This window comes from Chenopodium album, chromosome 23 (genome assembly GCF_948465745.1).
Source record: "Chenopodium album chromosome 23, dcCheAlbu1.1, whole genome shotgun sequence".
NCBI lineage: Eukaryota > Viridiplantae > Streptophyta > Magnoliopsida > Caryophyllales > Amaranthaceae > Chenopodium > Chenopodium album.
Window position 1 is genome coordinate 6,549,584 of NC_137856.1, and position 72,089 is coordinate 6,621,672.

At 33.8% G+C, this 72,089-nt stretch overlaps 5 protein-coding genes and 1 pseudogene across 10 annotated transcripts; 4 read left to right on the forward strand and 2 right to left on the reverse strand.

The window, feature by feature from the left end:
• Nucleotides 1-6,568: 6,568 nt before the first annotated feature.
• Nucleotides 6,569-10,718, reverse strand: LOC145608171 (uncharacterized). Of its 3 annotated transcripts, none has more exons than XR_014105744.1 (7): nucleotides 10,590-10,718; nucleotides 9,845-10,108; nucleotides 8,652-8,970; nucleotides 8,462-8,559; nucleotides 8,308-8,370; nucleotides 7,687-7,777; nucleotides 6,569-6,856 (listed from the first exon to the last, which is right to left on the reverse strand). XR_014105744.1 is itself a non-coding variant. In XM_081663781.1 (6 exons), exons 1-5 carry the CDS (start codon nucleotides 10,631-10,633, stop codon nucleotides 8,319-8,321), a joined length of 777 nt encoding a protein of 258 aa, XP_081519907.1. In that variant the 5' UTR covers nucleotides 10,634-10,718; the 3' UTR covers nucleotides 6,569-6,862; nucleotides 8,308-8,318. The 3 variants fall into 3 exon arrangements, 1 of the variants encoding a protein (XP_081519907.1); XR_014105743.1 differs by having other exon boundaries at nucleotides 6,569-6,862; XM_081663781.1 differs by lacking the exon at nucleotides 7,687-7,777 and having other exon boundaries at nucleotides 6,569-6,862.
• Nucleotide 10,719: 1 nt separating this feature from the next.
• Nucleotides 10,720-14,836, reverse strand: LOC145608170 (uncharacterized). Its single transcript, XM_081663780.1, has 8 exons — nucleotides 14,626-14,836; nucleotides 14,289-14,450; nucleotides 13,318-13,511; nucleotides 13,140-13,224; nucleotides 12,928-13,082; nucleotides 12,684-12,840; nucleotides 12,540-12,603; nucleotides 10,720-10,869 (listed from the first exon to the last, which is right to left on the reverse strand). The coding sequence occupies exons 3-8, from the start codon at nucleotides 13,502-13,504 to the stop codon at nucleotides 10,720-10,722; spliced, it is 798 nt and encodes a 265-aa protein (XP_081519906.1). The 5' UTR covers nucleotides 13,505-13,511; nucleotides 14,289-14,450; nucleotides 14,626-14,836.
• Nucleotides 14,837-16,718: 1,882 nt separating this feature from the next.
• On the forward strand, nucleotides 16,719-18,313 carry LOC145606930 (uncharacterized). The gene is made up of 3 exons (XM_081662753.1): nucleotides 16,719-17,032; nucleotides 17,144-17,587; nucleotides 17,830-18,313. The coding sequence occupies exons 1-3, from the start codon at nucleotides 16,719-16,721 to the stop codon at nucleotides 18,311-18,313; spliced, it is 1,242 nt and encodes a 413-aa protein (XP_081518879.1).
• Nucleotides 18,314-18,599: 286 nt separating this feature from the next.
• LOC145608947 (uncharacterized) lies at nucleotides 18,600-22,156 on the forward strand. Of its 3 annotated transcripts, XM_081664527.1 has the most exons (4): nucleotides 18,609-18,707; nucleotides 19,139-19,174; nucleotides 19,726-20,899; nucleotides 21,837-22,156. In XM_081664527.1, coding segments are annotated over exons 3-4 (1,167 nt in total). In that variant the 5' UTR covers nucleotides 18,609-18,707; nucleotides 19,139-19,174; nucleotides 19,726-19,733; the 3' UTR covers nucleotides 21,838-22,156. The 3 variants fall into 3 exon arrangements, with proteins under 3 accessions (XP_081520652.1, XP_081520651.1, XP_081520653.1); XM_081664526.1 differs by lacking the exon at nucleotides 19,139-19,174 and having other exon boundaries at nucleotides 18,600-18,707; XM_081664525.1 differs by lacking the exon at nucleotides 19,139-19,174 and having other exon boundaries at nucleotides 18,607-18,707; nucleotides 19,745-20,899.
• Nucleotides 22,157-43,824: 21,668 nt separating this feature from the next.
• LOC145608863 (putative membrane protein At1g75140 pseudogene) lies at nucleotides 43,825-49,313 on the forward strand (annotated as a pseudogene). Its single transcript, XR_014105921.1, has 3 exons — nucleotides 43,825-47,705; nucleotides 48,313-48,360; nucleotides 48,531-49,313. The product of XR_014105921.1 is annotated as a putative membrane protein At1g75140 pseudogene (transcript).
• A 9,658-nt stretch (nucleotides 49,314-58,971) lies between these two features.
• On the forward strand, nucleotides 58,972-60,433 carry LOC145609317 (uncharacterized). The gene has a single exon (XM_081664828.1). The coding sequence runs from the start codon at nucleotides 59,000-59,002 to the stop codon at nucleotides 59,711-59,713; it is 714 nt and encodes a 237-aa protein (XP_081520954.1). The 5' UTR covers nucleotides 58,972-58,999; the 3' UTR covers nucleotides 59,714-60,433.
• Nucleotides 60,434-72,089: the final 11,656 nt, after the last annotated feature.

Genomic DNA, 72,089 nt, shown 5'->3' on the forward strand with positions numbered 1-72,089 from the left:
GCCCATTTCTGCTACAAGAAATATAGCTAAATACATTAAATAAAAGTAATACATTTATTATCCAACCAATCAAAAAAATAACGAGATCTAAAAACAAGCATTCCAAAAATTACGAGAAAGAAAAACAAGCATTCAATCTTGTAGAGCTCTACTAAGATCAAGAGTACCTCACAAATAAGTAGCACATCAGCACCAGGAATACTGATGATTTAAAAGGTTCCTCCCACGAAGCCAAAAACTGAACACGCCTAGCTAGTACAATCAGTGGAAGAAGCAACTCCTGCGAGAAGGATCAAATCTATCATTAGATTACTTGATTAGGAAAGAAGGATACAAAAGACAAACAAACAAATTACTATGCAAATTTAACCATGACAAATGAGTCCCCTATATCATAAATGCACAAAATATCAAGCTGAAAAAAAAAAGCCATACTTTCTAGATCAAGTCATATAAAATAATTCATCATTTCCAATGCAGCCAACTACCCAAGTGATTCTATTTTTTTAAAGTTTAGATTATGATAGACTGAATCAAAATGTCTTAGTAATTATTAGTGCTTCTGAATGTTTTGGCTTACACGAGTGCTATTGTATACTAAAGAAGCATACAGCCATTACATTTTAAATGAAAAGCCAATTTAAGTAAAAAAAAATAGCATATGGCTCTTTAGTCTTAAGAGACATTAGGGTAATATCAAAGTTTATGACGTATAATCAAAAGCAAAAGGAAAAAAAAAATAGAATTGGGTGACTTATCATGTATACTAGGAGATATATCATCACACTATAATAAAAGGCTACTGAAAAATAAATTCGCTCTCACTTCCCTAATCATTGTTATATATATCCTAATTAATTTCTCTCTTGTAACCAACTTTTTCCCACGTCACTCTGCTCTTGTAAACAACTCAAGGTGGTTTGTCCAAAGCACCCTTCTTGTTGCAACTCACATGTAATTGATTGATTGGGGCCTTTGGCAGGTTCATCAGCTTAGTCCACAAATTTCTCTTGACAATTTTGGAAGTTTTTTACTAAGAGGATGCCGGTGGTTCAATTGTAAAGATAGCATGAGAAATTAAATTCAAGTAAGTGATTTTTGAAGTGGTGGTAGTAAATTTAAGGACCCCTTAACTCTGACCAATTAAGACCAACAGAGAAACTATACGTATTTTTAAAAACACATTTATATCCTATACGTCAACAGAACTTTAACTAAAACTGCACCAGTAGTAAAATAGGAGTTACAAGCACGTAAATTTCACTTGGTCACAATGTCATAATTTCAAGTATTCCCAGGCATAAAGATAGGATTTAGAAACTATGTTGTCACTTAAATCTTGGCATCAAAAAAACTTTTTCAGCTCTTCCTGCAGAGAGATAATAAATGAAGAACCAAAAGATACTATATATTCAAACATTCAATTACCTTCATGATTGCTATATTTGCATCAATCCCGTCTACTTTAACTTGGTTGACAGTCTCCTGTGCTGCTACAGCCTTCCCTGTATCCACTTTTGATTGTTTTACTGCTGCTTCCAAAAGATCTACTTCACCCACAAGTATATATCCGCCACCATATGTGGCTTCCTCATCAAATTCTACATCTTCCTGAAGAATTAATCCAAATCTTCTTAGTGCTAGAAGCGAAACTGGGTATAATATATGCTGTTTCTCTGTACAAACACTCCCAGATGAATATAAATCTGTTTGAGTACTACTCGTTCTCAAAAGTGCTAAACAACTTGACAGAGTTTCTAAAATTGTATCTCCACCAGGAAGATTCTCAGCAAGGTTAAATAGAAGCAATGTTTTATAATGTGATGAGAAAAAATAGAAACCCTCTCTAACTGCACGACACCGAAATATGCCAAGAATAGCCCTAGCAACTGCTTCGGATTCCTGAATTCCCTTTAGATGATACTTCCTAACAAATCTGTGAGCAAGCAATATCTACAGAGTGACATCCAACCAGTAGTCCCGCCGTGAGCTTCCTTTGAATTCGGGGAACTCCAGGAATATGGGCTCTGCTCTGTAAATGAAAAAAGTTAGCAGCTGAATGTAGGGTTCACTCTATAACATTATGTACAATATAACTTTACATTACTACATAAAACACAGACTTGGCTATGTAAATTGTAAAAGTGTATAACACTATGCAGGTCCAATTCAAAATATTAACACCTAATACTGCAGACATGATCAAAATACATACAGTGTTACTGATCGATACATCACAGCTTTGTCAAACAGCCGAGCACCAAGTGGCCCAGTCAATTCAGGCTTAATGACCTGCTTCAAATCCATAGAAAGATCATATCGTGCAGCTTTATCATACTGGCCCACTCCCAATGACTCAAAATACAAAGCTTTACTGCTTAGGGTCAACCTACCTGTAAGAAAGACCAAAAAAATTTGAAGCCCAAAAGATGTGTAAAAAAATATTGACAATAATAAATATCATGAGAATAAGCTACGAGAGAATCTACAATGACACAGATAGGACTGTCATGTTGCCCTGACTCACAGGTGGAGTGAGCCAGGGTGATTTGTTATTATATTAACTTCCACAGCAATCCCATGGTGCCATTACCAGAGCAAATAAGCATAAATGAACGTAGTTAAATAAAATTGATGTCTTTGCTTTTCCTCTCACGGCCCCTCTTGTTCACGGAAACACACAATGTTACATGGACTTGGCTAGCGGCAACATACATCAAACACAAATACAAGTCCAAAATAGTACTCCACTTTTCAAGACAAATTTTTTTGCGGACCAATATGAATTATCATAAAAGCTAATTAGTCAAATACTGAACATGGGTACTTAGGCTGAAATGAAAACCATACATAGCATAGCAAACAGGCCAGGCACAGGACCAGATACACCTGACACAATGCACTCACTTTCACTAAACACATACACAAAACACATTCCCTAAGCATGCATACACCTCCAATGCACACAAAAAAAAGGACAAAAGTGAAGGCGTTCTGCAAAAATGTCAAGCAGTGGATCGAATTTAAAAAAGGAACACGGATAAGATAAAATCTTATTAAATACTACAAATCCCAATGTCATAACTCAATTATACGACCAATTATAAGGGGACGGGATTACATGATATTCAAGGAAAGTACCCAATAAGTGTTAATAATTAATAACACAAACTTGAAAGTTGAGAGTTAAAATAAAAAGGTCTCTTTATATGAATGTTACTAAAATATCGTTCATTAAAATCTGAATTGTCACTTACAACCTTCTGAATAGACTACAATGAAATTACAGCCTTTTCTTAAAAAAAAAAAAAAATGTATGTTACAGCCTAAATAGCAACTTTCATATAAATTTGATTGTTTGATACATCTAGGAAATTCATCAAGACTTTTAAAATTTTGACTTATGATTTAATTTGACCAATAATTCAATAAATGGAATAATGTAAAAATGTAGAATTAACATTTATGACGACTTTTCACGACATCAAAAAGTGCAAAAGGTATCAAATTTGATGAACGTGAATGTAGGGTTGTAAAATTCAATTTGATTTTATTTATTATTTGAAAAGGTAGTAATTGCTAAAATGGCCTATACAAAAGGTTACAAGTGACAAATATTCCTTCAATCACCCATATTACAGCTTTTTCTTCACATAATTCATTGTGGAATATACTATTTTAGCTTAGTAATGGATTGTCAATCTATTGCTTTGAAAAATACCAATTTTAACACTGCTCCCCAAAACGAAATGTTTGGGAGCCTTCGAAAGACAATTTTGGGGGTTTACAATATGTCAATGGTCTCTTCATTCGAGAAGGGATCAATGGCACCCACACTAAAGGGTATCGAATCACTTGATTGGGTGATTCAGTTTGTGTTGTTAACTTGTTAAGCCCTGACCGCTTTGTTTTCCTTACCCATTTACTTAATGTTATAAGCACTTGGTGTCATTTTCAACTCATTAATATGTATGCCAGAATTTGTTTGTTGCTAGTTCCTTTAAAACCTTTACAAAAAATTAATAAAAGATATTTCACTTTAAAACCTTCTAGGAGTTGGAGACTCAAAAGCTAAGAAAGGAGAAGTCAGCCGATGGGACTTTTGAACAAGTTTACTGCACAATTAACCATATTTACTTTGTTTCCACACTTCCTCCGCTTAGCATTTTACGGTGCTTGGTTTTAATAAATGCCTTCACTAAAGTGTTCTTGAATCTTAACGTTAACCATTTCAATAAGTGAAATAATAAAAATCACCAAATATAACATAATTTATCAATAAACATCAAAAAATGTCAAAAAGTATCAAATTTATTTGGAAAATTTGTATTTCACTGCCACTAAAACGCCTGTTTTTTTTTAACCACCTCTTTTTCTTTTGGGAAATTCTCTTTGGTAACACCATACTTTTAAGTTTTTTCCCTGGTAAATTGAAGAAAAACATATTATCTTTGGTAAACTCGAATTTTTGACTACCACAGAGAATAACTATTTTAATATAAACTCACTAACCATGGTTAATTTCTTTTATATTTTAATAATTAAATTATTTTTTTTTTAAAAAAAAACCAATTTCTTCCCACCCAGACAACCACCAACGCGGAACCCCAAACGTCCAAACCACCGCCCACTACCTTTCCTCTCTCTCCTCTAACCGAGCACTCTCCTCCCAACGGCCACTGCGCGCAACCACAAATCTCTCTTTTTCCTCCTTCCACGCAACCGCAACCTCTCTATCCTCCGCTAGATCGAACCCAGACCCACGACCCAAACAACCGGCGAAAATCAGCCACAAAAATCAGCAAAATCAATCGACTTCAGCCTCAGTGCTTCGGTTTTTTATGGGTTTCAGCGGCGAAAATCAGGCGATGGTTTGAGGTGGCTGGGCGCCGGCGAGGGTAGGGGAAGGGGAGTGGGCGCTGGTGCCGACGCCGGCGTGGTGGGATGCTGGTTGGGGAAGAAGATGATTTTTTTTTTAAAAAAAAAAAGAAATTAGTTTTAAAATTATTTAAATGTAAACAAAAAAAAACTCTAACTATAGTTAATTATTAAGTTAAAATTAATCATTAATGTTATAGTTAGCCTAATATAAAAATTCGAGTTTACCACAAATATTTCTTATAAAACCACCAATATATTATACTTTATTTTATTTTATTATTCTTTTTTATTTACAAACAATGACCCGGGGCATCGCCCGGGCCAAAAACTAGTTACACTTAAATTCTTCCCATTACCGCTACTTATAATCAACTTACAATTATACCCTAAGTATTTATTGCAACGCCTCAATTATCTTAGACCACATCTAGAGGAAAAAAAATTGGGATATGCTTACAAATGGGTAAGAGATGTGAACTTAACAGGATCTATCAAACAAGTTAATCTATAATATGGATATGCATGCATTTTTTTAAATGAAAGGCAAATGCAAGTCTTCTAGTATCGAGAATATGTTTAAAGATTTCATGTCCCAGCACCCATGTCACAAGTATCCCATAACAAATTGACCCAACCACAAAATCATCCGACTTGAACCTGATCTAACGACCCATTTTTACAAGTCTAGTTACAGCCCTACAAGTCTCTTACCAGCCTTATCTTTGCTCATTGAGTGAGAACTGGGAAATGCATGATATGATATATATTTTATGTATATATATAAAAAAAATAATAATAATAAAAAAAAAGCAACGAGCAAAATGAGAGCTTACCTTTTTATCGCCAAGCATAGGTGTCAAGCTTCCAGGGACATCCTTCTCAACAGTTGCAAAGCAACTCCTAGGATCACTAGTTTGCCTGATTATAAGTGTCAACAGGACAGAGTCAGTCGAATCAGAGCCTTGATTTAATTAATACATTTTAACTTATATTCCAGGGAAAACATGAGGGCATCAAATAGATGAAAGATAATAAGCAAAAATGTAACCGCCTAAGATGATATAATGTAGCAAATACATAAAAAGCAAAGGAGTATCTTCTTTACAATTGTAAATCTTGTTATTAATTGCAAATGTTTTCAAAAAGTGCATCACTTTTATTTTTAGGTCATCGAGGTCCGTTCTCAAAACTAAACTCATGTCCTGAAAAATACTCATACACAAGTAAAAAAGCAAAGTACTAACCCACTAAGAACAAGATAGGGTGTTTTCAATTGAGCTTGAGCCTCTCTCATTCTATCCACAGACTGTGGAAGTCATCTGCTTCTGCTTCAGTTCATTGAGATACTGTTTCATCTGCTTTTCCTGTTTCATTTTCCCATGCCCTTTTCCATGAAATTTATGAGAAAGCAAGCGAAAGTCTTGTTTTGGAGTTAGCTGCAAAAGAAGATACGGAGGATCTAAGAATGTATCATCTTCCCGTCACAAAAGCCAATTACGTTGGGCAAAAATCCCGTCGCAGAAGCCAATTTCGACAGGCAAAAATCCGGTCGCGAAAAACCATTTATGATCAGATAACCCTGTCACAATTTTATCATTTACAAACCTGCTAATATAATTGATATCAATAGATTCTTTGGTTCACTAATGTAATAGTTCAAATATTAACATGAATAGCAACAAGGTCATACAAAGTGAAACAAAAGTTCCATATAAAACCAACCACATATTGTATATCTAGAAAGGGAGAAGAAACAAAATTGATAAGAGATGTGTACAATTTTAAGACTAAACAAAATAGAGTATTTGTGCAATGTACAATTGAAAGTTTTAGAAGTTTAACAAATTTGATGAAATTTCAGAGCTTGAGCTGCGCCCTATATTGACAAAGTCGCGTCCACAAGAACCAGCCTTTGACATGATTGACATCAGAGAATTAAGCAGTGTCATCAGGAAATCTGCAGTAAAAGAGAAGCCTGCCACTGATAAAAACAGAAGATATTATTACTCCTGATACTTGTTGAACACCACCAAGATGATTCTATTCACAGATTAACCAGCTATAAACCTTTTCTACTTCATGCATAAAATGATGCTATAAACCTTTTCCGAGTAACAATGCATAAACCAACAGTGATTGCAGGTTGCTGTGGGAAACCAGAACATCTGACTATATGAGTGTTCCATTGTTATTTTCTGGTAAAACAAGCTAAGATGCAATTCTGTTGGTAGGCTATTACTATTCTCTTTAATATTAGGTCTCTACATTTCAAGAGATAGTTGAGATCCTAACATTGGTTTTGAGAGTGCAAATTACATAGACAAATAATTCATATTTGGCACAGAATGTTCCTGACAGATTGAGGTATGGCTATGAAACCAGAACATCTGACTATATGAGTGTTCCATTGTTATTTTCTGGTAAAACAAGCTAAGATGCAATTCTGTTGGTAGGCTATTACTATACTCTTTAATATTAGGTCTCTACATTTCAAGAGATAGTTGAGATCCTAACATTGGTTTTGAGAGTGCAAATTACATAGACAAATAATTCATATTTGGCACAGAATGTTCCTGACAGATTGAGGTATGGCTATTGTTCTAAATAACAGTTTACCTAGACCGGTATTTTGCCACATAGCAAACCAACAGATGTTACAGGTTGAGTTGAAACATAGCAAAGGGACTGTTAGGTGCGGGCAAAATCTATAACCGCAGTAAATTTTGAAAGCCTTTAATTAGAGGTCTGCCTAGTGGAGGCTGCTTTTTGATATGAAATGAAAGAAAAGAAGAGAGAGAAACAAACCTTCAAATCAAAGATTTTTTGCAATTCCCAACTCAAATCAACGATTTAGTAGTCCTTTTGAAGCCGAATCCCACGAACAATCGATACAACACTTTTTTGTTTTGTTTGAAAAAGAAATTAAAGCTAAAATTGAGTAACTAACCTAAATCAAAGCAAAAAATCAACTGAACATCTTGAATCAAAATTTGCAACTAATTTTTCTGGAAAAAATTGGTGTATTTTGATGGAGGAAAAATCAGTTGTTGATCTTCTTGGAGCAACGAAAATGGTGTTTTGGTACTATATTATGGTGGAGAGAATAACAGAAAATAAAGGCCTTTCTTTTGTTTTTGTTTAATTGAGGTTTTAGTTGTCATAATAAGAATTGGGTTGGGCTTTTAGTAGAAGTTGGATATGTTTTATGACGGGCTAAAAGATTGTCATTAAAAGTGTTATATTAGTGACATGATTTAAACCCCGTCATTAATGGACTGTCGTAAAAGGATCAGGTTTTTGTAGTGTATTCTAATAAATAACAGAATTAAATGCTGAGCATGCAACACAACTATGAACTATGACCATGGATTTGGTAGATTTATTGCTGAACAGATTCTAGAACGTAGGCCTCAAAAGCAAACATACCTCATCAATGATCAACTCGGAAGTAAATGGTTGACATCCTTCAACTCATACTCACGTAACGATCTAATAAAAACAAAGATGTACTAGTTCTTTTAGTTTTTGTTTCTTTTTAGAGATAGTTAAAGAATTGACAAGTCAAATTAGGTACACTTACCTATTATTCATACAATCACAAAGACATCCAAATATAGTAACGCAATAATCAGGAAAATATGCCTCCAGATCTCTCTCAATCTCTACATCAGTCCATTTCTGCCAGAATGAAGAAAACATAAGAAAATACACTATTACAATATATAATAACATAAATCAAGCATGTTACATTCACACAAATATAAACAAACCTTCCACTTGCGATCTTTTTTGTATTCATCGTCATTAACATGGGAATAAGCCGCATTAAAAAATCGTACAATATCCACTTGTCTTTTGTAAGAAGCAATAGTCTTTTTAATTTGAGCAGTTTTCCATATTTTGAAATAAACACCTGCGAGTCCATCCCACCAATCATAGAAAGCACCTAATTGTTCCATCTGTTTTTGAACCACTGCCTCTGTATGTTTCGTCTTTTTGATAAACTTCTTAAGCTTCAAGGCAAAATCAATTTTCTCTTGAACCGTCCAAAAAAACGGATGATTAACAAGAAAATATGTCGGTACTCTCCTAAAGTAAAACAAAACACATCAGAAACAGAAATTCATTCAAGTTTATAGCCTTAGTAAACATAAACCTAATATGTAAGCATCAGCTAACACACACAACCTAAGCTTTAAAATAAAAGTGAAACATTACAAACTAACAACATATGTATTTATATACATGTGCAACTTGAAAACTAACTAAAACGATCAAGAACACCATTCTCTAACATTTTGAAACAGACGCAACCAACCATGGTTTAACACAACACCACCTTAATCATGAATGCTGATAATAAGGATAATAGTTATCTTAACACATGCATGGACAACACAATATAAAATTTGTAACATCGCAATATCTCTACGCTAGACAACATAAAAGTCAAGTTCGATATCATTCTATCCACTCATCATACTCGAAGCAAAACCTCCTCTCATCCCTATGCAAGTTTAATGCTTTCCTTAACCATACCCGCTTTAAATTCTTATCTCATCAATTTGCAGAAATGGATAATAAGAAAACCATCATAAGACAACAACTAGAGTAGTAAAGAAACTGAAAACTTCAAAAGGAGAACTTACGATTCTCAAAAATCCTAAAATCAGAAATTGAAGAGCAAACTTACAAATCAGAAATTCAGCAAGTAAGTCTTTTATGAACTTTCTAGTGTTTAAATCGGTTATAAATGTCAAACTATATGCAATTAAATGGGTGGTGGAATCTAACAGGAACACCCAAGGAACCAAGAACAAAACTTCAACTGACTCTCACCATCAAGAATAGGTGCAAATGAAAATTAAAAATCCATCATCCAGAAAATCAATTAAGGATAAAAAAAGTCATGCAATAATGGTTATGAGTTTTTCATGATGATGACGATAATGATGAAACTTACTGCATGCGGGGAATGAAATCCAAGAGTCTACTCAAGTCACTCGGAAGAACAATGACAGGAGTAGATTTTCCTGCGAAAGGAAAATATACAATATCGTTCAGTAGCTGAAAAAATTGAGTCACATCTTCTTCACCTTTCTTGGACTTGTCCAAGGAGGGTAGGATCCGCCCCCTACCACCAAATGTAACGAAAGTGTTGAAAGATAAATCCCCACAAGCATAATTAGTTTTCTCATGCAAAAACATCAACCCTCTAGCCACATCCCTACAATTACAATGACCAAAAACATAATTAATAAACATATAATGTATGTGTTAGAAACATTCAATTCCTATAATGAAAAAACAAATGAAAATTCTGCATGGTACTTTACTGTTTTGAAAATTCTATGTGTAACCCTTACTGATAATATTATTTGCATGGCATCATAATTTGTCAATTTTTAGTCTTACAAATATAGTATATGCTTCTTTTTAGCTATGCATTATGAACATTTGCTCGGTAATAAACCCAATCTAATAAGAACCACTTTACAAATTCATTTAGTTTACATAATGAGAGTTATATAAGCAAACAATTTAACTTACAATGCTTGAATTCAAAGAAAATATAACTTTTATACTTGTTTTTTTCAAAAGAAAAATTAAACTCTAGCACAAGAAAATATGTAAGGATTGGTACATTGATTTAAGTAAGAGTATTGCGTATAATTTCTCATATATAAATGAAGAAAGGAATTGTTTACCTAAAGATTCTCCAGAACATCCCAGAAATATGATCCCACCACATTTCCCCCAACGAAGTCTCATCGGCAAATATGTTAGAACTCTTGAGTTTCTGATACTTGAGAGAAAAAAACTCCTCGATAGAATAAACTATTTCTGTGACACATCACATTTGTCAAAGTGATATGATGAAGCCTCCACAAAAGACTTCGGCAGCTTGCACAATTCACTTTGAATACTTCCTATGAAGCAATTCCGCCCACTTTTTTTCTCTAATATGCCATTGAAGGGAACATTGAACTACAATATTTATAAACCGAAATACATTATCATTATCAGATATAAAAGAAAACAAGACAATGCCAAAGCCAAAGCGAAAGCCATGTACTATTCAAACAATAAAAAGCTCATTGGTAGCTAAATACGAAAACTTGAATAACATGAGCCTTAACTTCAGTAAATATTAATAATTATTTGATCTTTGTTTTGTCATATTAGATGTTCTCATAGATTCATCATAAATTTTCAGACACAAACGATTAAACTTGGTTCAAGTAAGACACAATTTTACCTATTACAAAAATATCAATATAATACTCGATACACAATTTCTCACAAAATTGATACTCTTGACTCGTAATCAGGAGTCAAAAACAAGCTCAGTTTTTTAATCATCAAAGCTATGAAACAATAGATCTTAATTTCCTTCCTTCGATCTAAAATGGCCTAAAGGCCCAAAACTTTTTTATCTTTTCATTTTTCTTTCTAAAATTCACAAGTATTTCTACAATCAAATCATGCAAATAACTAAATCACACACGAAAAATCAATTACGAAATTTAAACTTGAATAAGTACACTCCCGTGAAATAAACAATTCAAATCTTATTTAAGCTCATATGACCATTAAAAGTCCAAAAAGCTTCATCTTCTTTTCCTTTCTAATAATATGCAAGAATTCTGTAGGTACATCATAAAAGTATCTAAGAGAGATGCATGTTCAACTATTGCACATATATATAGTACACACCAAATAAAACAAAGACCTATACACGTGTCCCTTTTCCAACTCTCTCTTCACTTCTCATCAACACTATCTATACATGTGGCTATCCCCAAGTTAAATGTTCAATGAACATTATACTTTTGTTGACTTGAGTGCAACCCTTCCCACCTCACTTTTTTTTCCTTTTTCCTCCTCACCATATTATTTTTTCCCTTCGTTCACACTTTTTTTTTTCCAATCTCTTGCTTCCCTTCACTCTTTGCTCAATTCACTAACCTTGACACCTTCGAGCATGTCTACATTTCTTCCGTCGATCATCTCAATATGCTCAAACACGATATTCATCTTCAATTTCATGCTCTTATTTGTGTCTACCATAAAACCCTAAAAATTTAAGAATTGATGGTGATTTGGGCAAATTAACAGGTTGTTTTTTATTGGGATGTTGTGATCAATTGGACTTTGAGATTTTTAAGCTACTGTTGTTTGCGAAAATTTGGTTTTTGAGGGTGTTTACCTACTACCTGCTAGGTATGTGACCAATAAGGCTTTGATAAATTAAATCTTAAAAAACTCAATTTCATGGATTTGAATTGAACAATATGGTAGATATTAACATAGTTACATAGTCATATGTAGCTCCCTTGAACCACGTGTCTATATTAGAATTTTGGAACAAATTTTATGATATTATGTCCCTTTGTATTGCAGCTTAGTGCCAACAAATTAGGTTCGTTTACTCTTTCTTGCTCATGTAACTACCATGACTTACTTTCATTTTAAGTTATCATTGCAAACTAATTCCTTAAAACAGATTTCTGCCTTTTTCGGGGGACCATTTGTGATCAACTCGTGTTTTAAGAACTAGGTTTTTTAGTCTTTTACCAATAATAACCCCATATAGGTATTTTAATTTATCCGAAGTACACATATAAAGCAAACTACTAAAACTATGAAAAACTTACCTCTCGAGGTTGCCACTCAGGTAAGATAGTACTAGTTCCACCATCCTCTCTAATTTCCATGCCACTATTTCACAAAGAAGGAAAAAAGTTTATTTTAAATTTTTATAAAAGAACATTAAAATAATGTAAAGTATTATAACTAACCTAATAGATTTTAAAGCTTCCTTGAGGTTTTCTTCCATAACCTTTGTGACATTTTCTACATTCTTCATCTTTTCTTTTTTTTGCCTCATTTTATTTTGAGTATCTTCAGCTTTCTTTTTCTCTCTCTCCTCAGCCTCAATTAGCTTTTTTGCTTCATCTAGAAAAAATTTAAATTGATCGTTAAAAGGTAAATATTATCTAACTTTTTTTATTAGTGAAAATTTAAATATTTTATTCATCATACCTCCTGCCAATTTTTCAGCTTCTATTTCTTTTGTTAACTCGGTGATAGAACACTCAAGGGCAAGTTTCAATTCTGGTCCAATTTGTGGCTTGTTCAAACCTATAGTACAAGCAACAAGGGCATCATCTAACATCCCTCTCTTGAACTTTCCAGCCCTACATAAACAAATAAGTTACTCATGGAATTGAAAAGGTGAAAATATTGAAATATACCCAAATATAAAATAGGATTCTGCATTTTGGAATTCATAATCATCTCCTTGCAACGATCTGCATCTACAAAGAGCTTCAAACGCCTCTACAACAATAAATTTAATGGGATTAAATATATCTAACAAATTTAAGAAATAACAAAAAAAAAAAAAAAAAAAAAAAAAAAAACGTAACTTACTATCATAATCTGTGTATGTACCACAGTAACAATGAGCAAGTAGCTCAAGTAAAGAACAAATGTTATCTACATTTTCCATCTTGCGAACTTCTTCATTAATCAGATCAATTGCTTTATGATACGATTTAGCATTTTTCAGTGATTCAATAATCGGTAGAACAATACTCATCCTCCGTGACTCTTCCATGTTTGATCTGCAGAGACAAAATTAATTAAATTGTACAGAGAAGAGAGCATATTTGACAAATTGGTGTATAAATTTTATCTTCTTCAATTTTTTTTAACTTCGCCACCTTAAAACTATCAATTTTTTCAAGAATATAAAGTCTAGAAATTCACATGAATTTGGGATTTTTCTAAAGTTGTTTGATTTGCAATGTTGGGAAGTAACTTCCCATATAAATTCCTATTTACCTAGGGGAAACTAGGTAATTAAATTCCTACATTTTGTGGGAAGTAAAAATTCCTAGGATTTTCTACTTTCCCCATTCCACCATTTTTTTTGGTTAACCAAACAACTATCCCTAGTAACAATCCCTACGATTTTCCAATTCCCATATTTTCTTATGCCAACCAAACATCACCTAAATTATATCAATATTTCATTTCCTCATTCTCTCGTTTCTGATTCTGTTTCCGCATCCGTTTCCATTTCCTGATTCTGTGCAACTTAGATTATCAAATTAAACTTCAAATGTAACATAAAAATGTTTCTCGCTTAAGAATATCTGCGTAAATTTGGGCCGTTTTTATCAACAACAAAAAAAATGAATATCTAAGTAAAGTTGTACAATAGTTAAATCCTAGCAATGACATTGCTAGTTATAATATTTCATAACTTGAGTTATTAAAACCGAATAGTTCAATAATCCACTTTAAAAGAACCCTAAATTGAATATACTGACAATCAAAATAACAATAAACCCTACATTGTGATATTGATATTCGATTATTAAAAATAAAAATCTTACCTCAGATGCTGCTACAAGGGACGAGCGAGCGCTCAGAAGCCGCTTCAATGGAGAATTCAGAGTACCATTCAATGGAGAGAGAGAGGCGCAGTGTAACAGTGAAAAGCTCCAAACTTCTTCTGGCTTAATATCATCAACGTAAAAGGTGCACACAGCAAAACTCTAGCAACAAAATCACTCGTTATAAACTTTCATAATTTCAGTAAATATTTCAATAATCCACTTTAGAAGAACCCTAAATTGAGTATACTGACATTTAAAATATACATATATACCCTAAATTGTGAAATTAATATTACACACCCAAAAAAAACAAAAAAAAAAAAAAAACCCTCACCTAAGGAGCTGCCTCGTTGATGGGCAAAAATCTCAGGAGCCACTTTAACGGATAATTTAGGAGGAGAGAAAGCTCAGAAACCGCTTTAATGTAGGTTTTAGAGTAGCTTCAATGGAGGAGAAAGAAAGAGGCTCAGCATAAAAGTGGAACAGGGAAGAAAAGTGAAAAGGCAGGAGGAAGAGTATTTGATACGCATATAATGTGAATCGTAAGATCTAAACATTATCAACGGTCAAGGATCATTCTTGTTTTTTTTTTTTTTTTTGACGGGAGGATATTCTTATTTCAAACAAGGTAAATAAGGATTATTTTGACATCCATATTGGCTATAAATAGTGGTGTCAAATTGGGTAATCATATAAAGTTTGGGTTGATCCGTGATGGGTCGGATAATAACGGGTCATTTTATTCTAATAGGGCAAACTAAGTCGGGTCGAGCTTGATTAAAATCAAGTCAAATTAAGAGTTCTTAATTGAACGTACTGTAACAAAACATTAGTGAATCGTAAACGGCGCCCACAAATTTATCACAATCGGTCACAATATTTAGTGAACTTCTAATTATATCCTTTGTCTTCCTCCCTCTCCTAACACAACCACCACCACCCATCACAACCTCTTTCGGCTACCCTCTCCTCGAGGTATGATTTGAGCCCTTTTTCCAAGTTTGTGATTTGCACCATCTCCATCACCGCCAACATGACGCATAGTCATTATTGTAGATATTCATTAATATTAAACATAGTAATAACCAACATTGTAAATATAATAAACATAAAATCCAACATTATTAACTATTAACTACCAAAAATTGAATTTTTCTAAACATTATTCTAATTATATCAACTTAAAAACCAAAATTATATTATTTAATTTCCTAGATATATTTTTATTTAATATTAACTTAAAATTAATAAATATTCAACTGAAATCATGGTCAAGCCGTCCATAACTCAGCACGAAAGAAAAAAAAAAGGAAAATAAAAACACAAAGGTAGAGGAGGTGAAACTTGATCGTGAACCGACAGGTGAGGAGGTGAAACAAGCACTTTTATAGATGCACCCTAATAAAGCTCCCAGAGTTGATGGTATGCACGCTCTTTTCTTTCAGAAATTTTGGCATATTATAGTTAACGGTGTTGTGCATTTTGTGAAGGAATGGTGGAGAGGGAATGTGGATATTGAGAATATAAATAGGACGTGCATTGTGTTGATTCCAAAATGTAATGATCCTAAATTTATGGGTGAATTTAGGCCGATTAGTCTTTGCAATGTACTCTACAAAATTATTTCGAAGACCTTGGCAAATAAATTAAAACCCTTCCTTGACTCTATCATCTCTATTAATCAGAGTGCTTTTGTTCCTGGGAGATTGATCTCGGATAATGCTTTGGTGGCTTTTGAGATCTTCCATGCTATGAAACGGAAGGGGGAAGGGAAAAATGGCAATGTAGCTCTGAAATTGGATATGAGTACAGCATATGATCGGGTGGAGTGGACTTTTTTGGAGAGAATGATGTTGAAGATGGGATTTAGTGTCGGATGGGTTCAAAAAATTATGGGTTGCCTTTCAAGTGTTTCTTTCTCGTTTAAGATAAATGGGAAGATTTCGGGGTCTGTTATTCCGACTAGAGGCCTTCGTCAAGGTGATCCGATATCCCCGTATCTTTTGCTGCTATGTGCTAACGTATTTTCTACTCTGATTGCAAATGCAGAAAGACATGGGTTGATTCATGGTGCTAGAGTTTGTAGAGGGGCACCTCGGGTTTCTCATCTTTTCTTTGCTGATGATAGCATTCTATTTGCTAGAGCAAATTTGCATGAATGCTCTAAGATCGCTGATATAATCAGTATTTATGAGAGAGCATCCAGACAAAAGGTTAATCTAAGCAAAACTGAAGTGACCTTTAGCAAATGTGTAAATGTTGATCGGAGGAAAGATATAGTGGAAACGTTGGGTGTTAGGGAGGTGGTTAAACATGAGAAGTATCTAGCTTGGATTGCCAACGATCATCGAAAAGTCTAAAAAGATCATTTTTGCTGGACTCAAAGAGAGGTTATGGAAGAAATTGAATGGGTGGAAAGAAAAGTTGATGTCACGGGCCGGAAAGGAAATTCTGATTAAAGCCGTCGCACAAGCCATTCCGACTTATATGATGAGTGTGTTCCGTATGCCGGATGGTTTGCTTGATGATATTCATGCTCTTATTGCCCGATTTTGGTGGGGGTCCACAAATGCTACTCGTAAGATGCATTGGCACAGTTGGGATTCTATGTGTATGCCTAAATCGATGGGAGGGCTGGGGTTCCGTGATCTCAAGTCTTTCAATCAAGCTTTGCTGGCAAAACAGGCATGGAGATTGCATAATGATACAAATTCTCTACTGCACTCGGTGTTGAAGGCCAGGTACTATAAAAATGATGATTTTTTGGAATAAAAAATAGGTTACGACCCGAGCTATACTTGGAGTAGTATCTGGGGTGCTAAACCTCTGTTACTAGAGGGTTTAAAATGGAGGGTGGGCAATGGGCAGAGCATCCGGGTATGGGAAGAGGCGTGGCTGCCAGGTGATAGTGCATCAATTGTGCCAACTCCGAACATAAATGCGGACCCTAATCTTCGTGTCTCAGACTTAATTGATTTTGACAATGTGAGATGGAATGAGGAACTCATCAGGAGTATTTTTTTGGAGGATGAATGTGAGCTAATTTTGGATTTACCCCTGTCAGAATTTTGGTCTGCTGATCAGAGATATTGGTGGCCTACGAAAAATGGGTGCTACACTGTCAAATCAGGCTACCTACTTGCAAGGCTTGGGAAGCAACGTGCATGGTTTTTGTCTCATGGGGTCCTTGAAGAGGAACTATGGAAGAGAGTATGGGGAGTCAAGGGTCCTCTTAATTGCAACATTTTGTGTGGAGAGGGTGTAAAGGGAGTCTTGGGGTCAAGGAGAGGCTGTGGGTTCGTCACATTGTTAATGACAGCATTTTCCAAGGGTGTGGGGCTGCTACAGAGACCATCAATCATGCTCTTTTTGACTGTCTTGATGCAACAATTATTTGGTCGTATAGTGCTTTCCAAGACCTGTTAGCTTATGCCCCTAATTCCTCATTTTGTGATCGTTTTTTGTGGGTGGCAAATAGACTGAGCAAAAACGAACTGAGTCTCTTCTGTATGCTGTGTTGGGCTGCTTGGTTTTGTAGAAATGCAAGAGTGCATAATGAACTTGTGGCTGATCCGAGTGGTGTTGGTGCAAATTTCACCAAGATGCTTAATGATTATAAGGAGTATGCGGAAAGGGTGTTTAGGCCAGCTGGGTCATGTGATGTTGCTCCCCTTGGGACGTGGCGTCTTCTTGCTGCAGGCAACATTAAGGTGAATTTCGATGCCCATCTCGCTGCAAATAATATAATTGGTTTTGGTGTGGTGTTGCGGGATGAGGCGGGGAGCATTATTGCAGCAGCTGTTAAACGTATGAAGGCACGATGGAGTGTTGAACAGGCTGAAGTAGCTGCTGCCAGGTGGGGGATGCAGATTGCAAAGCAGTTGGGACACTTGAGGATCGAGCTTGAATGTGACGCAGCTAATGTAGTGAACATCATCAACAAAAATGATATGGGGTACTCAACCTTAATGCTTTTCTATGAGGATATTAGGAGATTGAAAGAAGTTTTTTTATTTCTTTAAATGTAGTCATGTCCGTAGATCGGGTAATACCTTAGCACACTTGATTGCTAGACATAGTACAAGTGAATCTCCATATGTATGGTTTAACGATTTCCTCCAAAGCTTTCTTACTTTGGCGGAAATTGATATAATTTAATAAAATTGCCCGACTAACGGTTTCTTCAAAAAAAAAAAAAAAAAAAAAAAAAAAAAAAAAAGTAGAGGAAGCTGATGTGGCACATGAAGGGCAATTCCGTCCGGACACTATTCATTTGCTAATGCTCCGCAATATAAAGGGTAGAAAAATACAAGTAAATGAAATAATAAAAAGTCTTAGGGTTTCATTCATGTCACCGTTTAATCAAAAGTCCCCAATTTCCTTCTCTGTCTCTGTTTCTCTATCTCTCTTTCTCAGGTATGATTCCTAATTCTCTCTGAAATAATTTATCAGGTCGATTGTAGCATATGTTTGATGAATTTCTGTATTCGATGATTGTTTTGATGTGAAATTATGGATTATAAAATTAATTAATTCTTCGGTTGTTTGATTTTATGTGATGTGATAATCTAGAAAAATCATGATGAGTGGGTGATGTTTATGTTTGAAAGGAAGGTTTTTTTTTTTTTTTTTTTTGGAGGGAAAGGAAGACTTAATTTTGATGCGATTATTTTAGTCTTATTGTTTTTTTTTGGGAGAAAGGTTTGATCTTTTGCTTATTTTGTTGTGAATTTCCTCTTTTCTGGAATTTCCGATTCCGATGTAATAAAGATGGAATGTTCTGTGTTTCGTTGTGAAATTTTAATCTTGGTGTTGATTGAATCCTAATTTTTGTCAACGAGGTGAAGAAGGTAGAGAATTAATTCTCCATTTGCTTGAAGAAGGTATGCTGATACTATTTTTTTTAAACCATCGAACATCAATTTTTCTATTGGGTTTATCGTTAAGTTAATTGTGAGGTAAGTCAATGTTTGGTTGTTCTATGCTAGATTATTAAACTATGGCTACAACTAGATTAGCTATTAGAAACTTTAAAGGTCAATTTTGATGCTGTAATTTTGATATTTATAATTTACTTTGATATTTTCTGAGGCAACAAGAATTTAGTGTGGTTTTTAGGTCTCCTTTGATTATTTTGTGGATTTTGGGTCTCCTTTGATGATTTTACCCACTAGCAAAGTAGGAATTATTTATGATACTTGTATTCCTCTGACATTATTCTTGGCATAAGTAATACGAGTATCTCTTTCTTGTTCTGTATTATCTGGAGTGTGAGGCAGACAGGAAGTCAGAAGAGCTTGTTGACCTTCTTGTAATATACATATACAATACAAATCCAAAAAGATTATAACGTGGGTTACAGGTGTTTCTATGTTTGATGTTAATTTGAATTTTATGTGATGTAATAAACTAGTTGTGTTTGTGTTATGATTAGGGGAAAAAATGGGACGGAGGAAAAGAGGTGGTGGGTCAACTCAAAGGAAGTGGCAGAGTATCGAACAAGGAATGGAAAGAAAGATTCTGGTGCGGTCATTGAACAATATTAAAGATAAGGTACAATACCAAAACGAAGATGGTAATATGGTTGAAGAAATCTTTAGACGAGAAGAATTCCACATAGTGGATCTGAAGCTGGACAAAATATATCATAATTGTTTACCATCACTGCGAAGGGCTGCGGAGGTTGGTGAAATGGTGGCTTTGGGTCAGTCCATCTTCATCTTTGGTGGTCAGAATGAAATATCATCACCCCCACCCGATTCTCAATTGAATTATTACGTGGGCGCGTCTCACTTACATTTTGGTGTTGGTGTTGGTGTTGGTGTTGGTGTTGGTGTTGGTGTTGGTGTTGGTGGGACGTGGGGCCCAGCTCCGATCAATGATCCTAATGAATACAACTACACCTGCCTTAATGGGGATGTCTACTGTATTGGAAATGTCCTTGCTCCAAAGGTTCTTCATGTCGATACCACCAATGGTGTGCCCCATGGCCCCTGGAAGTCGCTTGGCCCTTTGCCTTCCAAACTGGTGGATTGTAGTCCATCTATGCCAGTGATTCCGGACCCTACCAACAATCGCATTCTAATTCACTTGAATGACGGTCAGCTTTCCTCGTCTTCCCTCTATGCCTTTTATCCTCCCACTCATGCTACTTGTGCTGGTACATGGAAATGTCTAGACTCCAATGTCTCTGATTGGGACAGAGTACAGGATGCTGCACTTCTTGATGGTGTCCTCTATCTTCATGCCCATAAACTTCGCAATCTTGTTCATGCATATGAGGTTGCCACCGCAAAGTGGTTTGACGTGCAGTGGTCCACTCGGGTTATTGAAAAAGATTTCTCTGTAGATGATTGTACCTTCAGGTTTGATTCGCTGTTTTGTCTAGACGACACCAACAAAATCTTGTGCTTGGCCGTTTACTCGCCTGTAGTGCCGATTGTTCCAGGTGGTGATCGATGTGATCGTAGCTTACCTACCAACACCACTCTTCTCTTCTTCAAGTTTAAAGCGGAGCGTTGTGGTTCCACCATAACCCTCACTCCCCTTTATACCCGCTCATATGAAATTTCATCCACTTGCCAAGTGCTTGACTTCCTCCCGCTTTAGTGAGTACCCTCATCCCTCTTCTCAACTCTCTCTTATATGCATAAATTGATTGTTTCTTTTCATACTCTCTTTGGCTTGTTGACCTTGTGCTGTTGCAAATTCATGTTCATTGTTGCTAAAACGTGATTGTACATGCTCTATAATTTAATTTGAAGATTTGTTTGATTTTTATGTATCGCCTTTAATTTTCATAGAAATTCAAAAAACTTCCATCTTTATACCTATCCATGGATTATACCTCCATTAATCTTCAATTTCTTTTTTCTCCTTTATTCTTAGATAATCCTTCCTGCCTCCCTTATTTTTTCCCCTTATTGTCCCATCTTCTCTAAACAAAGCTCTTCTATGTGCAATTGATGCATGATAAAAAATTGTATGTAACTTGCAATTATTGCATTGATCTATGTCAACTTAGACAAGTTTAGATGAGGACAGTCATTCTGAATGACTATTTTCATCTAATTATGGTTAGCTAGCTAGTAGCTTCGATTAGAGCTTCATCTGTTTTTACAATCTCTGGTGTGCTTTGCCATGAGGATACTGAACTGAACTTATTTTTACCGAACTAAAATTATTTTTTTAAGGTGAAGAGAACAAGGCCTTAGAGATAATTAATAAAATTGCATAGATAACTACAAAGATAAAATATATATATAGCAATCAGGAAACTAGATCAATGAATCAATTATTAAACAAATATTTCTTAGCTTTAATTACACATTCATCATATAATTTTTGCTTACAACTTTTTTTCTTGTTCATTTTTTTGTTATAGATTATTAAGATATTAAATAGAAGACTAGAGAAAAAAAATGAAGTTATTTTTATTAATAGTAATCCGAGCGTTGCTCGGGTAAAGAACTAGTTATTATTTCTAAGAGTATTCTCTGTAACTATCATGTGTTGACGATTTTTTTGCAATTATTTGTTATACAGATTTAATTTGGGACCATCGTACTTCAACCCGGCTGTTGGAAAAAGTATTGGCCTGATTGTTTATGGCTCATATTTATTTGAATATACTCAAGGCCTCAAGGGCCTATATATATATGTGTAAGTCGTTCTTCTGTATGATATAATGATTGATGCTATGTATCTATCCTTTAAATGCTTTATAGGAGTTACATGGTTTTACCTTACTCTTAAAGTGAGGGTTTTACATGTAAAAACTTTTATTTTCTTTTCGTGTTTCATTGTACTTAGTTTATTTGATTGTTTGTTTGTACTTTTAAGAATGTTTGAGTTATTGTGTTCAAGTTGTTCTATGGAATGAGATTATTTACCTACCGATATACATTTGAAGTTGTGACTTGTGAGCACATATAAACTAGTGCGTGTTTGTTTAGATAAACCTTTAGATATCGATATACCTGATTCACTAGGAGGTGGCTGAAAGTAATTTCGAAAAAATCACTACAATATTTTATTCAGTCATAAGGTACAATAATTATTTTCCTATTGATTAGTTTTGTTTATAAAAAGTTTAAGAGGAAAAACAGAGAAAAAGTATAAAGGATATGCGACAAATAAAGTTATAACCAACCATGTAGAAAATTAAGAGATCAAAGGTACCAAGTCAGCTAAGAAAATCTTAAGATCATAGCCGAAAAATTTGCTAATAAGGCAAACAAAATTTGGGCAAGAGTGTCGTTTTTGATATTGATGACCTCTTGGATGAAGTGGCCTTTGATGTTATGCTGCACCTTATTAATCAACACCAAATTTAATCGATTGAGTAGTCTAAATTACTTGTGGTTCGAGTGGTGTAAATGTTTAGAATCCTTACGGAACAACAACTACGCACCAGGTCTCAATTCCCTTCAAACCTCGATAATCAAGGACTGCCCGAGATTGACATGTCTTCCAAACCTTAAAAGCCTTGAGACATTTAGCATAACAGGATGGAGTACCAAAGTTAGTAATTGTATTCAATCTGCTACGACGTCTCTTCAATATCTTTATATTGTTCAATTCTACGGGTTTTTTTTTTTTTTTTTTTTTTTTTTTTTTTTGAAAAGCAATTCTACGGGTTTTGTAGAGCTTCCAAATTCCAAAATGGCTACAACATTTACCTGTTTTCGAGAATTGAGAATCAGAGATTGTCAAGATGTCTAAGCATTGTTCACGGGATTTCAAGATCTTAGCTCTCTACAGCAACTCTGGATTACGGATTGCCTGCACCTTTCTACAAAGATGTGCTATGCCTACACCAAGTGGAAAAGATTACTATCTGATACAACGAGTCCCTAAAATCTGGCTTAACAAAGTTCTACATACTATGCTAAGTTAGTAATCGAGCTCTAGTATTATAACGTTGTGTTTTGATTGACTATTTGTCTATTCCTTGGTAATTGATAATTTGATCTTCAATTAAATTTCAAGTGAAAACAGAAAACTTAATTAAGAATTAATATTTAATAATATTATTAATTAATAATTTATAATAATTATAACAATTATTTCAAAATAATTAAATAATAATAATAACAATTAACAACAATTTCTTTTATAAATATTTGATATTAGAATCACAATGTGTAGAAACATTTTATGTGGGTGTTGATAGTTAGTTCATTGAGTTGAATTATTTTTCAAATCTTTCCATACAATTTAGGAATTAAAAATAAAAAGAGGTATCATTATTATTTTTAGTGTTAAAAATATATGATTAAGACAAATTTATAAGTAAAATCATTATTACTCATTAAATCATTTTATTTTAAAATTTTTGTGAAATAAATAAAAGTAAACTATTGTCTTTTTTCTTACTACTATTAAAATATGTTAAATATGATACACATATATTTATGTTTTCACTCCCCTAAATCAATAATAATAATAACAATAATCAACAATAATAGTAATAATAGTAATAGTAATAACAATCGGGGTTGTCTGACTTCGTTCCTGGTCGTGTTGTGTCAGCAGCGGCTCAGCGGAAGCGGGACAAGTATGGGACGCGTTGCAGGGCTATTGGCTATGATTTTCTTCCTTTCTCCTTTTCTTCGTTGGGGGAACTAGAGAAGGATGCTGTTGTGTTGCTAAAGCGGGGTCAGGCTTTCGCTAAGACTCAGGATATTGGTGCTCGTGCAGCTGCTCACATTTTCAGCAGGATCGGGTTCTCTATAGCTAAAGGGGTGGGGGCCCAGATTGTATCTCGGCTCCCCACCAATTTCTTGTAAATTGATTGACTTTGTAGGTTTTGATTTTTGATATAGTAATAGTAATAACAACAATAATAGTAATAGTAATAATATTAATAGTAATAGTAATAACAACAATAATAGTAACAACAGCAATAGTAATAGTAACAACAGTAATAGTAATAGTAATAACAGTTATAGTAATAGTAACAACAGTAATAATAATAATAATAATAATAATAATAATAATAATAATAACAACAACAACAACAACAACAACAACAACAACAACAACAACAACAACAACAACAACAACAACAACAGTAATAGTAACAACAGTAATAATAATAATAATAGTAATAATAACAACAGTAATAATAACAGTAATAATAATAATAATAATAATAATAATAGTAATAGTAACAACAGTAATACTAACAGTAATAATAATAATAATAATAGTAATAGTAACAACAACAACAACAACAACAACAACAGCAACAGCAACAGCAACAGCAACAGCAACAGCAACAGCAACAGCAACAGCAACAGCAGCAACAACAACAACAGCAACAACAGCAACAACAACAACAACAATAATAGTAATAATAATAATAATAATAATAATAATAATAATAATAATAATAATAATAATAATAACAACAACAACAACAACAGTAATAATAACAGTAATAATAATAATAACAGTAATAGTAACGACAGTAATTATAACAGTAATAATAATAATAACAGTAATAGTAACAACAGTAATAATAAAAGTAATAATAGTAATAACAGTAATAGTAACAACAGTAATAATAAAAGTAATAATAGTAATAACAGTAATAGTAACAACAGTAATAATAACATACTTGACGGGGTCTTCACCTTTGACACATTCGGGGTTGTCTGACTTCGTTCCTGGTCGTGTTGTGTCGGCGGCGGCTCAGCGGAAGCGGGACAAGTATGGGGCACGTTGCAGGGCTATTGGCTATGGTTTTCTTCCTTTCTCCTTTTCTTCATTAGGGGAATTAGACAAGGATGCTATTGCGTTGCTGAAGCGGGTTCAGGCGTTCGCTAAGACTCAGGATATTGGTGCTCGTGCAGCTGCTCACATCTTCAGTAGGATCGGGTTTGCTATAGCTAGAGGGGTGGGAGCCCAGATTGTATCTCGGCTCCCTACCAATTTCTTGTAAATTGATTGATTTTGTAGGTTTTTTTAATAATAATAATAATAATAACAATAATAATAATAATAATAATAATAATAATAATTATAATAATAATAATAATAATAACACTAATAATAATAATAATAATAATAATAATAATAATAATAATAACACTAATAATAATAATAATAACACTAATAATAATAATAATAATAATAATAATATAATAATAATAATAATAATAATAATAATAATAATAATAATACGAAGCTTCTGCGTCAAACTGGTATTGTCGGTCTTGGTCGCGCTTTTGAGGATGCGTTGAGTCTGTTTAATGGAACGGTGGACTCTGATATTTTAGGTAATCCTTGTGAGGTTGCTGCCCCTAAACTCATGAAGAAATTGGTAGATATATATTTCACAAAGGTTACCGCTTCTGCAGAATCCGCCTTTTCATTGTCTCCTCGTTAGTCGGCATTGTGGAAGTTGCAGCAGGGAGACCACACCTCTGCTTGGCTTCGGGCAGTCCCTATTTCTGGGTTGGGTTAGACGATGAACGCAAAGACATACCGATGTGTGCTGTGGTACCGGCTGGGTATTCCATTGTTCTATGTCTCGACGTCGTGCTCTGCTTGCTCTCGGGTTTTTACTGGGGATATTTTCGGTGACCACGCGGTGTCGTGTGTGGGCATTGTAGGTATTAAACATCGGCATAATGTTGTTCAAGATACACTTGTTGATATTTGCTACAGATTTGAGATTTCAGCAAGAAAGGAGGTTGACATAAGGTTGTCTAGAGGGAATGATGGGGCCCTCAGACCAGCCAATGTGTTACTTTATTCATGGGATCGAGGCCGTGATGTATGTATTGACTTCACTGGGTCTTCCCCTTTGACATAGACAGGGCTATCTGACTTTTTTCCTGGACGGGTTGTGGCTGATGCGGCTCATCGGAAGCGGGTTAAGTATGAAGCTCGTTATCAGACGATTGGCTATGGTTTCATTCCCTTCTCCTATTCTTCGCTTGGGGAATTAGAGAAGGAAGCTGTTGCGTTGCTGAAGCGGATTCAGAAGTTCTCGATGGCGCAAGACATTGGGGCTCGTGCTGCAACTCATATCTTCACTAGGGTAGGCTTTGCTATAGCTAGAGGAGTGGGGGCCCAGATTGTATCTCGGCTTCCCACTAATTTATTGTAGGTTGTATGACTTTTGTTTTTGAGATATATTATTAATAATAATAATAATAATAATAATAATAATAATAATAATAATAATAATAATAATAATAATAATAATAATAATAATAATAATTAGATTAGAGTTTAACATCGTGGTGAATTAACCATCTACTTCCATATGATCGTCATTTTCATCATCTTCATTGTTGCTTTGATCTTCGTTGTTATCACCTTTATTGTTGCTTTCCGATCGATTAGCCCTCCAAATTCTGAGTGCTATATGATGTCGCACTATGTCAATACTATATTTTAAAGTAGACAATTTTTTTTGCAGCTTTTTTTATTCTTTTTATATCATTGGTTATAATTATTAAATAAAGTTATGTATTTAGTATTATTATTATTATTATTATTATTATTATTATTATTAAATATTAAGTATTTCATTTATTATTCTCGGCAAATATTAGAGACCGTTTGTTATTATTATTCTCGGTAAATATTAGACTCTGTTTTTTTATTATTATTCTCGGCAAATATTAGAAATTGTTATTATTTTTCATTAAAAAAATAAATTGTTATTATTATTATTTATGTTTTTGAAAGAATTATTTCAATTATTAGATATTATTAATTAATAATATTAATAAATATTAATTCTTAATATTTTGAATTTTTATTTATTATTATTGATAATTATTATGAATAATAAATTAATATTAATATTAATAATAATTATAATTATTATTAAAATTAATAAGTATTATTAATATTAATAATTATTATAATTACTTTTAATATTATTAATTATTACAATTATTTAAAATAATAAATTAATATCATAAATACAATATTAATTATTATTATTGAATATTAATTATCATTACTATTACTATTACTATTGTTATTATTAATTATTATTTGAAAATAGAGTAGAGCAGAGCATATTTCTTTTGAGCAGAGCAGAGTGAGGCTCAGCAGAGTAAAGCAGAGCAGAATAGCTCTAAAGAACGGGACCTGAGTAGTCTAAATTAATTGTGATTAGTTCAATTGTATTCAATCTGCTATGACTTCTCTTCAATTGTAAAAAAAAATGCGCTATTCCAAGTGGAAAAGATTACTATATCTGAGACGATGAGTCTCTAAGATCTTGCTTAACAATGTTCTGTATACTTACTATACTATGAAATAATCAGAGTTCTATATGTGTTAAAAATTATGTAGTCATGTGAAATTTGTCTAATCATGTACTTTATTAATATCAAAATTTTATAACCTTTTAACATATGAAAATGGAATTATAAATGTTTGAGATGCTATAAATACCAAAATGTGTCTTCTCAAAATAGAGCTCGATGACGATACGGTTTTAGTTCACGTGATGGATCTAAGAATTCTTGAATAAATTTCAGAACGATTTTGTTGTAGTGCTCTAACATTTCCCAAGTTAAATTAGCTTTTTCAACAGCCAAAAGTTTTCTTCGCCGAAAAAAAAAAAGAAAAGAACAGCCAAAAGTTTTATATAGCCCAAAACCCTTAGCCCAAAATACACAAACCATTCACTTTAGTTGCTAGAATATCTCCTATATCTAATTGCTGTAAGTAGTTGCTTTTAGCTGTATGTAAGTCTTCATTATTTCTAGTTATTTTTAATTAGAGTGGCAATTAAGAGTGGCAACATGGACTAAATCACGTACCTAGTAAGCACTAATTCACTTTAGCTGGCCGCTTTTGGGTAGCTTATTTACAGGCACTTTCTATTAGTTCATTTTGAGGAGAAGCATTTCCCACTTCACATTTGAGTTGGTCTACAATACTGGCCCAGTTCACAACTTAACTCAACCCGGGTTTTAAATTTTTGATACAATGTTAAATGAATTTGGACCGCATTCATCACAAATATCTACTTTCATTTATAAGTCTATGAGATTTCATTACAAAATCATATGACAAGAAAGTACCCCCTTAACCTTATAAAGTGGACATAATATTAACTTTTTCTTCGTGTGGTATATATATCCCGTTGTGACCATTGTCTCAATAGTCAATACTCTTTCAATGTGGACAATACTTCTGTTAAATTAGAGACAAAAGTATATGAAATATATTCTCTGTATTCTTCTCATTCACATTCACGGCCATTACATGTATATATATCAATAGGGTAACAAACCCCTAAGCTAAATATTCTATCATATCTTCTCATAAGATAAGTTTCCTAAATTATATCACAATAATATCCTAGTGTATCTAGAATATCTCCAATACCCCCCCCTCAAGTTGGAGCATACGGATCATAAATGCCCAACTTGCGGAGTAAAAAATCAAACTTGACCTTGCCCAAAGCCTTTGTAAAAATATCAGCCAACTGAAGCGTCGTAGGCACATATGACGGTTCTATGAGACCTTCTGTAATAGCATCCCTGACAAAATGACAGTCGGCTTCAATATGTTTCGTTCTCTCATGAAACACTAGATTCTTCGCAATATACAATGCCGACTGACTGTCACAATAGAGGTGCATGCCACTCTCATGTCGCACACCTAAATCTCTCAAAATCCACTTTAGCCACTTCAATTCACGAGTACAAGCGGACATAGACCTGTACTCTGCCTCTGCAGAGCTCATAGCTACCGTGGGCTGTTTCTTGGTCTTCCATGACACAGGAGACATGCCAAGAAACACAAACCATCCTGTCAACGAACGCCGAGACAGCGAACAACTCGCCCAATCTGAATCACACCATCCTTCAACTGTAGAGCACTATCAGACCTTAGCAATATACCCTGACCTGGTCTCTTCTTCAAATATCTCACAACTCGCAGGGCAACATCCCAGTGCTCTACCCTCGGACTCTGCATAAATTGAGATAAGATATGCACAGAATAGGCCAAATCCGGCCTAGTGACAGCCAAATAAATCAAACGCCCTATGAGACGTCTATACTGCTCGACATCATGAAAAAACTCCCCATCTGCCAGAGCTAACCTGTGGTTTTGCTCCATGGGAAAATCAGCTGGTTTAGAATCAAGCAACCTTGCTTCAGTAATAATGTCTAAGGCATACTTTTTCTGGCACATGAAAATTCCCTGCTTATTTCTAGCTATTTCTAGCCCCAAAAAATATTTCAATACTCCTAAGTCCTTCATCTTAAAACAGTCACCTAAATATGCTTTGAAGGATAACAAGACACTTGTAACATTCCCTGCAACAATTAAATCATCGACATAAACCAGCACATTAAGTAATATTTTCCCTCTTGTCAGAGTAAAAAGGGAATAATCATAGTATGACTCTTTAAAGCCATAATTCTTCAAAGCCGTTGTTAATTTTGCAAACCAAAAACGAGGAGCCTGCTTCAAGCCATACAATGACTTCTTCATCCTGCACACTTTACCAGAATTATTTTTGTCAAATCCAGGAGGAATTTTCATGTATACCTCTTCCTCTAAATCACCGTGTAAAAAGGCATTATGAACATCCATCTGATGAACTTCCCAGTTCTTCACTGCTGCAACTGCCAGAAAAGTTCTAATTGTCACCATCTTTGCCACCGGAGCAAATGTTTCATTGTAGTCTAGCCCTTCAACCTGATGATTGCCAAATATGACTAGTCTAGCCTTCAATCTCTGAAGATTCCCGTGCTCATCATACTTCTCCTTGTACACCCATTTACTCCCAAGCGCTTTCTTTCCCGGGGGTAAGTCTTCTATTACCCACGTGCCTTGATCTTCTAGTGCTTTAATCTCATCGGCCATTGCTTGTCTCCAACCTTCATGCTTCATGGCTTCCTTGAAATTCTTCGGTTCATTACTACCTGTGATTGCAGCAATATATGTTCTATGTTTCATAGAAAACCGGTGAGAATCAACAAAATGTGTTATTGGATAAACAGTACCTGAGGAAGAAGGCGCGGATGAACGTTGTGGTGAAGATGGACTTTTATTTCGAATGGTGTGTGTCACAAAATCACGATATTTTACATTTGGAATTTTCACCTGCATGCCTTTACCCATTTCTTCATTGGTTGCCTCACCCGAAACCACCTCAAGGTAAGTGGTGGGCTGCCCACTGTCCCCTGCTGCCTGCTGCTCACTACTGCTGCAGCGAGCTCCCTCGGCAGTGCCTTGGCCAGAGGGGCTGCTGCTGGTCACTGGTTTAAAATCGGTTCGGTAGTTAATCGGGTCGGTTTGGAATCGGTTTAATTGTCTCACGGGTCGGTTTTGGTTCGGTTTAAATAGTTATCGGTTCGATTCGGTTTCGGTTTATTCTTAAGCGGTTTTAATTCGGTTCGGGTTGTAAACAGTCCGGGTAATAAACGGTTTGGTGCAGGCGGGTTGCGGTTTGTTAACGGTGCGGTGTAAACGGTTTTTATCCCGGTTCAAACAGTTTCGGGTTAGAAACAGTTCGGTTCTTTTTGGGTTCAATTTATAACTGGTTCGGATCTTTTTTGGTTCAGTTTTTAACTGGTTCGGTTCTTTTTCGGTTCAATTTATAACTGGTTCGGTTCTTCGATGGTTTAACCTCTTTAACTTATTCATATCGGTTCCATTTTAAGTTTACTAAATTACGGTTCGGGTCGGTTTTCGGTTTCAAAAAATAAATTGTTTATCGAGTTGTTTGGATTCGGGCAGTTAAATGGCTTTGGTTTGAAATTTGATAGTACTTGCTAACCTTTTGCGTTCACAAGTTTTATATAAAGTCGGCAAGTCGTGAATCATTTCATATTTAGGCAACATATTATAAATAAATTCTCATTGATTTTATAAATACATATTATGTCCTGTTTCAAGTTTAGTCATACTGATTTTACTAGTTTATTACGAAGTAGATTATAAGAGTTAGTGTATTAATGTATAATTGTTATACAATTAAGTTATTATATGCTTCTTATTTAATCATTTATATACTACGCATACAATCATAATCATGATTTGATGAGTTCTTGACTTCTTGTGAAATAGAAATTTGCAGTTTGGTTCATAAACGATTCGGTTTTATAACCAGTTTGTTTTACAATCAGTTCGGTTTTTAAATGGTTCGGTACAAACGGGTAGCAGTTTGCTAACGGTTCGGTGTAAGCGGTTTTTTTTGCCAGTTCAAACGGTTTCGGGTTGGAACCGGTTTCGGTTTAGATACGGTTCGGTTCTTTTTCAGTTCGGTTTTCATTCAGTTCGGTTTATATTCGGTTCAGTTTGTTAACGGGTTCGGTTCTTAAATGGTTTACCATTATTCGGGTCGATTCGGTTTCGGGTTTACTAAAATACGGTTCGGGTCGGTTTTCGGTTTCAAAAAATTCGGTTTTTAATCGGTTCGGTTCTCATTTGGGTCGGTCGGTTTCGGGCAGTTAAACGGTTTCGGTTTGAAATTTGACAGCACTACTTGTTTAGGATTCTTGTTTGAGTTTTATTAGGAGATGTACTTTGTGGGCTCCTTATAAAAAGGAGTAGTAGTACGTAGTAAGGGAGGAGGCAAGTTTCATTAGTTTAGTTTTAGTTTGTTAATTTCTTTTCTTAGTTTTCAACTTTTACGTAGTTTAGTTTTAGTTTTAGTTTTGTTTTGTTTTCTTTTTCCGACTTTTCTTTGTAAACTTCAAGATTTATTATTTTGTTTTCTTATTACTTTAATACTATTATTTTCTTCTCTTAATTCTTGCTTTTAATCATGCTTTCTTTAATTGTTTTGATTAGTTTAGATTTAATTATGTCCGAGTAGTTTTATTTCTAGGGTTTAGGGGAATCCATAATTAATATGAAGGGATAATTTGTTATTGTTGATTATTGATATTGCATGATAATTTCTTATTGAATTGTTTTAATTCTTTGCAATTAGATTATGAATCGAGCAGATGTAATTTGATTGTGAATGTTTAGCAATATTGAATTGATGAATCGAGCAGATGTTAATTTGATATTAGAGGCTATTTTCAATAGGAACTTAGATCTAGTAAATTGCGAGAGCCTGTTAGATCTATGTTGGTTAATAAATTGCGAGAGCCTGTTAATCATGTTATTTGTGCAATGTTGATTGATTGATTGTTATGTTTTATCCCGGAATATTAATTATTGGTGAACCTATGACCCTAGGCCTTCTTATTATTGATTTTCTCCCTAAACTTGATCTCCATAGCATAGTTTCACATTATAACAACAATTTGGTTACCTTGATAATTTAGATTATATTAATTAATTAGGAATAAAAAGACTAGTTTCCCTGTGGATTCGACCCTACTTCCCTATCTACGTTAGTTAGAGGACTTAGGTATTACTTTTGATTAGGGGATACGACTTTACCCTGTCAATATTCATTACCACGATCAGATCGTAATGCTTTTATTATCTTACCAAGCTGATTTTATACCTCATTCTGGACCTCTTTGAATTTTTCAAATGATTCCAACTTATGCTTCATTAAGTAGATATAGCCTATCGACTTAAATCATCAGTAAAAGTAATGAAGTAGCTAAACCCACCTCTTGCCTTTGAACTCATAGGCCCACAAACATCTGTATGTATGAGTGCCAAGAGGTCATTGACCCTTTCACCCTTTCCTGTAAAAGGTGATTTTGTCATTTTCCCCAACAAGCATGATTCACAAACATCAAAAGATTCATAATCGAATGATGTAAGGATTCCATCCTTTTATAACTTTTGGATGCGCTTTTGGTTTATATGACCCATTCGGCAATGCCATAGATAGGTTAGGTTCAAATTATTCGACTTTTGTTTCTTGCTTTCTATGTTATAGACCTGTATTGTGCTATCAAGCACATATAAACCATTAATCAATTTCGCACTAGCATAGAACATGTTATTGTAAGAAATGGAACAACATTTGTTCTTAATTTCAAAACAAAAACCTTCAGTATCCAAAACTGAAACAGAAATAATGTTCTTGGTAATTGACGGAACAAAATAACAATTATTAAGTTCTAAAATTAAACCAGAAGGCAAGCGTAAACTGTAACTTCTGACGGCGAGTGCAACAACTCTTAATCTATTCCTGACGCGAAGCTCTACCTCTCCCTTTGCTAGCCTTCTACTTCTCTTTAGTCCCCGCACATCATTAACTATGTGAGAACCACAACCGGTATCGAATACCCATAAAGAAGTAGAAGTCAAATTGATTTCTATAACATAAATACCTGAAGTGGAAGCACCCGACTTCTTATCCTTCAAGTATTTGGGGCATATGTCATTATGGTCATCATCACCACAATAGAAACATTTGCACCAATCTTCCTTAATATAATCTCCAGTCAGTTCAGTCGTCTTAAGTAAATCAAGTAGCTTACTCAGGGAATTGTCACTGTCCAGCGCAAGCCTGTCCTTGTCGAACCCGTCATGGAGAGAATATAACATGACATCATGGGCAATGACATCATCCAATGGAGATCCCAGCAATTTCGAGTGTTCAAATAATCTCATCATTGTGTACACATGGACTCGCAATGAACCACCTGGGTTGAATTTATTGTTGAATACCTTAGCATGAGTGTTATAAGATTCAACTCTTAAGCCATTATTCCAAGGATTGTTGATTCTCATAATCGAATTAACAATGTCAACAACATTTCTATCAGCATTACCATTTCCGTAACTACGAACCTTCCCTCTACAAATGTCACAGAGGTGCTTTAGCAACATGTAGGGTTCATAGTGTAATCCCCCGTATTTTTAAATATTTTATAAATGAAAATTTATTTTATTTATAATATTTATTTGTTTTTTTTTCATAATTTAATTTCAAAAGTTTCAAATTATTAATCTGGGTCGAAAATTATTTGAACAAATTATTTTATGCACCTTTATTCTACAATTTATGTCCAATCACACAAGCCTAACCCATTTGTTTACTTAATCGACCCTGTAACACCCCAATAATTCTCCCTTTTCCAAACCACTTACTTTAAATAAAATAGTGGAGAACCATTGACATGTTACCGCCACGTGTTAAAACGTTAAGGCTTTATCAAAGTATTGCAGCGGAAAATCAAACATGAGTCTTTAAAATAACACAGTTTAGAAAACGAATAAGTCAAAGCTAACAAATTGGAACCATATAAGGCCCTTATTCAAAACCAAACCAATATTAAAAATCCAAAACATAAATGAAATTGCAAAGCATAAATAATTTCAACACAAAGAACGAATACACTCAATCACACCATCCCTTGACAATGCGATTGTCAAATCCCGAACTGCACATCATCAAGCTAACTTGTGCAATACTGCTCCCCAATAATACAAGTGTAATAATTGGATCATCACAGGGTCATTGAAAGGTGAAGGCCATGACCAAAGAAAACACACACACAAAAGCACGCAATCAGCAAAGCTGAGTACATACAAGCTACAACGTACAAAACCTAGCATGCTCAATTAATTATAATAAATAAACATACAACACGAATTCATTAATCAAGACTCCACACTTAAACAATTCAACTATCTCAACATACTTACTAACTAATTCCAAACACTTGACTCTTTATATTTAATTTAATTAATTTAGTTTGGAGTAAGCAATAAACCAGGTTGTCCAATCCACCAAATCATTTTGGTCCCAAATGACCATTTGAAATAAAAGTTTAGCGCGATGCATGCAAGAATGGGCGCGACTCCATTCTCACAAAGTTAGTCTAGGATCCCATCTAACTTTCATTATAAAATAAAATGTAAATACCAAAAGAGAAGAGGACATGTTGATCAAACAAGCCTCGAAAAGCCACGGGCTACCACCGTGTACCCCAACCCATAATTGTCAATACTCTAGAAGTGCACGCTTTCCAGAGTTTTATTGCTCATCCATGTTTCACTTTACGTGATTACAATTTTAATTAATAGCCGACACATTCAAGAAGACCATACAAAACAATCATACACCAATTCATTTTTAATCTTATTTAGGACAATGGTGATCACATCACAAATTGACCTTTAATTCCAATTAAACTTCCAAATTATTCAAAATTGTTGAACATAGTCAACCCACCTAGCCATTTCGGCTTAGTCCACCTTTACTCAACATACTAACAAGTTATGATTGAGTAATAAATAAATAATAATAACCTTGTGGAATAATTAATAAATTCATTCCACTTAAACCATTAAATTCCAATCCTTTAATAATCCAAATGTGGTTAACAAACCAATCTAATAAAATATGTTTGTATCAACATTCCATACAAACAATTAATCCAATAGAATTCAACATGTTTGCATCCATAATTCCATACAACCATAACCAATTCACCAAAACATGTCTCATAAACATAAATACATAAATTAATTAAATATATAACCAAACAATTTCCATCCAAGTGTTCTCTAATCATGAAACTAAGTTCTTTTCTTTGGTACCTAAACATGATACTACTTGCTACGAAGTAGACATGTACGTACCTCGTGTAAACAATTCTTTGCGCCACTTTTAATCACTTAAAATTCTCCTAGGGAATAATCACTTCCTAGAAAACAACCAACAATTAATATTACTATCCCAAGTAATTTCCAACAATATAATATGATGAAAAACTTATTAAAATAAAAAAAAACATATTTATATGCTTAATTAACTTTAAACATAATTAATTTTATTAATCAAAATCAAGGATAAAATTTTAAGCATAAAAAACTTCGTTAAAAATGAAAAACTGCCCGAAAATCATATTTAGAGGCAGAATTTGGCCACGATAGGGTGGTGCACACTACCATAGGTAGTGATTCTTTCTTAAAACATCGTTTCCACATGGAAAACACTACTTTTTTGTCAAAATCGGATGAGTTCAGAACCTAACCGGGATTAAAACGGGATTAATATTAACGAACCGAAATCTAAACATTAAAACACGAATTTACGAGTTCAAAATAATCTGGAAACTAATTAGTAATTATAATCACCAAAATTTCAAAACATCATTACTATAAAAGCCCTAAATCAATTGTTCATAAAAACCCTAAAATCATGATTTTCAATAATTAAAAACCCTAGGTTATTAAATTTACAAAATCTGAAAATTATAACATTTATAAAATCTGAAATTATAAATTTTAATCATCAAAATACAATTTGATACTAATTAAATTAATTTCAAACAATAAAATCAAAACCCACAATCAATAATTATAATTACACAAATTAATAAAACAAAAGAGAAAGGAAATAAGACTAACCTTTTGTGTGGAGAAATTTGGGGATGTATGGGGTATTTATAAAAAAAAGAGAGTGGTGTAGGGTTAGTTTTAAGGTTGGGCCTCATAAAATTAATGGGCCAATTAAGAAAGTAAAGTGGGTTTGGTTTGTTTGTTGGACATAAATTATTGAAGAAAGGTTCATAAAAAGATCTTTATAATAAAATCGTTCATCAAACCCAAAAATAATTTGAAACTTTTGAAATTATATCCGAAAAAAATACAAATAAATATTATGAATAAAATATAATTTCATTAATAATATATTTAAAAATACGGGGGATTACAGACCCATTATTTTTATGAGGCCCAATCTTTCTTTTTACCCTACAATAATTCTCTCCTATAAATACCCCATGAATCTCCAAAAATTTCCTACACAAAAAGGTTAGTCTTATTTTCATCCTCCTTTGTTTCATTATTTTGCTTAATGTTAATTTAATTGTTTTGGGTTTTGATTTTAGTATAAAGATTATATTTTTAGTATCAAATTATATTTTAATGGTATAAAGATTATAAATTTCAGATTATATTTATGTTATAAATTCCATATTTTATGAATTATAAACCTAGGGTTTCAATTTATTGAAAATCATGATTTTAGGGTTTTTATGAACAATTGATTTAGGGCTTTTATAGTAATGATGTTTTAAAATTTTGGTGATTATAACTACTAATTAGTTTAACTTAATTCCAGATTATTTTGAACACGTAAATTCGTGTTTTAATGTTTAGATTTCGGTTCGTTAATATTAATCCCGTTTTAATCCCGATCAGGTTCTGAACTCATCCGATTTTGATAAAAAAAAGTAGTGTTTTCCATGTGGAAACAACGTTTTAAGAAAGACTCATTACCTTTCGTAGTGAGCACCACCCTCTCGTGGCCAAATTCAGCCTCTAAATATGATTTTCGGGCAGTTTTTGATTTTAACGAAGTTTTTTTTATACTTAAAATATTATCCTTGAGTTTGATTAATAAAATTAATTATGTTTAAAGTTAATTAAGCATAAATATATGTTTTTATTGAAGTTTTAAGTGTTGGAAATAGTTTCTAAGTACTACTTTTGATGTTTTATAAAGAGGGTTTAATCACCCATTAAAATGGGAGATTTTTAGGGGTTTTAATATAATTTTCAGATTTTTATTAGACTTTGAACTTGCTGTAATTTCATGTATAAGAGTGTATTTTAAGGTTTTTATGAAGAAAAATTTAAAGAACTATATATAAGCCTTTAATTTTAACTAAAGGGAAGGTTTTAAAGTGTTGTTCGATTTGGATTTTGAAGGTTTTAAAGTAAGTTAGTATTGCTGTAAATTTGATTGATTGGGTATTGATTGAGATGTTATTATTTGGCTTAGGAGAGGAGTTTATTGAAGGTGATTTCTAGTTAGTAAAGTGGCATACTAATTCGTTTGCTCAAGGTACGTACAAGTTACGAAACCTTTCTTTTAGGTGCATGTTTAAGGACGACGGATCGAAAACTTAGTATCATGTATAGGGATGACTGAGTTAAATTGTTTGGTTATACATTGTGAATTTCGTATGACGTGCACTATTTTACATTGCAAGTATTATTTGTGCTCTAATTATGCAAGGTGCGCTTAGAGGCAAAGGTATATGATTGGTGTAATTAATGATTAATTTATTACTCATTCATGATTATGCAAGCAGGATGAGTAAAGGAAGAATTTAAGTCTTCTAAGACGAGGTTGAGGTTTTGGGGTGCCTTATGCACTCAAGGTGTTTATACACCGAGGTAGTAAAGGAATAAATAATAAATGTTCCTTGCCACTAATAAATCAAGAATTGAAATTGAAAAGTTGTTTTACTTGATTGAATTGATATTGGATTGATTGTATTGTTATGCATATGAGTCATCACCAAGTCTAAACCTGTAAATCACGTAAAGTGCAAGATGGATGAACAATAAAACTCTGGATTGGTGCACTTCTGGAGTAATGACAATCAGGGGTTGGGGTACATGGGGTATTAGCCGTGTACTTTTCTCGAGGCCGTCTGATCTACGAGTCTCTTATTTCAAATATTTTTCAAAACTAGGAGTTAGGTGAGATCTCATACTAACTACGGTCACGGAGTCGCGCCCGTGGTCGTTGGATGTTTATTGATGTTTCCGAAAGGAGGCATGAGGTTTTTCTTTTATTGATGTTCCAAATGGAGCATGGGTTGGACAACCTTGTCTATTGCGTTATCCAATGAATAAAAATAATGATTTGCCTATTATTAATTAACGGAGTCTTAGTAATATAAATAGTTGAGTCGTGTGTTGAGTCTATAATTTAATGATGCATGATGATTGATTATTAGTAGCATGTTATGGATTTCTTAATTTATTTTGCAGCTTGTATGTACTCAGCTTTGCTAATTGCGTGCTTTGTGTGTCTTTCTTTGGTCATGGCCTTCGCCTTTCAATGACCCTGCGACGATCCAATTTTTACACTTGTAATATTGGGGAGCAGAATTATCACAGGTTCTTACACATGCAGCATTCATCAGGGTTGTGGGATCTTGAGTAGAGAGTTGGTTGTTTGCATTTTATTTCTTTTGCAAGTTTGAATTTATTTAATTCGATTTTATTCGACACTATTTCTTTTGGGTTTGAATTTATTTGAACACTGAATTTAATCACTTACTACTTTTATTGGGTTTTGAATAAGGGCCTTAATGGTTCCAAGTTGTACGACTTAATTTGGTTTCATTCGTTGGTTTTGAAACTATTTATAACTGATTTAGTTTTTCCGCTGCTATTTTCTGATAAAGCCTTAACGTTTGAACACGTGGCGGTAGCACGCCAGTATTTCTCTTGAATATTGTTCAGGGTCCTCAGAGGTTTAAAGAGAGGATTATTGGGGTGTTACACATAACTTACAAATCTCGTACTCCAACTACTTGGAATCGAGTTCAGCATGAGTCTAAGTACCATGTCTGTATTCGAAACTATTTTCGCATATGACTCAGTAGTCATGCCTTCGTCATGTTCACCTGGGAAAGGACGATCCAAAGGATATTCCAAATTGCAATACCTGAGAACAGTTCTCAAGTTCCTCTCCCATTCAAGGAAATTTGTTAAGTTCAATTTTATTTCCAACTTGCTTGGAATTGAAGAGATGTTGTTGTTGTTATTCAAGATATCTATAGGTAGAAAAAGGCAAAGTTCAATTTATGTTTATTAAAAGCACCTAAAACATGCAAAGTTTCTAGGCTACTTAAGCACTCTATTCAATTTTAATGTCCCAATTTGAATAAGTGATTCCAAGATCCTATCAACATGCAACGTTAAGCAGACGGAGGCCTTTTCTCAAAGTTGCATTTTCAAGGTAAGTAAACTCTTTACTAATTACAACATTTGTAATTCTTGGTTAGATAGAAAAACATCTCATGCTCAACTATCTCTTGCTTCAAAATCCAAAACGCTTTTGATGATTTTGTTGAGGATAACCAAATTAAGTGTGCAAAATTCGCAATTTCACCTTATCTCCCAAAATTAATAATAACACCCTGCGGAGGCATGACCTATTACTATTAATCAAGGGTTAATAAGTACTTTATATTTGGAAAAACGAGCCTCAATACTTGCAGGACCTAAGTTTATTATGTTGTTATTAATTAGTGAACTCTAGCGCATTGATAACCAACATACAATAAACTTATAAGCATTTTAAGAATAATAATAATAATAAAATGCATAAAATTAAATATGAGCTAGTATGACCCCTAATTCTAAGAACTAAGCTTGATTGGGCATCTCCTTGGACTTTTCATGGATCTCCATCCACCTTCGTCATGGGCCTTCTCAACTTGGGCTCTTCTTTGGATTACATAAGCATTTACATAATTTAAATAATTCTCAATTAAAATAAATTACAAAAATACTTAACGATACGCAGATCGTATTTAGATTACACAAATACATCACGATACGCAGATCGTATTTAATCTAAATTTGGGCCATACTAGTCATTTAAAGCAATAATATATCATATATATTAGATGCCACATAATAATATCACATATTATACTTTGCCTAAACTAAAATATCAGATATTCTTCATTAAGGCAACAAGTATTCCTAAAATATTACATATTTTAATACATGATTAGGTAATATCTCCATATTGTTCATTACCATAATTAAATATCATATATTAAATTAGGCATGAGATAGAATTAAATAAATAATCTAAGAAAATAAATCATATTTATATTCTAGGATTATCCTAACCAATTTAAGTCCATCCTAATAACTTGCTAACCACATAATTTTAATTAGATTAAAAAATCAAATTATGGAATTATCTTAAAACCTAGTCAAATAACCAAAATTGGAATATGCTCAAATATCTCCTAAAATTCTGATTTTTAAAATTTATCCAAAGCTAATTTTGAATTTTAACATTTAAAATTAATTAAATAATTTTTTTTTTTTTTTGAAAATATAGGGTGTGTGACTGAGCTCACAGCCCAGCCACAACACAGCCACCGCCGCAGCCAGGCAGCAACCCAGCCACAGCAGCGCTGGCTGGCACACCAGGTAGAAGCCCAGTGCACCAACCAGCAGGGCAGTGGATGGGATGTGCACTTGCACAGTCCGGCCACCACCCCTCCCCTTTTCTACCGCCCCTCTGCCCCGCCCTTCTGACCACCGGAGCAGCCACCGTGGCTCACCATGCAGGTGGTCCGGCCACCCAGCCGTGGCTGCTCCCACTCAACCCATCATTCTTTTTTTTTTTGAGTTAAATTAATTTTACAACTTTTGCAAAATTAATTTGATGATCTAATTAAATTAAACATAAACAGTTTATGCCTAATTCATAAAATTAATCTAAAATCTCCATTTTAATTAATTTGGGGCTTTTCATATAATTAATCCCTAATTTATATAAAACTCTTTCACATGAATTAATTAATCATACCTAAACAAATTTTAAATATGAAAAATTAGATTAAATTACATGAATTTAACACTTAAAATTTCGAAAATAATTAGGGTTCATAACACATCAAAATTTTTGAAATAAATTAGGGCTTTTAGGGTCTTAATTTTTGGCTAGGGCTAGAAGAAATTGAGCAATTAAATCTCCATTTAATTAATTCCAATCAATCAAAATCATATTTTAATTGGGTTATTCAATCCATAATTCAATTCCTCCCTTTAACCAAATTAAAATTAGCCTTAATCACATCAAAATAATCATATTATTGTGACCGATAAATTATATGCAAGGGGGCTCTGATACCACTGTAGGATTTTAGGTACTCTAAGCGGAATTTCATGAATCATATTCATACGCACCTAAACAGGATCACATGCATATACAATTAAAAGATCACAAAATAGTTTAGAATTAACCTTTGATGCGTGAATTCTACTCTGCAACTTTCGACTCTACAATATTCTACTCTGCGACCTTCTACTCTGCGAGAGATGTAGAGCCTCAAGCGTGACTCCCCTATTCAGTCCACCGGCTTGAATCAACACTCCACCAATGCTAGTTGGACGGGAAAACCTTCCTCTTCCTTGGAGTTTTACCAAAACCAGTGTTTTGAGAGAGAGAGAGAAAGTGAAAACTGATGTAAATTCTTTTCAAAAAAGAATATTGTATCTTGATTTCCTCCCAAGCCCTAATTAATATAATCTGATTAAACTAATTAGGGTTGGGCCTTCCTCTCCTTTTCCTCTCTCTTGGCTGGCCACCCCTAAGCCCATCATGTGCTTTGGGTTTCTTTTATTGATCCAAGCTCACGTGTGACCTCGTAGGATCCGTTTAGGTGGGCTTCGGGTTTATTTCGTTCTAACCCAAAGGTCTTTAGCGTTCTCTGGCAAGACGTAAAGACGACCCAAATAAACGAATTATTATCTCCATAATACGATCCATATTATATTTAGTAATTGCACTAGAGGCGAGGACACAATTCCTTCACGACCCACCTCTGCTCCATTGCCATCCCTAATTGGGACTTTACATGATTAACGATAATTTTTATTCAAATATAGTTGTGTCCCATGCGTTTGTTCCCCATAAAAAATTAATCCACGTGCATAAAAGGATGTTCTCCATGAATTTTATATTCAACATGGGTATGGTTATTAAAAAACAATGGCGACAAAATTGTCTTTAAAATTTTTTGTAACGATAATATTGTATGAAGAAAATATAGTACTCTTTTTGTTTTACAATTATCTTCCTATGTTCCATTTTATGTGTTTCAAAAACATCTTCCCATATTAAATTAGTCAACCATTTATTTCAACCTCTTAACTACTTAGTAGCCAGTATTCCACCACATTCAAAAACATCTCCAATTCTTTCATCCCCTCGCTCTCTCTAGAATCCTAACATTGTCTCTCTTTTAAAAAAATTCGTTTGTCTTAATTTTATGATATTCTTAACCACAAAAGCAAGACATGTAGAAGCCTGCAAGTAATTCCAAACCTAAACTTTCTTTCTCCTCCTTCAAATTCTTGCTCCACTAAATTATGTAAATCTGTTAAATTTGGGGCAATTTCTAGGTTGATCATCACGATGTTAGTGTTTAATCATTAATCTCCCTAAAAATTTCATTTTCACATCTAAAATCGTTGCTCCCTTTACATTTGATTTTCTCTCCTCATAATTACTTGGATCTTTTTATATTCAGGGTTGTTGGTTGCGATTGTATCATTAGCAACAAACATAAATGCTTAATTGGTGAAAATTTCAAATTAATTCTCTAAAATTGCTGAGAAATAACTCAAGAAATATCTAACACTCGTCAATATAACCCACCTTTCCAACAAAACAATAAAAAAATGTTAAAATCTAGCGGATGGACAAATATTCGTCCACATTCAATGTTTGGACAACCTTTCATTTATGTCCATTTTTAATTTATGTATAACATTCTACTCCACAAGTGAGATTGTCATTGTGAAACAAAGATATTGAAAAGGAAAAAAAATGAAGTGGAATGATCATTTTGGAATATTCAAGTAGAAAAATGTGAAAAACATAAAAGGATGCAGAGAATAGGGTGTACTTAATATGAAAGTTTATCTATCATAGTGTCTTAATTGAACCTGAAAATTAAGAAGAAAAAAAAAAGGATTAGTGTGTCTTAAAACAGTTGAGTAAAAATGAGTGGGCATGAAATTGTTGTGACATGAAAATCTAGAGTAAAAATTCTGTGTAAGATTTAAGACCTCCTTTGAAACCGCCTTCAGTCAACCGGCAACTCACTCCTTTCTGCCCGTAACTTTGGAAAACACCCGCAATCTTTCTCTCTCTAACTCACTAACTCTTTTTCTCTCTCCTCACCATTTCTCAAATCCCCATCAATATTGTTCATCAATCTGCAAATCCCAGATTTTATTTTCTATCTTTGATTTGGATGATCAGCTAGCAGCTACGAAAATCAAGGAGAAGCTTTTTTAATTTCTTCTCAGAAAAATCCAATGTTCAATAATACTTCTATGGAAGGCAAGTTTTATGTCCCTTTTCTTGTTTTTTGCATTTCTTTTTCCATAATCTTTGAAAATTTTGATGGGTTTTTTGTAAACTGTGATACCGTTTTACCTGATAATCAGCTCCTTCCTAATTGCAATGATAATAATATTGATAAACATAGCACTAACAATGACAATAATAATGGTGACCCTATTCTGCACAATCAACACCAATCTCAAATTGATAAGCTTGAACAATTAGTGAGGAATTTGAGTGAGCTAGTTACAAGATTAGAGTCCAAATTTGATGATTCAAAAAACTATGTTAATAACAAAGAGAAGGGTGATAGATCAGTTCATACTGTGGGCAGAGATGCTGGAATTCATGATGAAGATTCTAAAGGCAAGGCTACTGCTGCGCCAGGGAATCGATTGAAAGCGGGTTCCATTACAAAGTACAGCCCTTTTTGGTCTGAGAAATTTCAGTTTATGTCGGCTGTGAGTTTGGATTCAGTTGCTACTAGTGTTAATGTTTTACCCTTTCGAGATTACGAGGGTGCTAGTAAGTAATCGCGGTTGGCGATGATAGCGGCCGAGTTTATGTCTTTTTGAGGAATGGGGATGTTTTGGTTGAGTTCAATACCTTGACTGATTCACCTGTTACTGCTATGCTTTCTTATATGTCGGCTTATATGAACGAGAGCATGTTGGTTACAGGACATAGTAATGGGGTTATTTTGGCTCATAGGCTTTGGGAGACGTCGCTTGCTGAGGATTTGAGTTCCCTTCACTTGGAGAATCATGTGGCATTGGGTACGGGGGAAGCTGGGTCGATTGGCGCCCCAGTCTCAATCTTGGAAGTCCATCATGTTGCAAGATCTAGATACATTTTGTCAGTGGAAGGGAATGGGAAAATCAAGGTTTTTAGAGAGAATGGTACTTTGTATGGGTTGGCTGTGCCAACAAGCCGCCCCCTGGCTTTCCTGAAACAAAGGCTTTTGTTCTTGATGGAGAAGGGTGCTGGATCTTTGGACTTGAGGACTATGAAGATTAGGGAGACTGAATGTGAAGGTCTGAATGATTCCACAGTGTCTAACTATGTGTTTGATGCAACTGAGCGGTCAAAAGCATACGGGTTTACATCATCTGGCGAATTGATTCATCTATTATTATTAGGTGATGTGACGAATTTCAAATGCAGGGTTAGATCCAGGAAAAAGTTTGACATGGATGATCCTCTTGCATTTCAGGCAATCAAGGGATACTTACTAATCATAGGCCAAGAAAAGATCTATGTGTATAATGTTTCAACTCAGCACTATAGGTCTGGTGCTCCTCGTCTAACATTTTCTGCTGGTATAGAGGAGATCAAATCATCATTTTTACCTGGTCAAGCTGTGGATGAGAGTGGGAAGGAAAAAGCAATACCACTAATAGCTAGTGACCGTGAAAAGCTTGTTATTCTTGGTCTTGGAGGAGGATATGTGGGAATGTACCGTTCAAAACTTCCAATTTCCAGAGGAGAGTCCAGCACAGTACTCTGGACAAGTCCTGTATTGTTCTTCATACTCTTCCTCTTTGGAGCGTGGCAGTTCTTTGCCAAGAAGAAGGAAGCACTTACATCATGGGGCCCAGATGATCCATTTAATTCCACCTCAGTCACGAGTGGAGGAGCCTCATTAGGGTCTGGGTCAGGAGATAGATCTTATACTGATTCGTCATCAAGAAATGCTGACATCATGGATATGAGGAATAATGGTTTGCGAGGTCCTTCAAGAAGGTATACTTCTCCATCCCGATATTCTGGTGGAGGAGGCATCCCATTTTACTTCATTCCATGGAGTTGGAAACAGTTTGAAAGTTCAAAGAACTAAGGGAAGACAGGTTTTTTTTATTTTTTTTATTTTTTTTTTACTTTTTTTTTGAAACAGACATATTAGTAGCTTTGCCAAACAGTATATCAATAAAACTTTGTACTCGGGCAATATCTATCCCTGAAGGTCTTTCTGCAATTTTTATCAAGCTTCATGGGTATGCATAAGTACAAAGTTTATTGATATTGTTACCTTACGGCCTTCTATAGCCGTAAATTTTGTGTTTTAACTACAGGCAGAAAACATGCAAGCTGCCTTTTGCTGTCTCTGTGTTGTGTGTGTTTGTAAGTTTGTTGAACACCCTTGCTTAATGCTTCTTTGTAATGTTATGGATTTTACTGATGCTGTAGGACACTGTAATCTGGTTCCACATGAAAAGCACCATCTTGGCATTATGAAATTGAGTTTTTCTCAAGTCTCGGGTGGAAGTAAATGAGGGGGGACTATAAGCTATTGAATTGTTACACTGTAAAATCACTCTTTACTGGCTTATTGTGTTGGGGTTGTGCTTGGTACAAGGATTTCATTAATTCGTTAACTTACTGCGGCTTATTGTGTTGGGGTTGTGCTTGGTACAAGGATTTCATTGATTTGTTAACTTACTGCCTTCTGTAGCCATAGAATATGTGCAGGTCGCCTAACGCTTTGTGTGACTCTTTGTTTTGCACCCCTGCTAATTGCTTTCAGATGATGTTTCAGATCTTACTTGCGTTATGAGAAAAACAGTAATTATATCTCTGAGATAAAGCACCATCCTAGTGTTTTCAGCTACGCTGCTCAGACGGCGCTGTACTTCACCTCAGTTATCAGTTTCAGATCCTAGACACTCCAACATGGGTATGATTGTATGAGAACTCAAATTTTCATTAAAGACTAATAGCCTTTTCTTTTGCCAAATAGTCAAGTCTGAAACTTAGATGCTAAACTGTGTTCAATATGAGTTCCGAGCCTGATAATAAAGGTTTCAGTTTGGGTGCTTTCTGTGACTAAGGTGGGGGTGGAATTAAGGAAGAGTAGAAGCACAGCATTATGGTAAGTACTTTGTAAAGCAAGAGTTACTCGGCTTGGAATGCTTTTTAAGCTTCATCAGTTTCTTTTTTCCAGGTTTATGGTGCTTGGGTGACAAATAGGAGCTGTAGTATCTGCAACCTCATAGTCAATTTCAATTTCATCACTGTTATATGATACACATAAGCTGTTTCTGAGGCTTATTAGAACTGGCTCTTTGGAAGTTCTTATTCTTCTGTCTAAATTCTGTCCAATTCGATCACAGTCAATTTCAATTTCATCACTTGGTATAAAATCAGGACATGTACAACTTTTGATTGGTTTTGTCCACTCTATGGAGTCCTGCTTCTTTATATTACCTAAGATGGTAAAGGTTTATGTCATCCTTGACTATATTGAGCTCTATCATGTTATTTCTCTAAACAAAGTATACTGAATTCTAATATTCTTATTGCTTCTGGATGATGATTTTGTTTTATTTGACTTATAATCAACAGATGAATTTCGTTGGTGAATTGCTATTTCAGTATATCTTTCAGGATGACGAGAGTAATATGAACACCAACATGGACTGTGTAGCGCAATTTGTAAGCTGTTAGTATTTGGTCAGATTGCTAACATAATCATGATGCCTGTGAGTGTTACAGATTAGGTCATAAGGCGATAGTGATATCATTCTAATTACGCTTGCATCTACATAAATCGGTTTGGGGCTGAACTTGGACTTGGAACATGTCATGCTGCCATCAATGTCCTGCCTTCCCATGTGCCAATGATTGTTGAGATTGAATTGGTATGAAGCTTGTTACGACTCTTAAAATTTTTTATGTTTCGATGTAAGCACAGCTTGCATTGCATCATTAAAGATGATTTATTTAGTCTTTACAGCTTGGCTGGAAATTGGAATGAAGTCGGATCGTGTTTCATTACATAATCAAACTTTTTACCAAATTTCTTACTCAAGCACTTGTAAGTCTGTTATGTGGTTTCGAAAGTATTGTCATAATCAGTAGGCTTATTTACTAGACCTTTCCATGAACTTCCAGAACCAGAATCATTTAATCAGCAGTGATTAGCATCGTATTAGCTTGTCGCTGACATTTGATGCAGACTTAATCAACTAAATTAGTATCCTAGACTAGTTTAGTCATTGTGTTTGTATCTGTTGATTGTTATATATGGCTGTCACTTATTTGAGGACATATGATGTCTAAATGCACTTCCAAACTCTGCTTTGCGCTGTTTTTTAATTATTGAGCACATGTTTGGCGGTTGAGTCTATGATTGGACATGAATTTGATCCTTCGAATATATTGAAATTAACTTTGGATCAAAAAATCTTGAACACACCCATGCTGGATAATTCTGTAACAATGCGCATCCACGTTCATGCATTGCAGGTACACGGAACATACCAGTGGGAGTATCATTCTTTCTGCTCTGAGGAGGTACATACATGCAACAATTTGCAACACTAAAATCATTCAAAGTGTAACACAAATGATACGCGATAAAATCAGCATCTTTAAACATACTCATAAACTTTTTATGATATTTTTATACTCCTACATAGTTCCATTAATTTCAAACTTGTTATGTTCAAACATCTACCCTGCAGAAAATGAAGGGTTGCCATCAGAACTTGCTTTAAGATGGACAGCAGATGTTGATAACCGGTGATAAGTAATTGTCGCGCTATGTCAGTCTAACAATTGGCTTCTGCCGTGGCACGTTGTAAAGAGATAGATGTCTGGTTTAAAGTGAAGATGATGCTGCAGGTACATAACATGAGGAACAAATTCTTTTTTGAAAGCTAAGTTTATCTGCAGAGTAGCAAGCATCAAAGGAAGTTGAACAGGAAAGAGAAAACTACTGTTGGAGTTTTCAAACCCAGAAAGTTAACTATTTTTGGCTCTTTTTGTGATGCTGACTAATTATTCTATATTCTCTAAGAATATATTTGAAACAAAGTTGATAAATTCCATAATCTACTAGACTTGAAGGTCCTTGGTCTAAAGTTAGATTCTGGGTTTTTCCTCCCTATTTATATTCTATGACTCTATGAGTATGCTTTTTTTTCTTTTTTTTTTTTTTTTTTTTTTGTTACTTTGTTCTTGATTCCTTATGCTTTCTCTCTTTTCTTTGGAAAAAAATGTATCTAAGTTTAATTTCTGCTTATTGTAACTTAACAGATCAGATCAATGTACAAAGGATTAGATTTTTGTAGAGTTCTTATCGAGTTCCCTATTTTGTCATTTCGGTAGTTTGTTTCGTTGTTGTTATAGTCTAGTCTAATCTAGTTTATCTCATGCAAGTAAGCTAGATGTTTTGATGCAACGCTAGAATTACCATTGTAATGACTCTTTAATTAGCTTTTCGATATCCATACCTTATAAAAAGTAGGAGATTGCTCTTATGAATAGTGCACGGACTATTATACCCCTCAAAATATTTATTTACCTTCTTATCCTCATGTGTAATAAATTTTGCAATTTTATCAATTAATCATAAATTAAATGGAGGATTGGAATAATAAAGTTTAGAATTGTTTAGAATTTTATGGTTTAATTATATAACAACATTAGAAACTGGACAACGAAAGGTTGTTTCTTTATGTGAGCGTTATTTAAAGTAGCTCAACTAAAGTTTTAAACATTGCACAACATCCAACACATTTATCGTTTATATGCAAATAGCTTTGATAAAATATTATATGCAAACCAGAATAAGACATAAAGAACATCGATAATAATTCTGCTTAAAGATTCTACTTAAAGGGCTAGCTATACCGCGTGCATCGCGCGCGTTGCAATCCCTAGTATGAATGTCAACTACTCTCAATTAATGTAGTACGGAGTATGAATGTCAACTAGATTATTTGATTAAAGTCTAAGCGGTGGTACTCAATTACCCATGATCTACATCTGTTACCCCGGATTTAAAATCATCCTTTCACACATGCGCTCTCGAGATTCAATCGATAAACCAATGCATGAATTAGCAAGATATGTTTCCCTAATATAAGGGCTAAGGCAGCAAGGTCCTAATAATGGCTTCTTTTAGTAGTGACTAGTTTTTAATTTTTTATATGTACACGCCTCTTGATAAGGATGAGTGAGAAAGCATTAAATATAAAACAGAAAAAGAGAGTTGATTTACTAAAAAAAACTTACCAAAGATAGAAAGGAGGAATGTAATTTTGAAATACCAAAAATAGAAAGGAGGAATGTAATTTAGAGACAGGGGGAGTACTTGTAATTTACGTGTTACAGTTATAATTTTATACATCTCTCTTTGCTTTCAACTTGCCTTGTAAGTATAATTGCCGTAAAAAGTAATACGTATGCTTTAATTATGTGGTCACATAATTAATTAATGATTCAACTGTAGCACAAAGTTATAATTCTTTTGCAAACTCTAGAAAATGATATATTATGAAAATTACTGAAAAAAGGATTTATGGATAACAATTAAATCTTGCAATGTAAACGTGTGTGATATCCTTGGAATTTCATTGATACTTTGCTGATGCCTTGTATAGTGTACAACTTATATATTTTTTTTACAAATTTTTGTATGCGGCTGGCCACATGGTGCGGCAGGGGTTACTTGTATGGTGTTATTGTAGGTGTTACTTGTATTTTGGGGTTACTTGTATGGGTGTTACTGGTTAACTAGTTTTGTCATGGGTTACTTGTAGGTGTTACCTCTATTATGGGGTTATTTGTATGGGTGTTACTAGTTTTGGTTAGGGGTTATTACTTGTATTATGGGGTTACTTGTATGGGTGTTACTGGTTAACTAGTTTTGTCAGGGGTTACTTGTAGGTGTTACCTGTATTATGGGGTTATTTGTATGGGTGTTACTAGTTTTGGTTAGGGGTTATTACTTGTATTATGGGGTTACTTGTATGAATGTTACTGGTTTGGTCAGTGGTTACTTGTAGGGTGTTATTGGTTTGGTACGAGGTTTTGCATGGTCTGGGGCTACTTGTAGGTGTTACTCAACCTATTCAAGTAATCCATATAAGTAACCCCAGAATACAAGTAACCCATACAAGTAACCTCAGAATACAAGTAATCCATACAAGTAACCTCAGAATACAAGCAACTCCAAAAACAAGTAACCCTGCCGCATCATGTGGCTTGTCACACTAAAAAAAAGCTTTATATTTTTTTTGGTGAAGATAGTGTACAACTTATATAATTATAGAAGTTTCTTTAAAAATTCTATAATTTTAAGCCCTAGATTATACTAGTGGTATATACTTCATACTTACTTTACGTCTTTACGCTAGATATCAATGCAAAACTTTGACCAATAATATTTTCAATTATTAACAAGTAAAGATTATTATAAATATTAATAAACTATTCATTAGTGGGGGTGAGAACCACTTGAGCTATCCCTCACTCTCAGTATTCAAATTTTATGTTGTTGTCAATATTATAATAACAATAATAATAGCACTTACTCCGTATAATTTATTTAATTTGCATATGCCATACATCTGGGTAAAATCTCCATAGATTAAACCGAAGGGTTAAATTAAAACTACTAGTTGCTGGTTGCATTCTTTGCGCCTAAAAAAATTGTTTTGTAGCTTATATTAATTTCATTGATTGTCCCTCATTACATGTTTATTAATCTTATTATTACAGAGTACTGCGTTATTCCCTACTACTATAGAGGAACCAATAGGAAATTATTGCATGTTAGCTTAGAAAATAAAATAATTTGCAACAAAAATTAGGGAATTTTAAGGGTATATATTGTCCTAAATTTTTGTGAACACTCTGATCCCTCGCTGAGCACTGCTGCACGGAGAGTATCAGAGGGCGACAATCAGAGGATTGGGAATGGTACTTCGCTGTAAAACAATTGGTGGATTTGCAAATTTGGTTTATAAAATTATAGGGTTGTCTTTTTGGTATTACGGTGGCTTTTTTTTTTTTTTTTTTTTTTTTTTTTTTTTTTTTTTTTTTTTTTTTTTGGTAATGAGAAAGGACCCTGACCGAACCTCAACCCGTGCGGTTTTTCTAGTCCGATATTTGCGGGTTAGATACTTTGAGAATAAAGGGGGAAGGGTAAGGAATTCCCACCCTCAAAATGCCTCTAAGCTAGTGGGAATTGAACCCCCCAGCCTCGAGGTTAGAAGTTACAATCCTTACCACTAGACCAAGCTTAGCTTGGTGTATTACAGTGGCATTTGCATTTGCCATTTTGTACACAAGAGCAACCAATATATAATACGTGCTTACTCCGCAGAGGCTTATTCGATACGCAACTTGAGTTAACATGTGTAATTATATAAGTATATTAAAAGTAATTATTTGTGAGAAACATTTTGTGTGTCTAGGTATTCAATACTTTTACTCGATAAATGCTTTATATGGTTATAAACTTATAATCATCAATTCACCATATTTTTTTTCTAAATATATTTAAGGTCATACTCGAAACCATAAAGGTTTATACGGACTAGAATAAAGATTAATTAACGATCCACAAAGCTCATAATTGATCTGAGCAAGATCATTACTCAACTCCCCTCAATAAAAATGAGATATGCACATTTCCTAATAATCTTTCCTAATCTATCGAGTTTTGCATTTCTTTATTAGGCGTGATTAAAGGTCAAGGCTAAAAGGTAATACAAAGAAGTAATTCGAAGCTGTGCATTTAATTTTCTTAATTAGGTGAAACATAACTTTTGTATGATTAATTTAGGTTAGCTTTTACTTATAAACAAGTTAAAGCACAAAAAACAAAGATAATTGCTCCAAATAAGCCTAACATTTTCTATTCCCTTGCCTATCCGTGTGATCTTGAAAGTGACCATTTGATATGGGTGTTGGATTTTGCTTGTATGTAGGTAATTTAATTCTACGAGGATTATGATCCGATTTGCATGACGATTTTTTTGACTTATTTATATCTATTTATATCAATTATTTTTCCATACAAATGGCGTGTTTTTCTTAGGTCGGTAAAATTATAAAGTGGCGATGTTTACATGCATAGATATTTATGTTTATTTAATCATATTTCATACTACACAACACAAGACACTATATCTAATTTGACGAGTAATAGCGATTAACTTAGGTGAAATAATGATATTGAGTAAGATCATATATCAATTACATTTGATTTATTATTAGTAGTTAATCTTCTCAAACAATACATGCGAGTAGGGACGACTCCTAAGCTATTAAAGGTTACAATCGTGGAGGGTGGACATAACTATGATATTATATTAATTACAGGTTTGCGCCACATGCACCCGTTATTAAGATAGAGTTGATCACTTTACAAGATCTATGGAAGTTTTATTCCAAAACCATATGGCATGCAACATGTGGCATTTTCGGCTTATAACATGTTTAACTCTCTTATCTTTTATTACAATAGAGGACTTTAATCATTGTGTCTTAAATTTCAATTCCTACAGTTAATTTGGCAATCCATTTTTTATTGATCATTTCCCGACTAGTTACATGAAGTGCGTTAAAGCTAAAATTAAAGTTAGTTAACCATTATGAATACAACATACTTTATCTCTAGTTATTAATCACTAGCTCTCAGCCTCTCACGACAAATTAGCTAGGTATAGTAGATGAGATGTGCTTTGAGTAACAAATACATAATCATGGAAATTATTAGCTACGAGTATACTAGGTAACATTATGAGATTAATTTGCTATGCTACTTTTTGTGTACCAAATGTTGTTGGTACTCGATCTCAAGCGGTCAAGCTAAGCTACTCAATATATATAAACTTATATAAAAAGTATACTGATAACCTCCAATAATCCAATGTTGATTGGCTTTTATGCCCAATTAACATAATGATCACATGATTGATCGAGTCATAAACTTTGTTCTTGTGTCATATCATAGTGTTATAATTCAACTCCCTCTAAATGTATTTCAAACTTTTTAGGTCTTTTACTTAGTTTTATAGATTCTAGAAGACATAATTATTGTTACTTTGATTTTAATTAAGTGCTCACTATGAGAATATTGCAAACCTAAAATGCGCTCTCTAGAGGGTAAATGATTAATGAAATTCAAGCTTTGTACTCATGGCTGCCACTTACTTTGATACTTTTGTGTTTTGTTGTGGGAATTTATAGATATTGGGCCGCCACATGTTTTAAAGTACCCTAAAATAAGATAAATTTATAAGATACCCTAGAATGACAAGAGTGCCCTTTAATCATTTTCCGCTTGTGTTGCGTTGTGCTCACAAATGTCTTCTACACTCGACTGGCATCTTGTCAAAAGACAAAAGCACAACGTACATAACTACATATTCGATGTCAAAATACTTGAATTATGATATATAGGCTCTATTTTATTAGCATATTCTCTGGCGTACTATCTTGTAAGAGTGAGATTATATATAAGGCTTGAAACATATGAAATTTTGTATTGGTAGTAAGCATACATCCACATACACCGATCCAGGCCACCCGGTGTCATCATTTTCCGGGAGACAAGTCTAGGCCGGGTCTTAATGAATTTTGAGATACATATTGATAGAAAACCAAGCCCTTTATTGTAGCAGCACCTAAAGGAATAGTCGCAAATTCCATAATCAAACATTAAACTGGTCATTATTATGATGAAACAACTTATTAAGCACTCCAAACTCCATTTATGGTTCGTAGAAAATCTTTTGACTACTTGCTTCAAGCAGTCAAGCACATTATCACACTACTTAATAGTCCGTACTTCGTAACTAGGAGAGATTTAGAGCGTGTATGTGTTACGTGTCGTTTTTCTAGTTGGCCTATTCTTATACTTACTTCGTTCTACTTGTTTTCGTCTTTGCCTACGTGTCTAGTTTGCATTTGTAAAGCAACTTAATTAGAAAGTCTATATAATACTAATTTAATTAGCTTAGGTATGAAGTATTACAAGTCTTCACTCTTCCAAACATTATAATTTCGTAAGGATTGAAAGAATTTCAGTCATACATGACCAATTACTCACATTATTATTTCGACACACTCTCATAAAGTCATAATGTATCATGAGATTCATGACCAATTCAACTTCTGACAAAATAATTGAAGCTTTGTTACAACATAAATGATCAGGTTCGAATAAATTCTAACCCTATGTTAGTGTATGAACTAAGTTTTATTAGTTTCAAATCAAGTCAAATAACAACATCTCAACGTGCACTCAACAATAATATATATGCATGCATTTTGTAGTAGCTAGGGATGGCAACGGGTTGGACTCGAAGCGGATTATGCTAAATCCAACTCCGACCCTAATGGAAGTCGGAGGCTAAATCCGACTCCGAGTTTTTTTTTCGTTATTCAATATACTTTGAGAAATTGGGCTATTTGGGCCTTTACAACCCACACCCCATATCTATCGGAGTTGGAAAATCCGTTGGAATCAGTCGGAGTCGGATTTTTTTCTCGGAATTTTTGCAGGATCCGACTCCGATCTTCCTCCGACTAAGAAGAGTCAAATTATTTTAACGGAGTCGAACTCGGATTACTTTTTTCTCGGACTCAGAGTGGATTTTTAACCTCGAATCGGGGCGGAGTAGATAGGGTCAGATCCGGACGGGATTGCCATCCCTAATAGTAGCACATGCATGTCAAGTTCTTGTTGCCATGTAAATGACATTGTTTCTATTCAGCAGTTGCGTTTTAGAACTTAAACATCAACCATTGAAATAAATAGGACTATAAATTATCCTATTAGGGCGATATTAACTAAAAGCAAGTGTCTAATAACAAGCTCCACTAAGGGGGTGTTTGGTATGGCATTTTTAAATCAAAGAAGCGGATTCATGTAATGGTTGTTGTTACTTGCTGTTTGGTTTGTGATGTGGGGAAACAAAAACCATTACTTTGTGGTAACAGATCACTCCAATTCGTTTCCGCTCAAACACCCAAGGAAACAATTACCGTTTCCAGCAAAGCTAGCTCTCCTACTTCAATAAATAATAATAATACCAAACAATAAATAAAAGTAACACTTTTGATTACCGTTTTCCCTTCTTATCAAAATCCTTTCCATTCCATTTCCATATTTCTTACCAAACACCCCCTAAGTGTACTACTGTACTACACTTTCTTTAAGCACACCCAAGCGTATAATAAATTTTGCAAACATAGGTCAATCATCGATTCAACATGCATGTTATGCCATCCATCATCTCCCATTTTTCTAACTATATGACTAGTGCCAAAACTATAATAACATTACAAAAAGATCAAACAAATACAAATAACAAAAAAAGTTAATTAAAATCATATTAATAGATAATTTGTCATTATGTTGTAGATTAAAGCCAAAATAAAAAAATATGATCGGCGTAGAATCGGGCTTATTTGCCTCATCGAGTTTTGGCTCAGCCGGATTAAGAGGCGACAGACTCGGCTGCCTCTCCTATCCAACTGCGTATACCACTGTCCTGACTTACAAACCTTTTTTATTTTACTTTTTATTTATAATTTCTTTTTTTATAATTTATCTATTTTTTATCTTACATTTATTTTTTAAAATATAATTTGCAACTTTAATCGAGGGAATATCAAAATGTGACACTCCAAGATTCTTTATGTTGTTGGAACACGTACCTTTTACCCATTTCTTTTGGATCTGATTATATCTTCATGATTTTCCGTAACATCATCAAAGTTTTAGTATTCATTAATTGTTTTTTGTACTTTTGATTAGTGCATGTCATTCTTTTCTTTTTTCTTCTTTTTTTTTTTTTTTAAATTTAATTTGTATGTAGTTAGGGTATTTTGTTGATGATCAGAGGGTGTGACAAATATACCATTCAACTGTACATATTCTCTAACTGATGAGATCAAAGTACTATGCTAAACCATAGGAAATCGATGAAAAATTTAAAGTTGTAGGTTATAATCATGCACACTGGTACATAACAGTGATTATTTAAGGTACATTCTTAATCATTCACATTGAGGCTTAATTTGTTATGTTCTTATAAAATAAGTTTTGCAACCTCCAAAAATAATTAGCTCAAACAAACAGTCAAAAAGCTCAAATATGTATGATAAGTTACATAAGATTGTATTTGGTCCAATTTATTCAAATTAATTCTGATACGTGTAACCCTTATTGAAAATGTTGGGATCGATAAATTTGGAGAAGAGACGTACTTTTACCGAGGCAATGTGTTTGTATCTCATATACTTGTATGAAGATTTAATGATTACTAAATATCTATTTTTTAAAATGTTTTTCTCCGTCCTTTTTTCAATTTCATTGAAATAAAATTATGCTTAAAATTTCATTCATCATTAATTTTTATCTTGAAATGTGACAAAGTTTATGATCAACTAGCTATGAATTGGGTCGTCTATCTGTACATCAGGGTAAACAATGCGCAAGGTATAACCAAAGGTACAAAGCTATTTCTTTTTTATTTTTGGGTTTGTCTCATCTGGTTCAATTCACTGGTCACTGGAGCTTAGCTCCGACTACATTTGGATCTGACCCGGGTTGCACACCTGTCTTATGGTAGGTGAGTTTTCTAACAAGAGTATTCTGCATTCGGCATTGAATTCGAGACCTCCCTTAAGCAACATCAAGCGAGCTGTTTACCACTTGAGCCAACTCTTGTTGGTCGGTCCAAAGCTATTTATTTACTCAATTGTGCTTATTTGGGATATCTATAAATGAGTAAATATGTCGAGAGATAGCATTGATTGTAACATGCTGCATGATACAACCGATTATACCTTAGACTTCTTGATTGACGAGGTAAATTCAATTTGTAGATGGAGACATGAGGGTAAATGCATTTTTTTCTTGAATTTCCATACATCTCAAAAGGTAAAAAAATCCCTAGATTGGTGGAAAAAATTGACTTAATATATCCACATTTTGTTCTTACTTAATTTGTATAAATCCCAATGTGAGCAAAGGCCAAATACTAGCTGATAAACTGATGAAGCGGGAGACTAGGTCAATGTCTATATGCATGAAGCAAGAATTACATGCATAAACGGCTGTGCATCAGCAAGTATCAAATTACCATTTTAACCTCACTATTGAAAATTACTCCTACTAAAGCGGTTAAATCGAGTGTCAGAGATTCACATTTTAGTAATTTTCATTACTTTTTTCCCTTGGGATATGTTTAGCTTTTATTACAGTCCTAATAAAACTTCAACGTTACACCAAAGGGAATTTATAATTACTGCTATTAATCTATTGTTAATGTAATATCAAGTAGATTAATCATACTTACATTAACAATAGATTAATAACAAGGAGTTAGGACCACTACCGTTACTTCGGTTAATTATCTCTTCTTTCCATGAAAAAGTAACACATGAAATGAACATGGTTGGCCTTTCATGTTTAAATACTTTAATTTGTTTGATATGATTTGTAATACGTACCCCTAAAGGGACAAATCAATAAAATGATTACTCTCTTTGAATTTACGTTGTTACATTTATGTCATATTAAGAGATGTATTGCTAATTTGATAATCATTACACTGCTAAGATTATTATGTAATTGTCAATCCTTTTATATATCACTAAGAGTGTTGATTTTAAGAGATACATATATACACCGATGTCAAAATTTGGCCAACATATATATTATAAGTCAGTTCAAATAAAGTACACTATCAACATGATTATTAATCCAGCAGGCATGATGAAGGGAGCAAATAAATATAATTCCTAATGTTTTATTAAAATTCAACTCATCATTAAAAAGGAAAGTATATATACCTATCTATAGTAAAGCATCTAAAATAGTTTCAAATTCTAATAAAAACGAATATTTAAATAAATCATATTACTCCCTCAACATCAAAACAAACATGGAGGGAAATCAAACACTTGAAAAAAAGTGAAAAAGAAAGCAAAAGAAGATATGAACAACATCTCATGCAAAAAAGTGGTAACAACAAATTGTTTTTTTTTTTAATATATATTTTTATTTTATTTAAAAATCAAATTACCCCACCATTTTGTTGGCATATTGGTATTATAAATCTCATTTTGAACAACACTCAATAACACCACCCCTCTCTCTTATAAACACCAAAAAAATAATATTATGGTTAGCCTCTCACACCCTAAAAGCCCTCTCTCTTCTATTCACATTTTCTCTAATAACATGAACAAATCATCATCACCTTCATCTTCCTCAACTTCTACCACTTCATCTTCTCTTACAACCATGAAGGTCAAAACCCTAATCCACAACCTAATTTTCTCCCACATTTGTCGCGTTATTCGAGCACTCTCCAAGGCCAAATCCATCTTCCTAGAGATTTTCCGGGAGAATCAACTCATGTACTTGAAACAAACCAAGAAGAAGAACAAGTATAGGAAGAAAATACTATTTGGCTCATTTAGACTTCATTACAATTGGTGTTCTTCTTCGGCTCACGTATTGCCTATCCCTTCACCCACCATACTAGAGGGTGTCAACACTCCTACTAGCCATATATATTATGATTCTACGTGGAACTCGGTCTACTCAACCGACAACGAAACTCGTGATCTTCATAAGGAAGGTGATGATCAAGTTTGTAAGAGTAATGGTAACAAGATACATGAAGAGGAAGGTCAGCTCTCAAGTTATCTTCAATGGTTAGAAGAAAAAGGTGGCAAAAATGAGAAATTAAATGAAGGAGAATTAGAAAATGTTGAGAATGAAATAGATAAACTTGCTGATTTGTTTATAGCTAATTGTCATGAGAAATTCAGGTTGGAGAAGATTGAATCTTACAGAAGATACCAAGAATTGCTTGCTAGAACTTTGTAAAACTCTCAAAAAAGGAAAAAAAAAATACAAAATAAGATACAAAAAAAGGTGGTGAATTAAGAGCTTAATTAATTATTAAGCAATTTTTATTAGTTAGTTAATTAGCTTAGTTAGATATCTTATTTTATTTGTATTATTTTTTTTATTTTATTTTTGTGTTAGTAGCAATGGAAAGAAGTAGGGGAGAAAATCAAGTAAGATTGGGGAGTGGGTGATTGTGAAAGTGATTTTCTTGAATATAATAGTGAGCTTAATTAAAATATTAGTATGTATGTCGACCCTCTTTTTCTTTTCTTTTTTCTTTTTTCTTTTTTTTTTTTTTAAAAAAAAAACTTTTTCTGCTAAATAATTTTAGTTTAATTAATTGTATGAAAAAGGAAGGGTATATGGGGAATTGTATATGAAGGGATTAGGAAGATGATAATGTACTGTATTTGGGAGATTATGAAATTTTTTGTGCAATTTCAATTCTTTGATTTGTTTAATTTAATTGTGTCTTAAATTCTTAATAATCTATTATTACTGCAATTGAAATTGTGAACATTTAGCTATTCTACTCTTGCTCTCTGCTAAGAAGAGTAGGTTAAGTGATTGTAATTTAATTATTACTACGAAATTCGAGGCTAACAAACAAAGAATGATTCAATATAAAGCTAAGTTTAGCTAGTACTCTTAATCCGTACATAAAAATGTTTGTATTTAACAATAGTATAATGTTGGGGATAATCATTGCCTTAAAACAAACTCTATCTTCCTATGACTTGATGAATGTTAAAGCATTTGTTTAAAAGTAAAATTGCATGAAATTTTTTAATAACATGTAAAACTATTGTAGTTGCTCTTAGTAACGCCCGCATAGCATATATAGATAAAGTTCCTAAATTCTTTTTGAATGGCTACTATTATATGTGTACCCAAGAAAATTGCATATTTAGTTTACGCAAAAAAGGTCATCAATATGCGTAAAATGATCAACATTAGCTTCTGACAGCATATCCGTTTGATGCAAGGTATGTTAGAATATTATTCTAATTCCAATAATAATCATTATATAAACTTTTATCCATTACATCTTTGCCACTGAGTAATATTTTGAAGGAAGATAAGGTATTTCAATTCGAGTATAATTTCTTTTAATTGATTATATAATGTATAGGGAGAGGCAAAAGATTTAGGCCCTATTACATTTCCCTTTATTTTATTGCTAAAGTTTTATTATTTAATTTTTTTATGATTATTTAATTTTTTTATATTTATTGAATTTTATTGATTATAACTTATTTTTACTAATTTGACTTACTCTACAAAATTTTTTTTTTAAAGTTTAACTTATTTCCACAAGTCTTTGAAATTATATTTCAGTTGGAGGAATTCTCAAGCCTATAATAATTTGAGTTATGAATGACTCTAATAACACGCATTGATTTTAAATAATGCTTCAGATGGTATTATCATGATACGAAAATACTAATTCAGTGAAACCAACGAATGCAATGGTATTATCGATCATGATACCAAAAAGATTCAGTGGAACCAACGAATGCAACAATGTTTTGTTGGTATCGATATATTTCCTTGTTGGTATATAGATGATACCATCTAAACAATACAATATCAATGCTATATTATTAGAGTCATTCATTACTCAAATTTGTGTTTCAGTCGTGAGATGCATCCTATCAAACGCAAAATAGTGCTTATCACGAATTTATGATAAGTAGTAATTCTTGTGTTTCAAGTATTTTACTAATTACTATGTGCATCACAAGTAGTCCAAAATGTATTAAAGTACAATTTGTGTTTTCTATATCATTGTCATATTACAACTTCATGGTACCTAGCCTGTAATTGTATGGAAACTTTCATAAACTAAGGGGTCTTCTATGAAAACTTTCATGAACCATCATCGGTTTTTTAATGGTTTTCTCGAAATTAAGGTAAATCTTTGGCTAATGATGCAAATTGGTAGCTCTAATTAAGGGCTTGTCTCTTTAGATTATTTTTAGTTCATTTCAATTCAGCTCCAATAAGTTCAGGTCAGTTCTTATCTTAATATTTTTCTCACATAAATATTCAATTCAGTTCAGCTCTTTTCAGTTCAGTACAGTCCAGTCAATCAGAACAGGCCCTAAAAAACTAGCTATTATATGGTGAGTTTACATAGCTTCTTTTCCACTTGTATAATTGTAATTCGCTTATCAAATCTATCATTAAAAATTCACGATGAGAACTATCAACAAATTAAATTTCATCCATTCTTTTGAAAGTTCATACCATTTGCAACATTTCTAATTTTAGACAGTCTTGCTTCAATGATGTTCTCAATCTTCTTAACTCTTATTACGTAGGTGATCAAGGATTCATCTCCATCCTCTTTCTCAGTTTCTTAATTTACGTGTCTACCTCATATGTCATAACATCAAATAAAAAACAGAGAAAGTATCAGATATAAAGCAATCAATTCCGAACGAAAGAAGACCTTATAAGTCAAGTCTTCAAAGATCGATTGATATAGTATCAAGCACCTAGGATGCCAGACTGTCTACACAAGTTATATATATACAAGTAATTGTTGAAAAAAAGGATCACCATTGTCAAGTTCTCTAACAACATGTGTCCCCATATACTCACAAAAGCAAAGATTTTTCCATTCATGTTAAATCATTACACAATTAAATAAAGACTCAAGGTTCCGTAGCACCACAGCATATCTTTAATGTATAGATCATCATTTCATAATTAATAATATAACACTTCCATAAAATTTGATGTAACTTCAATTGAATTAATAAATTAAGTTTTTTATTAAAGTCTCATAATTAGGATAATCAATAGTTCTTAATCCCTATGTTAAGATAAGCGCAAATTAGTCAAAAGTGTAGACTTTTTGTGATCCAAAAATCTCCCCAAAGAATGAGGTGGGGTTATAGATCCAACCTAACATATGACATTGGGCCCCAAAAGTTCATTTCTTTAAAGTGTTCATTTTCCCCACTTCTTTTTTTTTTTTTTTTTTTTTTTTTAAATAATACATGAATTTTAGTTCGAATCTTCCACTAATTAAATTATATGCTATTTATCCTTTTGGCTGGAAATTTGGTGCCTGAAAGGTACTACAATAAACGAATTTTCGTACGGTACTAGGGTGCTAGATTTTTGGCCATTTTCTAGCTTGTTTTCAAGCTATTATGGAGTACAAGTTGTATTATTACAAATATACATGCATACTTTACACTTGTTCGGCCGTAATTAAGAACATAATCAAGGTAGGATTTTCATGAAATATTTATAGTCACATGCATATGCATTTGGAATATGTTGTCGCATTTCTAAAATAATAATGCTTTATGAACGATTTTTCAAATAGGTCTTTGCTAAAATTGAAAAATTGTATTCATTAGAATTCAATTGGCCAATGTATGGCTCTAATCCTACATAAAATTGTTATTGGAGTTAGCACGATAATGTAATTTTCCTTACAACAACCTATGACTGTAATTAAATTTGATCTTCGCTTACACATAAGTGCATGATGTACATTATGCTGTTTAATTAAAGAATAATGCACAATTACAAATAGTAATAATTAAAAGCTTAACTAGTAAATTAAAAATATGTCCAGGATATCTACCACATGTGAAGCATCAACGAAATTGATCGAGCAGATTATATAAAGATGTTGATCTCAATTGCAACCTACTCAACTAGTTGAGGAAACTATTACAATTAAATAGATAAATTTTGGTATTTTCTGTATTTTCTACAAAGTTGATGTAGAAACATGCATGCATGTTTTTAGGAGTGGGGGTCAAACACTAGTTTGACTACGTAAATTATCATTTAGCAAATGTCTAAACAAATACATGTAAAGAAAACCTAGCTCTTGATTTAAACAAGATTTAAACATGAAATTGTTTATATATTGGCCCTCATGACAAATCACAATATCTTGTTAAATATATACAAAGCATATGACTATATAAATAGTAATATGCTTTTAAAAAAATGTCCATCATTTTCGCTAATTATAAATAGATAAGGCTTCTTTGTAACATAGATTTTTTGGCACATCCATACTCAAACTAATTAAATTAATTAGCAAGATATATAAAAATATATTGTTTGAGTTGTGACACATGTATATATACTTTTGTGCACATGCGACTTGACACTCGTACATATAATGTCATGAGATAACTACACAAATTAATTTAAAGATTATCTTTTCTTTTTTTTTTTTTTTAACTTTTTACAATTTTAAGACATATTTTATGTACATAATTATCTTCATATTCTTGCCCGTAAATTTCTTACAGATAATAAGTGAAAATTCGTTGTCAAACTTTTAGGCGGTTTAGACCAAAAATAAGATGTAACGAAACAATCTTTTAAGGCTAAGGGTGGAGGGAATATAATGGCCTAATGGGGAAGAAAAGTAAATGAAAGAGAAGAGTTTTTACCTTTGATGAGAGAATTATACACACGTTTATTATGATGATAGAACGAAGTCACTTCCAACAATCTTAAATTTACATCATCCTTAAGTTGACTACGTCTTTGGCCAGCTGTTTATGAGGTTTAATCAATGGTTATCCTAACCAACCACCCTCACCTCTCCCTCAAAAACAAAATACTAAAAAAATAATAATAAAAATTAAAAGGAATGTGAAAATTAAAATTTGTCTTGATAAATCGTTTGGTGATATCTGATAAAACTCTTAGCTCACACTCCGTTTGGAGTATAAATTACTAATTGGTGATGACAATATGCTAGATCGTTTAAGTTGTGAATTTAACGATTTGTACACACATATTAAATTGTGTCAATTTCTAATTACACAAGATATTTATTATGAGGCTTGAATTGCCATGCAAAACTAATTAAGAATCTTACTTTTAGAATAACGAGGGCATGCAACAATCAATTCAACTATAGATAGATTAAAAGACCAAATGTTACACTAAGCTAGTCGTCATGCAACAAATTTGGCCAAAACTGCCTAAAATCATATGAATACGAAGTATATAATCAATTCGGTAGCATTTGTTCTTTTATACATCCGCCTATTATCATCTTTCATACGACATTAAATTCAATACTCTCGTATCTGTCTAGTCAAGCAACATTGAATCGAAAGTAATAAATTAGCATCTTAGTGTTTATATCCTATCTCTGATTTTTATTAGTTATAAATGTAGAATATTTTATATCTCATAAATAATACCCCATAATTACAACTAATAAAAATCAGAGGTAGTACTTATCTAGTCCGTAATTAAGCAGGACGACGCCCATCAACCAAAAGCTGTAATCCAATGCAAGGTATGTCCACTTATAAAATTTCTGTTATATTATTTATTAAGATTTTTTTATAAAAATAAATCTTTGGTTCATGACTCATTAGTAAGTAGTCCCGTACGGCTGTACCCCAAGTGTAGTGTAGGTGCAAAAGTGCAAAATAGAACTTACGTACTATCCTAACATTAAACTACCCACTTTCAAATCAGTAGATTTGGACTGGTCCAATTGTCGACCCTACCAATAAGTGGTTAACGGGCCAGTGTAAAGTGTGTTAAGTTTGAACCAACTCATTGCCAATCTTTAGCCAACACTTTATTTTGAACCACTTTATTAATCCAATTGCTTAATTATAGCTTACTATAATTGTTAGTGCATGTCTGGTTTGCTTCATATATTTACCAGCTTGTTGTTTTAGTGTAGCACAACAAGGTACTCCTTAAGTCCTTGCCAGATTTGCCACCTTGGTGGTTTGGTGTACATATGTTAGATAATCGAACAATATTATAGGCTATGTTCTGTTCACCTTATTTTCACTTAATTCAGGTATAATAAGTTCTGTTCAAGAATAATAAGTTCTGAGAAGGGTTCCCTAAGTACAAACTATAACTAAAAATAAGTTTTCATAAGTCTTAATAAGTTCATAAAAGTTCAAATAAGTTCAGATAAGATAAGTGAAAATCAAGTGAATAGCTAGAACACACCCATGTTATGTTGTTTCGTTAGGTCACTAAACAATAAGTTTTCCTAATTAATCCATCACTACTAATCCTTCCTAGCAAATCTCTCATCTTCCATAGCTTAGCAACCACCTAAATGCAATTGTTGAATTCCACTAGTAAAAAGTTTAATAGACTTTTTTTTTAGCTGGAAATTACCAAATATATTTCTTAATGACCGTTTTGTGCTTGGGAAAATCTTCTAGCCCTTTTTTTTAAATGAAAATTATGAATAAATGTTATTTATCGACATGGATGGTCTTACAGAGATTAAAAATCCTTTCATCCATCACTCCCCTTGCATTATCCATATGCATCAAATAGTCGACTATAACAAAGCTGGAAAAATAAGAAGTGAAAGAGAAAATGAGCTGGAAAAGCTTGCCCATCCCAACCACCAAAGCACCAAACTGCGGAACGTAATTGTAGAATAGTGTAATTCTTCTTAGTGGAGGCTTTCTCATTAATTGAATATATATAGGATTTACAACCTAATTATGAGATAACCTAAATTACACAAAGATATATTTTACAGAATATTCACAAGATAATATAAACATATTATCTAACACACCCCCGCAGTCGAAGCGGGAGGAGGTCGAATGCTGAGACTGTCTCTGAAATCTAGGAATAGTTGGCACGGTAACCCCTTTGTGAAAATATCCGCAAACTGATATGACGACGGAACATGTAAGACCTTGATCTCACCAAGAGCGACTTTATCGCGTACAAAATGAATGTCCATCTCAATGTGTTTGGTACGTTGGTGTTGTACCGGATTAGAAGATAAGTAAACGGCAAAGATATTATCACAATAGACCAAGGATGCCCGTCGAATAGGGCAATGTAACTCAAGAAGTAGGTTCCGGAGCCAACATAATTCAGAAACAACATTAGCGACACCTCTATATTCTGCTTCGGCACTTGATTTGGACAATGTAGCTTGTCGTTTTGCTGACCAAGAGACCAGATTGTCACCTAAATAAACACAATACCCTGAAGTGGAGCGTCGAGTGTCTGGGCATCCTACCCAATCGACATCTGTGTACGAAGTAAGTCTCGTAGGTGCAGAACGGTACAAATGTAGACCATGATCATAAGTGCCTTTAATATATCTGATAATACGCTTAAGAGCGTTAAAATGAGGTTCCCTGGGAGCATGCATAAACAGACAGATCTGCTGGACAGCATAAGCAATGTCAGGTCTGGTAAAAGTAAGGTACTGTAGAGCACCTGCAAGGCTCCTGTAAAGAGAGGGATCCTTCATTAGCTCACCATCATGAGCACTAAGTTTCGACTTAGTGTCGACTGCAGTGACAACCGGCTTGCAATTGTCCATTTTTGCTCTGTGAATAATTTCCTCAGCATACTTACTCTGACAAAGGATCATGGAGTCCTTTGTTCTGGTTACAGAAACCCCTAAAAAATAACTCAACTTCCCCAGATCAGTCATGGAGAATTCGGACTTAAGAAGAGCAATAATATCACATTTGAGTTGTTCGGAGGAAGCTGTAAGAACGATGTCATCAACATAGAGCAAGAGATATGCAACATTAGCACCATGTCGCAAAATAAAGAGGGAATTATCACTTTTACTGCAAACACAACCAATCTGCAAAAGATAGTTAGCAAATCTTTGGTACCAAGCCCGAGGAGCCTGTTTGAGACCATAGAGAGATTTGTTAAGCCGGCAAACATGTGTGGGAGCCCCGGGATTTACAAATCCCGACGGTTGATGCATATAAACGGTCTCGTTTAAGTCACCATGAAGAAACGCATTTTTGACATCTAATTGATGAATAGGCCAGTCCCTACCCAAAGCAATACTCAAAACAGTACGAATAGTCGCCGGTTTCACCACAGGACTAAATGTCTCATCACAATCCACACCAACCTGTTGAGACTAGCCATTCACAACAAGTCTTGCTTTGTGTTTCTCCAAATCACCATTTTCCCTGTATTTATGTTTAAATAACCACATACAACGAATAATATTGACCCCTTCCGGTCTTGGAACAAGGTCCCAAGTACGCTGTTTAGTAAGAGCATTAAATTCCTCATTCATGGCGGCATTCCAATTATGGTCAAGCATGGCTAATTTCGGGTTTTTAGGAAGTGGGGAAATAGAAGGAACCATAATATGAGCTTGATATTTGGGGTTCGGCTTAAAAATCCCGTCTTTAGCACGTGTGGTCATAATGTGGGAAGGCCGAGAGATAGGCCGAGAGTGAGGAGAGTTGACCGGGGTGGGGCTCGGTAGTGAACCGAATTGAATTGAAGTTGAAATAAGAGAGTGAGGTGGGCTAGGAGGTGATATTTGTGGGCTAGGCAGGGGGGTCCGCAGGTGGCTTGCGGTTGAAGAGGGAATCCCGCGGCCCACCTGCGGAGTGGACTGTAAGTCCGTGGGATTTGGGGAATTAGTGGGTTTTGTGGGATTTTGTTGTGGGCCAAGTGTATTAGTGGGATTTGTGGGATTTATGTGTTGGAAAGTTTGGCAGTGAGTTTGCATGAGCAAATTGTTACTGTCACACGAATCAAAAAACTCATAATCATTTTCTTTAATTTATGAGATAATCTAAATTACACGAAGATATATTTTACAGAATATTCACAAGATAATATAAACATATTATCTAACAGTAATCAATATAAGTTTATGAATGATGTAAAAGCCTATAAGGTAAAGTGTGTAACTATAATTAGGGCTGTACACCGGTCCAAAACCGGACCGGACCTGGACCGGACCCGTTGGGACCGGGACCTGATTCTCTATTTTTCGAGGACCGGGGACCGGACCTGAATCAAGAGGTCCGGTTCCGGACTAGACCTGGAAAAACAGGTCCGGTCCGGTTTTGGACCTGATGGACCTTTTTTTTTTTTTTTTTACATAATATGAACTTAAATCTGACATTATATAAAATAAAAGTGAAATTTGATGAATTACCTGCTAGTCTGCTACACTTCTACATATACAATATGAATTATGTATTCACAGAACCACAGATATACTAAAACACAAATGAAATTCAGAAAAAAAAAATTAAATTAAAATATTAAAAATTAAAGTTAAAAAGCTTCTCATATGAAATTGGAATCATTCGTAGGGCTGAGCAAAACTATCTGAATATCCGAAAATCCGATGATCCGATCCGCATCCGATCCGGAAATTATGGATATCCGATCCGAAAAGATTTTCGGATCGGATATCCGATCCGAAAAATTCGGATATCGGATCGGATATCCGAAATCCGAAAAAATATCCGAAGAAATTACTATGAAAGTATTATACTGTATCTTTTTTACATGTTACTACATATAAAACCCTAGAATTTGAGACCCCAATATAAAATCCATCAGACCCCCTAACCGCCTCACTTTCTCCTCTCTCTCTTCTTCTCCTCTTTCTCTCTCCTTCACCAGTTCACCTCGGCACCTCCGCCCTTTTCATCCCTCATTCTTAAACCTCTTTCTTTGCTACATTTTCTCTCTTGTTTTCAAAGAAGCCTCTTCATAAGTTCATATCAAATCAAAAGAGATTAATGTGGAGATTTCCGGTAGTTTCACAACCTCCACGGCTTCATCTTACAACCAACACCTCACCGTTCGTTCTCACCTATCAGGCGCGGCTGTTCTTTGCTGATTTTTTTGTAATTGAAAATGGGTCTAAATGATTATTTGTTCTATACATAAGTCTTACATTATTTTGGGTTCTTTCGATCCCGTAATAAGTGTTGGAGGGAAAGAAAGCATTCTCAGAAGGAGTGAAGCTCGGAACTGTGAGTTGAACTCTTGCCCGGGGATGCTCCCAATCGTGAATCCTTGGAGTAGATGCCGAACCTGCTGCTCTATTGACTTGCCAAAATAATTCTTTGTATTTGTTTTTCATTTGGGTTTTTTATGCGATATTCTATTATTCTTTGATTTTTTATTCTAATATTTTTGGATTATCACATTTTCTGATTTGTGGAGTTATAGATTCAAAAAAAAATGTATAATTGTAGTTAGTAATTATGAATTTGATTTTGCCTCGTCTTTATGAAGATTTTAGAATAAGCCAAATGACCGAATTTTAGCTATATTATTATAAAGAGTCGGATATTGGATATCCGTGCTATCCGATCCGAATTTTTCGGATATTCGAAAATCGGATATCCGACACTTTCGGATCGGATATCGAATATCAAATATTTGGATTTTCGGATACGGATATCCGATCCGAAATCTGATTTCGGATCGGATATCCGATCCATGCTCACCCCTAATCATTCGTTGATAAATCTAAAGCAATAGAATACAAATCTAAAGCAATAGAATACAAAGAAACACAAAGTGTTGTGAATCATTCGTAGCTTCGCTGGAACCGAAGGTTGTCGAGCCGCAGCTTCTATCGGCGTCAACACGCACCATCGCAGGTCAGTGGCACAGCAATAGGGGGCAGCACATCAGCGGCATCGCAGACTTCAGAGCAGGGGGCAGCAGGTCAAGGACGTGGTGGTAGGCGGTGGTTATGGTGGGAGATGAGAGAGAGGGGTAATATGAAATAGGGAGTATAGTTGGCTGCTATGAATTTGTTCGGCATTTAGGTTAGGTTAAACTTAATAAAAAGTCAGATTTAAAAAAAAAAAAAAAATTAAAGTCAAACAGGTTTTCAGGTCCGGACCTGAAAAATCCGGGTTTAACCCAGACCGGACCTGAAAACCGGATTCCCCATTTTTTGAGGACCGGGACCGGACCTGAATTTACCGGTCCGGGTCAGGTCCGGTCTAATCAGGTCCGGTTCAGGTCGGGTTTTAGGTCCAGGTCTATTTGTGTACACCCTTAACTATAATGTGTTAGATGAAGTGTTTTTGTTAGAGGACCAACTCAATCAAAACTTAAGCTGATGGTGCGAATTAATTCCACTTTAAAGGAGGGGTGGATGAAATTCGAACCCGTGACCTTTGTGTTACGCTAGCTCTTGATACCATGTTAGAGGACCAACTCAACCAAAAACTTAAGCTGATGGTTGAAGTCCAGGAATATGTTTTATACTCTATCAGTTTTACTAGCTAAACTTATTTTACTAATGAAATTTAATTTTTACTGAATTATCTTTTTAATTAAAGTGAAATTTGGAGAGCAAAAATTTTAAAACATTTTGATGATTTTTCTGAATTTGTTTTTGTACATTCCTCTTGAAGTCTAATTCCCAATTAGGCTCCCATGAACAGTGACTAGTGAAGAACCAAAAAAATGAAGGTTGATAAACTTTTTTGGGCCAAGCACAAGCCCACGCCAAATGAGAGTGTTGTCAAATGGCCCTTACATAGGGCTATCAAAATTTTGTTAGGTTACTTGCTTCAAACAAATCTTTAACTCCTTTTCATCTTGCATTCTTCACAAGTTCACATCACTATGCCCTCCCTTCTTGGGTGTTGATGTGGACTAAGATCATTCGCTTTAATACCATGATAAACTTCACTGGGTCAAGCACATGCCCACGACAAAAGATAGTCTAATCACATATAAGTCCAACAATATTCCATCATAAAACAAATTGATGACAAATAAACTAGTCCACCAATCTTATACGTTAATCATTCTCCTATCTTTTTCAATATGGGACAAACCCGTCCCAATAAATCATCAATAATGTCGTTATTAGTTCACAAACTCTTCCATCAATCAATAACTATATACTAAAAGACACATGTCATCTTATGGTGTGTCTTTAGTATTTTATTTTTTTTTTATAAAAAAAACTTTTGAAAAAAATGATAGAGAATATACGTAAAATATTATCTACCAAAATTTAGGAAAACAATCGTACAATAATATATTTACCAACTTAAATATCTAATCATATCTTTATATTTCTATATAAGTAATTGCTTTTTAATGTATATAATTATTATTTATACTAAAAAAAATCATGAATATAATCTTTGAACCTAACATAATTAGCTAATGAAATTTATTTAAATGTGAAATAAAAATTATAAAAAAGAAAGTTTGAATTAAAGATACAATATGTAGTCATTAAAAAAAAAGAGGATAAAATAAGAAATAGACTTTGGACCAAATTTTTTTTATTTATAAATATAGTTTTAATTGATGCTCCATAAGAAGAGTGAAAAACCGTGCATGGCACGGAATCTAAACCTAGTTTTTCACAAAGCAAATGACAAAATATCATCACCTTTAATAATTTAGTGTTAGATGCTGAGAAAGAGCCCTTTTTTGATGCCTACCTTCACAAAAATACATGTACTTCATTTGATGTATTATTAAGTGTGCGGCTATGTTAGAGAATCATATCTAATGACGTACACAATACCGCGTTTTTTGTAATAGAAAATGGCAGTTCGGAAGTAATAGA

Bases quoted from the DNA above. Each gene is read 5' to 3' on its own strand.
- LOC145608171 (XM_081663781.1), bottom strand. From the start codon at position 10,633: ATGTGGTGGGATCATATTTCTGGGATGTTCTGGAGAATCTTTAG. The intron at 10,109-10,589 runs GTAAACAATTCC...TTGTAATTGTAG, and splicing joins ATGTTCTGGAGAATCTTTAG to GGATGTGGCTAGAGGGTTGA. The intron at 8,971-9,844 runs GTAAGTTTCATC...GTTTTACTTTAG, and splicing joins GATTTCATTCCCCGCATGCA to GAGAGTACCGACATATTTTC.
- LOC145608170 (XM_081663780.1), bottom strand. From the start codon at position 13,504: ATGGAAGAGTCACGGAGGATGAGTATTGTTCTACCGATTATTGAATCA. The intron at 13,225-13,317 runs GTAAGTTACGTT...TTATTGTTGTAG, and splicing joins TACATACACAGATTATGATA to AGGCGTTTGAAGCTCTTTGT. The intron at 12,604-12,683 runs GTTAGTTATAAT...TTTGTGAAATAG, and splicing joins GAAGCTTTAAAATCTATTAG to TGGCATGGAAATTAGAGAGG.
- LOC145606930 (XM_081662753.1), top strand. From the start codon at position 16,719: ATGTCACGGGCCGGAAAGGAAATTCTGATTAAAGCCGTCGCACAAGCC. The intron at 17,033-17,143 runs GTACTATAAAAA...TTTAAAATGGAG, and splicing joins CACTCGGTGTTGAAGGCCAG to GGTGGGCAATGGGCAGAGCA. The intron at 17,588-17,829 runs GTTCGTCACATT...TTGGTTTTGTAG, and splicing joins GGGTCAAGGAGAGGCTGTGG to AAATGCAAGAGTGCATAATG.
- LOC145608947 (XM_081664525.1), top strand. From the start codon at position 18,640: ATGTCACCGTTTAATCAAAAGTCCCCAATTTCCTTCTCTGTCTCTGTT. The intron at 18,708-19,744 runs GTATGATTCCTA...AATGGGACGGAG, and splicing joins TCTCTATCTCTCTTTCTCAG to GAAAAGAGGTGGTGGGTCAA.
- LOC145609317 (XM_081664828.1), top strand. From the start codon at position 59,000: ATGGTTAGCCTCTCACACCCTAAAAGCCCTCTCTCTTCTATTCACATT.